Raw genomic sequence first — 53,326 nt, forward strand, 5'->3', positions numbered from 1 at the left:
TTTCAACGAGCCCACTCGACAACAAACGTTTATTGCTCCAAAAACGCCCTACCAGAGTGACTGCGCGCTGCCAACAGCGTAAAAATTGAAGCAACGTTGTGACTTTGCTTTTATTCAGTTTTTCTGCCAAATGCCATCTGTATACAGAGGATTTCATAATTTTCCCATCAACTGATTTCAGCAAACTTGGGGTGCTCGTGTTGAGCGAAAAGCGAGCTACATTCTAAATTGTTTCTTTTGTTTCATATGCTGAACAGATAAAACTGTCACTTGTAGTAAAACTTGAACTGCGATTTTCTCAGCTTCCCTTTTTTGCATATGTGCATAGCGTTACAGAGGTTTTCAGCTTGTTATTTTCAAAGGATTTCTATAAACGTTACACCGTTGAATTCGGGATGAAATGAACTGCATGCTGATGCTATTTTAATTGGCTCAATGTGCCTCAAATAAATGTTACGAGTAATAATTAGCTCATTAAGTTCGCAGAAAACTACTTGGCATAATTAGACTAATTCTATCCAAGAAACTATCTTTACAGGAATATAAATAGCTTCAGCATGCATGACAGGTCTTAAGCTACACATCCATACCATTTATTTTAAAAAAATTTGAATAAAAAGTCCCTTAACGGCCCGTAAGAAATTACTTAATTAGGCTCTAGTATTTTCTTTGTAACTCAAAAAACACTTATGCCACATAAAAACTATTTACATATTTGAAATGGGGGAAACAAAACACATGTGCACAGTGATTTTCATTATCATAGACCAATTAATAAAAAAGTTCATTTCAAGCTCCGACTCTTCGCGCTCCGCACAGGACCGTCTTTTTGCAGCGAAGACTCACAAGGCTGGAATACCGTGAGCCATAGTAACAGCGAAATTCCTGGCAGTATATTGTGTCGGGTTTTTTGCAAAGGCATTTGGAGGCACTGACCATTATTGATCCTTTTCTTGTGCGTAACTCAGAGGAGGTGGTGACTGTGCTAACCGAACGCAACCCAGCAACATGCTACGCGTTCAGTGCGGACATACAAGACTTGTTCTATTCGTTGCCCCGTGTTAAAGATACTATTTGTGAAGACAATGACGAAGTGACTTTCAGAAACAAGTCTGGCATTCCTGTGGAAAGCTTCCTAGAGCTGTTATGGTTTTATTTATGCTCTACAGTTGTGGCTTTCGGGAAAAATCTTTTTGTGCAGAAGGGGGGTTGTATCGGCTCCAGAGTGACGCCTGTGCTTAGTGACATTTTTCTGGGTAGGATTGACAGAGCCTTGGAACAAGACTTTGAGGGGATCGCACAACATGTCTTCAGATATGTGGATGACTATTTAGTGTTCGTGGCCCGTGCGCATTTTACCCGGAATATGATCGATGTATTGAAACTGTTTAAACAAAGGGGAAAAGGCCTGACTTTCAGATCTGAAGTTCCAAAAAAGGATGTGTTGCAATTCCTAGACCTGTCCTTGCAGTTCCAGAAGGACCATGTTTGCTGGTCATATCTCCCCCGATCTGTAAAGCCGTTGTTAAGTTTTCATTCCGCACACTCAAAAATTGTAAAAAACGGGTTGGCCACGTCGTGTCTCCGCGCAGCCCTAACGAAGTCATGTGCGCATGTCGTGCAAGCAGCTTTTCTGCGCCAAGTTGCCAGATTGGAAGCGGCAGGTTTCTCGCGCCTGGCTCTTGCTTCTGTGTCGCAAAGACTGTATCATCGCTTGAAGCGAGAACGAAACACTGGCCAGAAGGCGGTAGCACCGCTTTCAGATAGGAGAAAACGGTTGGCCGTAATTCCTTATCTACATGCTGTTTCACACCGCCTCAAAAAGATTGCCGGGCAGTGCGACGTGAATGTCGTCTTTCGGGCAGGCAACAGGCTGGGGAGTGTGTGTGCCAGCATTGATAGAAAGGTGCAGGACGGGGGAGCAGCCCGTGGTGATAAGTGCTCGATAAAGCACGAAAAGCGTTTCACCAAATGCATCTGCGGAGTTGTGTACTCCATCCCGCTGCTTCCATGCGGTGGCCAATACATAGGCCAGACGGGGGCGGTGCTTAAATGTCCGATTGAGAGAACATGCTGGGTCTCTCAAGGGAGTGCCGTCCTCACACCTGTCCCGCCACTGCAAGGAATGCGGTTGCGCTCCCGACTTTGAAAAAACGGTCGTGGTGATGAGAAGCAGAAGCCAGCGCACGAGGGAAATTGCGGAAACGCACGGAATTATAAAACGCGGCGACACGTGCGTGAGCCACCCGTCTATCGCACTATTAGATGAGGAAGTAGATTTTCTTGACAAGTCGTGTGTGTAAAGTGTGTACGTGATATGGTTGTGTGACTCGTGTATGATTTCATCAATTTTTTATCTCTTCTTGGTTGCTTAAATAACATGTGTTCTTCCAATGAAATTTCAGTTGCTAGACAGCGCCTGTGTCGTCTATTCTCTTCTTTGTGTGTTGTTTCCGTTCGCGCTGACCACCATGAATGTCATTGTTCCTGTATTTCTTCGGCTCATCTCTCGCCACTCAGTAAATTAGTAAAGTTTGCCTTCGGCTTCTGGTCGCCATCTTCAAGGCAGCAGCATTTGCTGGCCGCTCATACCGCACGCATGAAGGAGGCGACGGAGCTCGGCTCGGGAACGCCTGCCTGAGTGCAACAACGGGTTGCCAGCGGTGGGATGACAACTTCGCAACAGTAGCAAGGAAATCACCAACATCGACGCTCGGCTAGAGGCGCACGATCCCAGACTCGACCGGCTCGATAGGAAGATCGAAAAGATGTTCACGTCACTCAAGACCACCATCGAAAGGAGATTCTCCGAAGTTGACAACACACACAGCATTGGAAAAAAGCAACCAGTTGATCATGAGCCATTCGATATTTGCACAGAAACAGGACCCCCGAGTGGCGGCGGCGGGAGGCAATTCCAGACCCGATCAACCATGGCCACAACAGTAACCCGAATGGTGTGGCAGTGGAACTATCGCGGTCTTCAAGGGAATCGAGCATTTTTACAACACACAGAGCATGCCGGACACACGCCCGACATCATATTACTACAAGAAACCCTCACAGCGACGCCGTCCCTCCCTGGCTACAGGATGCGAACGGGATCGGCCGAGGACTGTGTACCCTTGTCAGGAAGGGACTCACAATGGTGGAGCACCAAATTACAAGGGTAAAGATAGAGCACGCTTTTTCTGAAATCGTGGTCGGCAGAGACGAGAAAGAAAGCGTCGTTGTCCTTAATGTCTACAGCAACCCGTCGCAGACCCAGCAGTGGTTCAAGGGTTCAAGACGATCCCGCACAAAGCGAGTATGGCGGCGGGCAACGATGAACTGCTAATGTGCGGGGACTTTAACGCCATGGACTAATCGTGGGGGCACGTCAGAAGCAACGCCAAGGGTAGAAACCTGGCACAGGACGCACTGGTTATCGGGTACTCGTCACGCACTCGTCACGGATCCGGCCAATCCCACGATAATAGGAAACTCGGTGTCCGGGGAGACAACCCCTGACCTGACATTTACCAAGAACAACGAAGTCACCTGTAAAAACACCGGGGACGAGCTAGGCAGCGACCACATGATCGTGGCGATCGAGATTTTAACGCCGGGAGCCAAGTCGGCTCCTTCACGCAGGCACACTTGGGTCGACTGGGAAGTGTTAAGGAAACTAACGAACGAAGGGGCTAGTGATACTCAAAACATCGAAGACATCGGGCAATGGGTGAAGGAGATAGTGAACGACGACGAGCCCGCGACCAGGAAAATTGAAACGAAGGTACAGGCCGCCGACGGAATGGACAGCACACTAGCCCACCTCATCGAGGCGAAGCATTCCACCCTGCGACGGTGGAAGAAACAGACTCAACAGGAGACTGCGGAAGAGGATTGCGGAACTTAATCGAGCGATAGAAGAGCACTGCCGAATGCTCAGTAACCAACGGTGGAACGAACTCAGCAACGTGTCGGACGGGCAGCTCCATAACGGAAAGACGTGGAACCTGCTCCGACACCTGCTAGAGGGAGACAAAGACTAAATCGCACCAGACAGGCTCGCCCAACTCCTGCATAAGAAGATCGCGGAAAACGGCGAAGATGCGGTGAAAAAAAAAACGCGACAAGTAAATCCCCACCACGCCGACGGTCAACCACGGCCCGCACCGCGGGAGACCGAACGCGAAACTGGATAGATACATAGAGGTAAAAGAGGAGAGGTCAGAACTGCCCTTCACGAGCTCAACAGCAAGTCGGCACCGGACCCCGACAGGGTATCGAACAGAGCGCTCAAGAATCTGGACGACTGCTCCGTGGAATCGTGCACGGCGTATTACAACGAGTGCTAGAGGGCCGGATCCCTGCCGGAGGAATAGAAACCCAGGATGATCCTCATCCCCAAGCCGGGGAAGCCGCCGAGCACGGACAACCTCCGCCCGATCTCCCTCACGTCATGTGGTGGCAAGTTGCTGGAGCGCGTCCTGCTCGCACGATGTCAAGAGTACCTGGAAGACAGCGATCTGTATCCCGAGACCATGATTGGCTTCCGCCGCCACCTCAGCACGCAGGATGCCATGATACAGCTAAAGCATCATATCATAGTAGGCGTCACCCTGGACTGCAAGGGGCCTTTGACAACGTCAATCAAGCAGCCATACTCGACCAGATCTCGGACCTAAATGGGAGAGGGATCCTACGAGTATATCAAGGACTTCCTAACGGGACGCATGGCGGAGATGGAAGCCAGAACGGAAGCAGGAGTGGGTAGCCTAGGCACCCCTCAAGGGTCGGTAATCTCACCGATTCTTTTCAACTTCGTCATGATCAGAGTAGCCAAGAAGCTGAGCGAGCTAGAAGACATCGGACACGCCATCGGACACGCCACATCGGACACGCCAAGGGAGTCGAGGAAAGCCTGGTGGGCACGGGGCTCCGGTGCTCCAATTTCGAGCTCCTGATCTACAGACCAAGGAAAGGGCGCCGGGCAAAAGAAAGAAAGAAGCGCGAGGAAATCAAGGTTTGCACTGGCGATGGCAACAGCATCCCAAAGGTAAAGAACATGCGCGTCCTGGGCATGCTGATTGACAAGCACGGTAACAACGGATGCACGATCACGCGACTGGCGGGGAAGGCGACCAACGCCATCCGGCTCCTGCGAAGAATGTCCAACAGAAGAGGAGGAATGCGGGAAGAGAACCTTACCAGGCTCGTGCACTCCTCCGCGCTGCACTACATCACGTACGTGGCAGCTTTTCATCGATGGAAGAGCGAGAAAAATAAGCTCGACGTCATTATCCGACGGGCGTACAAGACGGCCATCGGAGTACCCGAGACCACCAACACGAACAGACTAGTTAGCCTGAGCAGCCATAACAATTTCGACGAAATCGCCTAGGCTCAAAGGATTGCCCAGCTGGTGAGACTGTCGACGACCAAAGCAGGAAGAAAATCCTGGAGAAGCTGGGAGTAGGATATCACACGCAACAGGGCCACAAGGGTCCAATTCCCGAAGGCGTACGCGGCAGAATCCGGGTGGACCCTGTCCCGCGGAACATTCACTTAGAGTATAATGTCGCAAAAGGCGAGCAAGGGCCAAAGCGTTGGCGGCAACGACAACGACGCTCGATACATAGACGCTACGGAATACGCAAGTAGAGACGGCTTCACGGTGGTTGCAGTCAACTCCGAGGGGGAGGCGAGAGCGGTAGCCAGCATAGCAAGCAAACAATCGGAGGAGACAGAAGAGATCGCCATCGTGCTGGCCATAGTGGACCCAGGATGCCGAACAGTCCTCAGAGACTATAGGCAGGTAGTGACGAACTAACAGGCCGGGAACGGCTAGCGGGGCTCCGACCGCGGTTGGGGTCAAGAAAACGACGTAGGCCACGTCTGAAGTCTGCATGCAGTTTTGCTGGAGGATCAATAAGTGTTTTTTTTTTTTTTTTTTTTTTCCAATCCAAAATGCTGCTGAAAGTTCTCCATCACTAGCAGGCCCGGATCGTTTTGTCCGCAGCGCCGCAGCCTTTCACATCTCCCAAGGTGGACTGCGTTAGTAAGCGCTAGAACTAGGCGTCTGTAGCGCCAACTCGGCATCAGGCGCAAACACACTTAAACTGGCGAGGAGAACAGCACGCGAGAGTAGCAGTAGTAAAACTTTTATTTGAGGAAGGGATGGCTGTAAAACCACTTGGTGGGGAAAAGGGGTAATGAAGGAGGGGATTACACGGGTTACTTCAACTCCAAGCATTCTTTCTATTCACTGACAGTTCGGAGTCTCCGCCGGGGTCGTCCTTCGTCGCACTACTCGCGACAGACAACTTTTGGCTACAAATTTTCCTATTTCGTGTAATAAAGACTTGTCTAATGCAAAATGCATGTGCTTCTTGGTGTGGGGTGTTTGGATCAATGTGTCGGATGTTGTCTGGACGATGTTCACTGTAGAATGCGCATAGACATATTGAGTGGTGAAGGTCTGCCTTGGTGTTCGTGTTACAGTAGGGGCAATGTGGGAGTGTGTGGATGTTGGGGGCCCTTTGTTCCCTTCTGAATGATGTGTGGAATGTAAGCTGCCATTGCGCAAAGCTTGTTAATGAATGCCTCTCACTTTTGTTAATGAGGGCACGTTAGCGAGATAGCCAGGTGGTGTCACTTGTTGGTATCGGCATCTCTTGCGCTTCTTGAGTCGCTGGGCGAGTAGGGCAGGTGAAGTGGCCGAGGTATGAACCAGCGGAGGTGTAGCGTCAACACTCTCTCGCGCCGCCTGGTTTCCTGGGCTGGCCGCTGCATGGCCCGGTGTCCAGTTGATTCGAATGTGATTATTCGTGGTTCAAAGGGTTCAAATGAACCGGGCCCCCGGGTTTAGGGGCCCCCCTGAGGGCTGTAAAAAATGGCAGACTCGCTCTCGCTGCTCCTGCCTTCTGAAGAGGCGACGCTTTGCGGAGAGCGGCGGCCACGCGCTCGTTCGCTCGCTCGCTTTTTTAATTGCCTGTTTCTTACGTACCGCCCAACACCACATAATCGACAATAATAAAAAAACGCAACTTTTTGCAACCAAGTCTGTGCGATTGTTTACTCGAGAGTTTTAAAAACATTTTGTGAAAGTTCGATATCGATCTCGTTTTCTATAGGCACCACCTTTTATAAAAGATTCAGCTCACCGCATCGTGAAAACATTTGAATAATAAATCATTTAAATCATTTGTCGCGCTCAGTCGGCATACCCCACAATATACATACTATCACTGTATGGAAACGCTGTCTTGGGAAAGCTTAAATTGCTGTTGCTGGATGAAATCACAAAATAGCAAGACTATTGGTAGCGTATTCCCTGTAAGGATGTGCGAATAGTTTCTTAAAAAGGCCCACCTGTCTACTTTGGCAGTGCTCACACGCAGGCAACCAACAGAGAGAGAGAGAGAGAGTAATTTATTGAATGGAAGGAAAACACAGAGAGGTCAGCCTGATCGTATAGTCTCTGACTTGCTACTCTGTGTGGAGATGGGGAAGGGGGGAAAGAGCATACATAGATAGAGAGGGCGACAGGATCTAAGTGTCGTATGTTTTTTTTTTTTTTTTCATTCGTCTTAACCTTTAGCGCACTTTACCCTCATTCAAAAAACAACATCTTCCCTCGAAAATCAAGATCAGCGCATTCGTGAAAAATAGCTTCGTCTATCTGCTTCATTAATTCGGCAGCGCACGCTATGCGAAGATTGATGAAAAGCCCACCCGCCAGAATTGTCCTGCAGGTGCTAGATGCATTGGAGCCGCTCATTGATGTACTTCAGTGAGTTCTCATGTTGCAATTCAAACAAGTGCACAATTATTTAAGGAGAGGCTTCGCAATTCTTTTGTGATGCAGTGGAACGCAAAAGGGCTACGAAGGAAGATGTCTGATTTTCGGCAGCGTATGCCAATTCCCTGTTGTCGTGATATGTAAGCCAAATATTTCTTCCGCGTTTCATCTCTCCGGTAATGTTCAGCTATTGTCGCAGATAGACGGACTATACCAGCAAGGTACTAATGTGCGTACGTCGGACGTCGGGACATACCCTACGTCAGACATACGATTTCCGCGCATGCCTCTAATGAATATATCTGTGTGTCTTAAACGCACAAGCGCTGCGTTGGGTCGTTTCGGTCATTGGCACTTACATTCCTCCCCACGCGGACATCGACTGCATGTGCCTGCCTACTTTTCTTCGTGGACTCTCATACAGCAGTTGTTAGGACCTAGCAGTGGTATCAAGGAGTCCGTCGCCATCTGTCGGTGCTCTGATGTTGAATCACATGGAAGCGACCACATACCAACTCACGTTCAACTTCAATGGTTCCGCCAGTCTGATGCCCCTAGGGTCCGTTGCACTGACTGGCCGAACTTCACGCTAAAAGTTGAGGATTTACGCGCAAATATTACGACGGCGTCAAATGTAGAAGACGTAATATCGTCTACAATGGGAGCCAGCACTAAGTATGTCAGCACTTGCAATCATCGAACGCCCGTTGATGCCTTGTACGAACGACTACGGGCCATCCGACGCCGCGCAGAGAGGAAGTACAGAAGGACCCAATTGCAAGCTGCAGCAGATCTATCAGAATGTCGCCGCACCCAGCGGAAAATACGAGATTATTTATAAAAACTGGGAATATCGTTGGCGGCGGTTTTGCTCGTCGTGCAAGCCCCTTTCAAGGATCTGGCAAGTGGGGCGAAGTCTTCAGCATCACCCGAAACAATTTTACCCATTTCGGGCTTTGGCTCTCCATCTCGGCCAAAGTGAAGTGGAAGTAGCCGAGGCATACTGTACAATGCTTGTTGATGCATCCTACGCCGTGGTCACCAGTGAAAGGCACACGCCGCAGACAACAGACAACCGTCTAAACGTCGCTTTTAAGATGCAGGAGATTGATGCCGCTCTTTCATCCTCTTGCCGTTCATCTGCTGCAGGACGTGATGGCGTCCTGTACTGCGTTTTGCGAAGCCTTGGCAAAGAAGGCCGAAAAGCCCTCCTATCATGGTTCAACCACGGCCGCTCGATGGAAACTAGGTCCATCGAGCGGCCGTGGTTCAACGCAACGTGGACCTCTGGCTGTGTTCCAAGACACTGGAAATGCAGTCGTGTAGTTGCCTTACTGAAGCCAGGAAAACCCCCCTTGGAGCTCTCCTCATACAGGCCGGTTGCATTGGCAAGCTGCATTGGAAAGGTAATGGAGAGAAAGGTGCTGGCCTGACTGGAATGGTTTCTGGAGAAAAATAACATTTATCCAGATATTATGACAGGTTTCTGAAGGGGCCGATCCTCCATAGACAGTGTTATCAAGCTGGTGTCATCTGTAGAGCAAGAAAGACACCGTCACCGGATTGTGGGTGCACTGTTTTTCGACATCAAAGGCGCATATGACAATGTTGCCCACGACGCTATTACGGATGCTCTAGAAACCATGGGTGTGGGCAGCCGACTCTACACGTGGATCTCGAGTTACCTCACTGGCCACACAATCTTCATGTCCACGACTTCTCGCGAGACAGGCGCCACAAGACTCGACGTGGTGTTTCGCAGGGTGGATTAACATTGTGCTCATCGGCTTCGTGGGCGAAAGCCCTAAAACTGTTAGAGTAACTATGTGCTCTGACAATATGCATCTGGGCTTCTGGTGTAACTCGTCCACAGTTGCGAGCGCGTCTACAGCGAGCTGCAACGATAACATCTCGGTACTTGCGCCGTCAAGGCTTGAGCTTGTCTTCAGCAAAATCCGCTGTTCTTCCCTTCACCAGAAAGTCAATGGTCCAATACCCCATCGCCATTGATGGAACTTTCGTCTTAACGTCGGAACTTTCGTCGGAACTAACGTCGGAACTTCGTCGGAACTTTCGTCTTAACTTCCCGCCGGTTTACCCTTGTTTCAGTATAAGCCAACTAGCCCGACAAACCTTAATGCTGTCTACGTCTCTTCGTCTCCCGGTGTAATTCCGGTGACAATCTCTCCACGTGCTGTGCGAGAAAGTAGACGCCCAGGCGATGTTCATAGACAGATTCTTCGAGTAAATACGACATGTGTTCATTGGAGCGAATTCTAAAAAGCGTGAAGTCTCAAGAATAACCACAGGGAAAGGCGGGAGGGGAAGGGAAGGGTGCCCTTGTTTTTTTTTTAACTGGACCCTCAGCACTGTTAATCCGGCCCTGCTCTTGAGTAGTTCTTTATGCAATAATATCGAGTTAACAAGTGGGTTGAGTGAAAGTGGTTCTCGTAGCTCTTGGATTGCTGCGAATGAATCTATCTGTCAAGATGCGCACGTTGGGCGGTGGTTTAAAGTCGAGTTCGTAGCAGATGTGGCTAATCGCGCTGTTGATGACATGTAGTTCTCCTTCTAATGCGGTCCATCGTTTTGTTTGAGATACAGTAATACCTCGTTAACTTGAAGTAGTGAAAACCGGGAAATATTTCGAGATAAGCGGATTTTCGAGATAAGCAAAGTTGGGCGAATTGCGGTAGCATTTCGGCTGGCGTACCCGCAAATCTTCCCGCCATTTTTTTTTGCGGGCTGCCATGGTTGCCAGACCAGGACTGCCCTCTGTTGATTAGCTCGCATCATCCGTAAAGGCCGCGGATCTGTCAGCCCGCTCTGGGTATACAAACCCCTGCGCGCTCGCGCCGTGGGCTCGGGCTCGAGCCCGGGTTTTTTTCGCTTTGTCCCCATGGTTACCAGACCATTACTGCCCTTTCCTTTACGGACTGCCTTTACGGGCCCCATACGTTTGTAGTACCTCCCGTGGGGACGAAGCAAAAAAATAAACCCGGGCTCAAGCCCGAGCCCGCGCGGCGAGCGCGCAGGGATTTGTAACCAGAGCGGGCTCACAGATCCGCGGCCTTTATGGATGATGCGAGCTAATCAACAGAGGGCAGTCCTGGTCTGGCAACCATGGTAGCCCCGCAAAAAAAATGGCGGGAAGATTTGCGGGTACGCCAACCGAAATGCTACCCGAATTGCCACGAAATATCGAGTTCTTTGAAAAAATAGAGCTACTATCTTACCAGCTCTTCAACAGCAACTTCCAATCTTAAGCTTTTCATAACGGTTTGAAAAAAAAAAAAACATACAAGAGACGTTCATTGGATGGGTTATGTGGCACTGCAATTTTACTTAGCGGCTAGTCTGCTTTGCGGTCGCACTCAGGCCTAGTAAGGAGTTCTCTGTCTGCTTGACGCATTGTATGAGCCGATCTTCCCCGCCGCTAAACTCAACCTTATTTAGACCGCGCTCCATACAATTTTTTTCCATCGTAAAAGGGACAGGCGCTCTCCATTGGGTTTTTCCCCTCACGATATTATAGTGCCTAGAATATTCTAGGCACTATGCCTCTATATTCTAGCACACTGTACCTCTGCGCATGTCTCTACTGTCACATGACATGCCACAGGGTTGCTTGACGAAGTTGATATGCCCCTAGGCTCAGACTTCAAGTTCGGGAAAACATCGGCTTTGTGGCATAGAGTTAATACCACTGCTTTGTGGTAGGCGCGGCTAAAACAGAAAAAAAAAATCCAGGGACTTATGCGCGGCAGCATCGCGCGAATCTTGAGAAACGTCCGCGCAGCGACCGCCTCCAACAGGCCGCAGACGCTGTCCATGCGTACGCAAAGCAATGCGGCCTCACCTGCGCGCCTCAGAAATCGGAGCTTCTCTTGGTTCAAAAACGCCACCGGGATCCCACCACGGACATTCACGTCATGTTGGATGGCATCATGATTTCCCCAACTCGAAACATCAAGATTTTGGGAATGACCTACCAGGGAAATTGTAAAAATACGCAACTAATACGGAAATTGGACTCGTCAACCGCTCAGATCGTCAGGATGCTCCGCCGCATTGCCAGCCAAAAACACGGAATGAAGGAACAGGACATGCTGTATCTTGTTCAAGCTTTTGTAATATCACGAATTACGTACGTCCCCCCTACGCCACCCTCCTGGCCGCAGAAAGGCGGAAGATCGATACCATTATACGAAAGGCCTTTAAACAAGCCCTCGGACTTCCGGCAAGCACTTCTTCGTCTCGTTTGATGGCGCTAGGGGTGCACAATACCATAGATGAGCTTACAGAGGCGCACCTGAACGCCCAGAAAGCGTGACTAAGCACTACCCCGACAGGCCGGCAAGTACTTTTGAACCTGGGATACTCCCCTTTAATGGAAATGGAGAATGCCGAAGACATTCCACCGGAAATTAGGTCGAAGCTAAAAATTGCTCCCCTGCCAAGAAATATGACCCCTCAGCACCATGAAGGCAGAAGAACAGCCAGGGCACAAACCCTTGAACGGCTGTACTGTCACTCAAAAACAACAGTATACACAGACGCAGCGGACTACGCACGTGCAAATACTAAAACAGCGGTTGTTGCCACCCCCACTGATCTTATTACTAGTGTCACCCTTCGCCAGGCTACCATCCTCGAAGCGGAAGAAGCGGCGCTCGCATTAGCAATAACCCAGACCAAAGCCAAGATTATTATTACAGACTCGCAAGCGGCGTGTCGGAAGTGCATAGCCGGAAGGATTTCCACAAAAGCCCTACGGATCCTAGTCCAAAACCCCCCTGGAAGAACAGTGGACGCCTGCCCACTCTTCCCTTCGCGGCAATGCAGCGGCTCACGCTCACGCCCGAGATCTTGCTCGCCGGGCACCGCAAGAGGACGATGAGAGGACCAGACACTCACTTATTACATACAACGACATCACCCAACACTACATGCTCACACGACGCACCTTCCCGCCACCGGCAGAAAAATTAACAAAAGAACAACAAGTCACCCTCCGACAACTTCAAACAAATACATTTCCACATCCCACACGGCTACACGCCATTCACCCCACAATATACTACCCCCTGTGCCGGCACTGCAGCAACCCAGCAACGCTCTTCCATATGGTTTGGGCATGCCCTTCAAACCCAGACCTTGCACCAATTCCCAGTCCTACATACGAGCAGTGGGAGAGTGAACTTGCCAGCTCGGACCCAAGTAAGCAGCTCTGGCTTGCTGAAAGGGCGAAGACGGCAGGCCACACCAACGGAGTCCTGGACTGAGGACCCCGCCCACTTACAAGCTCGATGGATCTGTCCAATAAAGTTTTCTCCTCCTCCTCCTCCGCGGCGGCGAAATTTTAGTTCCACTCTCAGTCAAGATTTCGAGATATCCGCAGTATAGCCCAAAAATACTTCGAAATTTATTAAAGGGCAACAAATACATGGGACGTATAAGAAATAGTTCGGTGCCGCGGAAAATTTCGACGTAGCCGATTTTTTTCGAGATATGCGAGTTCGAGTTAACGAGGTATTACTGTATTTGGCCGTTAAAAGATGGGTTTTCGGGACATGCCCACGCTGCACTGATCTGTGTGGGAGTCACGCTTGTATCGGTGAATATGTCAGTTTCATTTGGCAGTTTGGACGCCATCAGGTAGTGAATACGTTGGGATCTGGAAGAGCCAGTGGGATTGACTTGCTGAGGTGGCTTTCGAGGTTGTCTGATATCGACCACGGTGCAATGGGGATGGGGAGCTCAATTGTTGGTGCGTGCGTTTTTTTTTTTTTTTTTTTGTTCATCCCATGCCGTGAGGTGCAGTTATTGGCGGGTGAGACCTCGTTTGCAGTCTGCTTGGTCTTTTGTCTCTTTCATAACGGTAACGATGGAAGCTAGTGCCACTGCCTGCTCAAGGGCTGCCTTTTTTGAGTATTGGGAGGCCCGTTATGGTACGCATTGTGGCTCTGTGGAGCACCTGAATGTGTTTGGTGTTGGTCTTATTCAACTCGTAGTCAGGGGCTCCGTATGCTAGAGTGCCAATCGCGATTGCACGTGTCATTGTTAGGCAGGCTTTTTGACTAGCCCCTCCGTATTTGTTGGAGAGGCGCTTTATTAATTTCAGCATTGGCTTCCATTTTCGTCTCAATCCTGTAATCCATATCTTGGGGCTGTTGCAGCTGGCCAGCGGTAGGCCGAATAGCCGTACGTGCACGTTTCATTGGTGTCTCCGTGTCTCCTATGTAGAGCAGGTAATCTCCTGTGGGGTAGTTTTGTTCGTGCTTGAAACCATGAGCAGTTCAGTCTTTTCAGCGGCCAGTTCAAGACCTGGTTGTGGTAGTCACGCCTCTAAGGTGTTTACTGCGGCCTGTACGTGCCGCAGTGTGGGCACGTACGGCATGTCTGTTGTCGTTGAGTCTGCCCTCGCACCATATTGTGACGTCATCGGCGTATATAGCAAATCTGGCCGACGTTCCTTGTTCAAGACTTTTAGCCAATTTCTCTACGACTATATTTGTTGAAGAGGCACTCGCGGCACTCCCTTGTCGTTGTAATGGGTGTTAGGTGTCCATCCGGGGAGCTGCTTTGAGTTGGAGGGGCGGTTGTGAAGAAAGTTGCGGATCCATATTTGCTCTTTTTTGCCGGGAAAGGGAGCTAGTTCATTCAGAATTGTGGTCTGATTGACTCTGTCGAATGCCTTTCGGTCCACAGTTCGGACGCAGTCGGGAAGTCCGCGTTCGTAAGGGGAACTGTTGTTGATGCGGCGTAGCAGCAAAAGGCAGTCCTGAGTTCCCATTTTAACCGTGCATAGTCTTCGGTGTCAGTGTATACTGTATTGGACGCGCACTTCTTAGCTCACCTCCATGAGCGCAAGCTGAAGGTGACTTTCCCACAGGCGCGCTCGACGGCTATAGGTTCGGTTTACCCGAACCGGCGGATGTATGGCTTATCGTGTTCGGCGCCTGCGCCGTTTATCGGGAAGAGGTTTTTCGTTTCACTTAATAAACATTTGAGCCCCAGTAAACCCGTACCACCCCCCACCCAGGAGGAGGGGGGGGGGGGGGCGGGGGTGATAGATCTGGGTTGTCCTTGCACTCCCAGATTATGTGAGGGAGTGTGCCTGGTTGTCTACAGAATTCACATTGTGGATCGTACTGGGTGGGAAATAGTAAATTCATTCGAGTGTGGTGTGGGAAAGTATTCATTTGAAGCAACCTGAGAGTGGTTTACTGCTCTTTTGTCAGCTGTGGGTGCGGGGCTAGCTGGTGCAGTTTCACTGCTTAGCTTGTAGTGTTACGTGATTTCATGGTAGGTCGTTAGTGGGTGGGCTCCGGTTCTACCTCCGTGGCCCGGTCGCCGGGGGCTCGGGCCGTGAAATGGGCGAACTCGTTGCCTTTCATGGAGGAGTGGACCGGGGTCCAGACAATCTCTACTTTACAGTTCGGGGGTTTGCTTTGCAGGATACGAACTGCTTCCGGTGCCACTAGACCCGACGTGAAACTTTGGCAAGCCCCTTGAGAATCCGTAAACACAGTGGAGGCATCTGTTTGCGCTAGCGCTAGAGCTATAGCCAGTGGAGGCGCACTTCACAGCGCACCTCCGTGTGCCCAAGCTGAAGGTGAGGGCTCCGTCGTATGAATACCGCTTTAGGTTCGGGTTATTCGTGCCGGCGGATGTATGGCTTATCGTGTTTGGCGCCTGCCCCGTTCCATCGGGAAGGGGTTTTTCGTTTAGCTTAATAAACAGTTGAGTCCCAGTAACCGATCGGTGTGCTCGCATTCTTCGTCGCTCATCAAACGACGAGCATATACCACTTTCTGAGCCTCCGCCCTAGCCGTTCTTCGTGCTTGATGTTGGTCGGGGTGCATGTATGTCGGTATATAAGGGGCACGGTGTAGGAATAATATTCTTACACCGTGCTAAGTTCAGTCTTGCCATGATTTCTAGGGGGACCATGTCGGAGTCTTCCGCCTTCGTGAGAGGGGTTGAGATTTACAGAGGCTAGAACTGATCGACCGGTGCTCGTAAGGCCGAGTCGGACTTGCTGTGCCGTGACATATGGGCTTCGACAATTTCTTCTATGACGCTATGTATCCTGCAGTGCTGCAATGCGTTCCGAGGACGTTGTCGGTGGGAGGGCCTCTGTTAGCGTGCTTTTCTAACGAGGGTGTTGAGCTTTTGTTTGTCCGATGCTTGGAGGACCGTATAGGGGCCCGGGTTACGTATGCGAGGCGTGAGATGATAAACGCTTGGACGAGCCGTGTCTTGTTCTTTCATGCCATACGTCTAGCCTGTGAGGATGTAGACTGGGTTGTCGGGAGAAGTGAACCAGGGGATTATGGAAGCAGCGCGCGCGATGATCCACTCCTCGGGTGGCGGGATTGTCCTGTTTACCACGCTTATTATTTATGGTGCACCATTGCAACCATATCCCTTCACAGAACTTAGCATAGTGCGCCGATATGCACACGTCTGACTGTTTCCTTTCTGTGTAAATTTGGTGCGATAAAGAAAACGTGCGCTTTTTGCAAGAGATTGTCCCACGGCACATGTTTCGCGCAGAAATGCGAGAAGAGACCGGTGCTGGGGGCCCCATATCCACTGCGGGAGGTATGGGGCCTCCCAGGACGGATCCCCGAGCCCTGGAGGTGTTGCTTGCTTCTGCGCAGAGCGGTAATAAAATAGGCCGGATGTGTGGGGGCGTTGAATGCGCGCGAGTGCGTAGAGAATGAAAAGAAAGAGCTCTGTGGGTGGCCATCTCCGCTGCCAGCCATGACCTAGCGACGGCATGTTCTCTCGGGGCAGCAGCACGGCGGCCACTGGTGCGGCCCCCGAGGAGACGTCGGCCAGAGATGGCACTTCTTCCGACGCGCCCCAGCGCCCCAAGAAGCAGTGGCCGCTGGCGTGCCGAGTGATTTACCGGCTTCACTGCGGCATGAAATCTTATCTTTACTCGGATACCATCGTGGGTAGGTCTACAGCGAGCCTGCAGGGAGTCACAAATATCAGAAGGTATGGGGACCTTCTCAAAGCACGGATATTTTGATTTATCAATCACCGCCATTCGGCGAGCTGACATGGTCCCACCTCGAACGGGCCTTGTGAGAAACGAGTGCCGGATTGTGTCACAATTCCTTAGAGCGTGAGGATGGGGGATTGGATGCGGTTAGTAACTATGATTCACGAATTGGCATGCGCATTTCAGTCGAATTTTAACTGTCTTCATTATGGGAGACATGCTGCTTAGCTCTTACATTTGTTGCTTCAAAAGAGATTCGACCCGGGCAACCGTGCGTTTCAGAGGGGCACTCAAGTCCACGTGCTGGGTCATATGTGACACAGCGCGAGGAATCACGCGGCTAGGAAACCGGGTTGCCTCTTGCCATTGTTGCATATCGCGATTAGCATTTTGCGCTCTGTGAGGATCAAATAAGCTTGGTGCTTCGGGTGCGCTAGAGGCCCACTTAGTAGACATTTAATGCGCATGGATCAAAACTAAGCACGTGCTTATCCTCATCGCACTTGATTGCATGCAGTATTTTCCTGAGAAAAGCGATCGCTTCCAATAAGCCTACGTGGCCCCATCGATGGGCAGCAAAGTAACGCTTACAGCTGCAATTATATTTGGCAAGCATAGTTTCGCCTGTTAGAGTTGCTGCCCCAACGAATAACTTTTCTGAGGAAACCCTTTTACCTTTTCAGAGAGTTCATGCTGTATGTCCTGCTGCTGATGATGCTCGTGTCATTCCTGATCGGGGCGTTTGGACGTCACATGAGCAACCTTGTCTGCGTGCCATACCCAGCAGTCGTGTCCCTCATTTCCGTGGACAGCAACATTCCCCAGCGTTACGTGAAGTGGATAACGTACTGGATGGTATTTGGCTTCGTCAACCTTGTTGATATGCTCTGTCCATTCGTATGCAGGGTAAGTGCCTTCTTGCTGCCACAAGTATGAAACTCTATATGGTTGCTGCCATAAATGCAATTATGATTTCCACAGGGAAAAGAAATTTAGTACGTGTTTTGCTCCTCTCCCCATGTATACAAAAGCAAATTTAAAACAGGACACAAATGGATTTCGAAGGGCCGCACTGTGTTTCAACAATAAATAGCGTGCTACAAATTTTTTACTGAGGAAACCACTAGGTCGCTCACACTCAATCTTTACATGAAGGTCGCATGTTGTGGGCTATTTTGTTTAACACCAAGAACGGCGACAGTGCTTGTTTGGTTATTTAGAATTCTAAAAAAAACTATTTTTGCCTATGGACGATCGGGCGGCCATATTGGAAAAATGACCACCTTAAAATGGCGGCACCACTTGGTAGCCACCACAACTTGGTTCATTCAAAACGAAACACGCGATAAGGTTCGATCGATGGTAGATTATTTTGTTGCAGTCCACAACCATTCTAATGGAAATTGCGCGATCATCCTAATAAACGACCAACTGTGAAAAGAAATTTTTCAGCACCCTCCCACCAACTGGCATCGCGCGTTTCGTTGGGACAGTTTGCCATTTTAAGAGCAAATCAACTGATGTGCCCTGCTTAGAGTCCATCTTGCGTCAAGCCACGTGTAACTACCAAGACTCACATGGGTATTTCCGTTGCACAGTAGGACATAGTGCCCTGGGTTTTTTCTTCAATACATCAGCAGGATAATCTTGTTTTAATCTGATTTAATGTTTCACCGCACATTATAGAGTAGAGAGATCTTATCTGTTCGGCTTTTACCGTTGAAAGCAATTTAGCATCTTTTCTGGAAACACTGAGGAAGAGGCACAATCTGTGACAGTACTGATAAACCTATACTGCACCGTTACTGGCCTGTACCGTTAAACCTGTACCGTTACTACCGTTACTGGCTAGCAACATGTACCAATGCTCTGCCTACTCGGCTACGTCAGGAGAGAGAGTGGAGCCAGAACACATCACACATTTGCCCGTTGGCCCAGCTGATTTTTTGTCATTCAAGAGCATGCAGCTTGCGAGAAGTACTGTAGTTTCCAGTTTGCAAATGTCACTGACCAACTCGAAGGCTTTCAGGAAGTCATGGGCACGTTGCCAGGAAAAAGAAACAATGTTACAGTTACAGCTACCTAAGCCGAATAAGTATACCTCTGTTTCAGTTAGTTATACCCCTGTCACACGGCAGATCTAATGACAGAGCAAATGTCATTCACTCTAAATGTCATTAATTCGGCGGTACACGAGAATATTTAATGACATTTGAGGCGAATGAAATTTCGCAGCTAACTGAGGCACGACCGGCTAGCCGGTCATGAACTGAGGTCCCGCACCCATACAGTTTCTCACCCCGGACCCCAGTTAGCGGCCAAATAAGTACCCTCGACAGCAGTGGCATGTCACTAGACAAGAAAATTCAGTAAAAAACCAAACAACACTGTTTCTAAAAACTGTCAGTATACTTATATTTTCCTCTTCATGTTGTTGTTTAAATTAAAGACAAACAAGTACTAACAAAACGAAAATCTCATCTCCAGTGCGCGCGCTACTCTAATACGGATATTTTGCAGACTTGTCTCGACTTGTGATGCCTACTGATGTAACCTAAACCAGCGATTCTCTTATTTTTATTTTAAAAAATAATCCTTTGTTATGTTTTTAAAAAAATTTGTCAAAACATTCTAGATGCACTTGAAATATAATTTTGCGAGCTCACTAATCGTCACCGCTATCACAATCAAATAACATTTGCTTCACCGTGTAGACCCACACAGCCGAACCGAATGTCATTTACAGCTAATGTCATTCACTTTGAATGACACTAGATTTGCCGTATGACAGGGGTATTACAGAGTTTCCAAAAGTAGCTTGTTACAGTTACAGTTACTATGAAAAAAGTAATGCCGTTACTTTTCCGTCACTTTCACGCAGCTGGTCAAAATTGCACATGACAAAATCCTAGACAGAGGGAACCTAAAAGGGGCATACTCAAGCCCAATTCTAACAATCGTTATGTGTGTCTCATTTTGTTGCATCAACTTTTTGTTGATGCACCCTTGGTGACATTCCCGTTCTCAGTGTGCTCCTGTGCGGTAGTCTTTCTTAGAAGGGCAGGCAAGCTTCCTCATCGGCGGAGGCCTAAATGCGTTTTTTTTTTTTGCTTCCGCTAACTCAAGACGAAGGAAACATTTTTAAGAAATCACCTTAAGACTGACCTCCAACGTCGGTCTTCTGCAAGGAAGATAAACTCCTAGCAACCTCCTCTCCAAAAATGCGAGGGAGTCATGCTATGAAAAGGTGAAAAGGGGAGAGGATATGCAAAGAAGGAAGTCCAAAAAAGTGCAAAGCCTGAGTGGCATGTCAGCCTTTAACACGCGTTGCTGCTGGATAAGTTTTTTTATTAAAAAAAAGTAACTGCAACGGTATTTCCTACTAGTTACTGTGTGAAAAAGTAACAATGTTACAGTTTCAAGTTCCTCTAACTTGCAGCTAGTTAGTTACAAGTTACTGAAAAAAGTAACTAGTTACCGGTAACACGTTACTAGTATAACTAGTTACTGCCCAAGACTGCTTTCAGGGGACGAATGAGGCTACATTCCTTAACTGGGACATGGACAGAAGGTGGGATGAATGGCACGTACTACCATGTTGGATCTGTCACTGGACAGTTCACGTACTTCCTTAGAAAACATCTTGCATAGGTCAGTCTTCAGTTGCGAAGCACTTCACTGCTATTCATCACAAATCATTGCAATTTACAAAAAATGCCAAAATACGTATATAGTGCGCCACTTTTGTGTACGGAATCAGATAAGGAAACTTGAAAGGCTTATATACCAAGGTTTTCTCACTTTTCATGACATTTTGAGCTCGAGTGGCTATTTAAGTAAACACTCCCAAAGGAGCACATGACTGTGTTGCATACCCCACATTTCAATACTGGATTTAAATCTGGCTTTTAAACTTAGCGCGTTTTAAATCTAGCTTTCTTGAAGCGTAACAGCGAGAGAAAATCTGCCTCCTGCACCAAGGCTTGAATTCACGGTGGTTGCCTTGCCATCAATACCAACCAGGAGTGTGCTGAATAGATAAATGGAAATTATTCAAAGCTCTGAATTTCTTTCTAAAGTTAATTTTTGCCTCCTTTACAGAAATTCTAAAAATAAGATTTTTCAAAAACCCAACTTTAGAGGCTACACGTAAATATTCCAGAAAGTGTTATCACCAAATAAAATAAAAATCAGGAGGGAATTGTGGAAAACTATTTTTTAACAAATGCTTTTTAAATGAGGAAAAACTGCATGAGTGAATCAACAACTGGTGAACTTATCATGTGCCAAAGTTGATTTGGGCCTGTTTAAAGGTTTTAGCGGACACAAAATGTTCATTCCTGCCCCTTCTCGCCAATGTTGAGGTTCAGCAAAAGTGTAATGGCAGAACGATTGAACACAAACATTAAGATTACCAACAGGAAAGGTAAAAGGCACTAACACTACTTTGTGTTTGTATCTTCTTTTTATAGTTTTAGTCCAGATTGTATTTGTCCCCTTTCATCGTGTTCCCTCCGGTACCTCACTACTGAAGGCCACTACCGTAAAATTGCGAGCAAGCACACCCCTGTACAAGCTGATATCACCGGCAAACTGGGGAAGGGTGCTATCCTGGAACGGCACCGAAATTCAATATGGCGGCAACAAAGACCCGCATTAAGAAAAAAAAAAAAAATACACATGGATCTGACATTTTCACAAAGAATATTAGTCATCGCTCTCAAAACCATCAAAAAACTCCTCTGAGCCACTCCCAAAAAAATGTTGTGTAGGCATTCATCTGTAGGAATGCACGGTCGACTGACAAAGCCAAAAGAAACACAAGAAATGGGGCGCAGGGATCAGCCTTTCGGGCTGCTAACCAGGACTGGGTTAGACTGGATTATAGGCTGGCCGTGGCACACCAGTGTTGCCTGGGCGCAGTGGATCTCAGGGTGCAAAACGAAGGGGGCGGGGGGCACTTTGCCGGAACGGCGTGGAAATTTAAAATTAGCAGTGGATTTAGGGGGGCCCTTGCACGGGTGGGGGCGCGTGTTGGGAATTTTACAGTAATAATTAAAAGCGAATACCATGGGATGGGGTAACTATATGCAGTGGGGGTTAGTAGCTGGTCCTGGCGCTCTAATATGCATGGTGCCCTTCCCCCGCAGGTTATTCCACAGTACCACCTTTGGCGCACACTTTTCCTGGCTTGGTGCTTCTGCCCATACAAGTGGAATGGCTGCAAGTGGATCCGGGAAAGCCTTTACACGAGCAAAAACTTGCGCATCTTGCGGGTCATTGCCTATGTCGGCTACGAGGCTGCCAGGATGTTGACCGTTCAGTAAACACGCGCAAGAGACTAATTAGCCAGGCCTCAAGCTTTATGGGCTGCAAAGGATGTGGCTCAAATCAAGGCTCTGCTAGTAAAGGGAAATAAAGGATTCTTGGTTGGGTGTGCTGTTTTATATTGTTTGCTTGAACATTCTGGGATACAGGTGGCAAAATTGTCTCATGCAGTAGGTGGGGGAACATTTCCATTGGAATCTTGTGCTTGCATCCATGGCTCAGTTGTGACAGTAGATGTATGCAACGATAAAAACACAATGTACAGGAATAACTTAATAAAAGTTGCACACAGCCACAAAAATAAACAGAATGAAGACACAACTAAGAACACATAATGCTGATGCTGCAACCGAAGTGCTGAGGACATGAAAAAAGTTCAGGCACTCATACCTGGCACTTGCTGTGGGATTCCCTTGCAATAATCAGTGCCCTTTCAATTTTTCAAACACTCCTGTGCACTCTGTAGACATGAAAGCTGCCCCAAGTGAGTATTTTAGCATCAAAGCTTTACACAAAAAGATTTGCAGAAGATGACACCTTGAAAATAAGAACCCAACTTGCAGGTTTGCAGGAACCCTACATTTCAGGTGTTCTGCATTTTGTTGACACATGGCATAAGTGACACGCTCCAGCAGGCATAGTGTGTTTTGTAGGCAAATACAAACTCTAGGCGGAACTTAATTCAACTCAGTCTTTCAAGAAAAAGTAAATGAATCTGTACATACAGGCTACACAGGCTCAGAAGACCTTTACATGTGACAACACATACTGCACGGGGCTACTTTGATTCCATATTTTGTGCTAAAATATGCTTGTCTTTCGGAAGCATACAGCAGCTTTTCCAATATAAACAGGTGTGGCACAGCCAACCTTAAAGGGGCCATGAAGACAAAGCGCAAGTTTCGTTGATTAAAAAGACTGCTTCGCCCTGATAACAATGATACCAATTTTGTTGCAAGCTTCAAACAAATAATCTAGATATTAAAGAAAACAGATGAAGCAGCGGCGACTTCCCAGCCACTCCTGGGCAGGGTCTCTATGACGGCACAGGATCTTGTTTGTACGACCGGCAGCCGCCAACCAAAGCCACCCCAAGAAACGACTGTGCGATAGCAGTGGAGCCTCTAGTTCCATTTGATCATACCACTTTGAATGCTAACATGCAGTTCAAACATGTATGTTTTCATTATACCCTTCACTGCATCGCTGCTGACATCATGTAGTGCAAAATTTAAGTTTTACTCCAAAGCTGTTTACGGCTAGGGTTTCATGGATTTTTCGCACCTTTGAACAAATCTGGATGTGCAAAAACTCAGCTCCCAAATTTTATGCAAAAGCACGAGTCATTCCACAGTGCGGTGCATTCGTGTGGGTGCGTTCGTCTTTGAAGCCATAGCATGAAGTGTTTGTGTATGTGCGTTCGTTTGTGTGCTTGCTTGCTTTTATTTGGCTCTCCACATTTGCATTAACCCAACAAATTGCCATTCTCAATTCTTAATTTCACTTTTCTTCTGTCGTAATGCGTCTGGACTACCGGACGACGTCGAGAATTACTAAGTGCGTGGGACATGCTTAAAGGTGCCGACCCCTGTCAGGGGCTACAAAGAATTCGCTGGGGGCCAACGAATGAAAGGAAAAGAAGTACGAACGGAAAGCGGAGAAGACGGCCCTGCAGCATATACGACACCGCCGCAACTTACGCCCGGAGCAAGCGCAGAAATGTTTGCAAGACCACAGCGCCTCGTGGCGAGACCTTAAATTACGCCAACTGCCTCCCCCGAGACGAGACGAGACGCCGCCAGTGTTTATACGTACCATCACGCGGCCCCGAGACGGCGCCAGCGTTTATATGTGTTGTGTGCGTGTGGCTCGGATTTCGGACTCTCTCTCTTGTGAGGATGAACTTCGTGCGCAGAAAGTCGCCCCACCGCCGCGCAACGCAACGGGCGTTCAGTGCTATCTCCCGATCCTATAACGCAATGTAATAAGTTTTCCTGTCATTAAACAGTTTAATCTCTTTCCAAGACAAGTCCTTACTAAAACCGGCCTCACTCTGACATGGCGCAGCCGACTCAAAACTTTACGGCGACAATTGAAGCCCCGTTACCCGAAATTATCGGCAACCTAACCTAAATTGAAGCGGACGGAGAATGGCGGAGCACTCGACGCAAGGATCCCATGACGCTGACTCAACTCGGACACGCCCGACTATGGGGTCTGACCTCCTTTCATCGGAAGACGCCAGTTCCCTGGAATTGTTCACAAAGAAAGAGCTGACGGACGAACTCAAGTTTCGCCTTTTGCGTCACACGGGCAACAAGAGTCAACTAGTGAGAAGGCTTCTTCGAAGACAACGCATGGCGATGAGCTGACGGTACCCTCGACTCCCTGACGATGCTACGCAACACCAGCAACGAATGGCTGGCAAGCATGGAGAGCCTGGCAGCTACCAACGAAAAGCTGCAAGCTGATGTCGACGCTTTGAAGTCTCAGCTTCAGGTCCTCATGGCAACAGCCAACGAGCGCCCTTCGGAACAAGTTGGTCAACGCCACGACGACCAAGTTGATACCGAGCGCATCCACGAACAATATGAGTCAACCCTTGATACTCCACGGCACGTTACGCCTGCTGACGCACTCTATCGAACTACGAGACAACATACCGGTTGCTTCACGACCCTACAGATGCTCTCCAGCGGATCGCCGACTCAACACCGCCGCAGATGCCTTATCACGCCAGACAGAAACGGAAAGAATGTCAGGAGGCATTCTCGAAACGGAGGGTGCGAGAGGCTACGTACTTCAATCCGTCATCACCGGTAATCACGAGACGCTGCGGAAATTCCAAGCTTTCGACGCGGACTGCCGCAGGTTCACGGAGGACAGCCAGAGACGAGACAGCGCTTTCAAGATAGACGACGTCATTCTGACCAACGAAATCGTCAACAAGGGGCGTTCATCGAAGAAAATTATTGTACCGGGAGCTCTGCGCGACACTGTCCTGAAGATTTTCCACAACAGTAACGGACATCTCGGCGCAACGAAAACGAAGGACCTCATCGAACGCAAATATTGGTGGCCTTCCATGTCAAAGGATGTCGAGACATACGTGCAGTCCTGCCATACCTGCCAGACTATAAACGCAAGAACAGAACGAAATTAAGGCTGCCTCCACCCACGAGAAATTCCGAACGACCCGAACACTGTTATCTCCTTGGATCACCTGGGTCCAATTAATGACAGCGAAGACGAGGGTTACGTCTTGGTATGCATCGATGACGCGACACGCTATATGGATGCAATAGCAGTGCCAAGTACGGCATCGACATACTACATAGATTATCTACTCAACAGATGGATTCCACGTTTCGAGGTAATCATCACCGACCAAGCCAGAGGATTTGTGAACAGGAAGACCGCTTCGCTTCACAAACAACTCGGCATCGAACACGTCAACACGCCACCTTACTGGCCTCAGGCCAACGGTCTCGTCGAAAGAATGGTGGCAACATTAAAGTAAGTTCTCAGAAAGCTGCTCAATGAGACGCGTGACTGGGATCGTATGCTTGCAGACGCAGTGTTTGCCATTAACGTTGCAAAGACACAGCAGTCAGGGTACTGCGCATTCTGGCTTATGCACGGATACCAGCCGAGACTACCCGGTGAGCTGAACATTGGCTCGAGACGCGCGACTGGGATCGTATGCTTGCAGACGCAGTGTTTGCCATCAACGTTGCAAAGACACAGCAGTCAGGGTACAGCGCATTCTTGCTTATGCATGGATACCAGCCGAGACTACCCGGTGCGCTGAACATTGGCTCCGTCAGAAATGACACTGAAGACTCGGTATGTCTTCACGAGCTTGCGATGGCACTCAAAGAAGCTAAAGAAACGCAAAGAAGCTAAAGAAAACTTACAGAAGAGCCAAGCATACTCTACGAGACGATATGACGCAAGAAGGGATCCTCCGAATTTCAACGTAGGAGACAAGGTTTTGTGTTCTATTAGAGCCCGAAAGTGGACACTCGACCCACGATATGACGGTCCCTACGAAATCACGGACCTTGCTGGCAAAAACCTGGTGCACATCAAGAGAATCGGAAACCTCGGAGGCCCAAGTGATAAAACTGTCAACGTGGAACAGTTGCATCCATATTACGAGTGCATCAATTACCCCACAGAGCTCGCGGATAGCTCCATCGGGCGCCAACTGGGTGAAGGACCTGGGGACAGATCCTTCTAAAGGGAGGCCGTGTCAGGGGCTACGAAGAATTCGCTGGGGGCCGACGAACGAAAGGAAAAGTACGAACGGAAAGCGGAGAAGACGGCCCTGCAGCGTATACGACACCACCACAACTTACGCCCGGAGCAAGCGCAGAAACGTTTGCAAGACCACGGTGCCTCGTGGTGAGACCTTAAATTACGCCAACTGCCTCCCCGAGACCCCGCCAGTGTTTATACGTACCATCACGCGGCCCCGAGACGGCGCCAGCATTTATACGTGTTGTGTGCATGTGGCTCGGATTTCGGACTCTCTCTTGTGAGGGTGAACTTGGTGCGCAGAGAGTCGCCCCACCGCTGCGCAACGCGACGGACGTTCTCAGTGCTATCTCCCGATCCTATAACGCAATGTAATAAGTTTTCCTGTCATTAAACAGTTTAATCTCTTTCCAAGACAAGTCCTTACTAAAACCGGCCTCACTCTGACACCCCAATTCTCCACCAGACATGAACACATCTACCCCCAAATTTTAGACCATCTAGTAGGGTTGCCACCTTCCCCCAGAGAGGAAAAAAAAAGAACACAGCCCGGGGGGTATAAAATGTTGAATTTGCGTTGAAAAAAAAAAAAAAAAAAAAAACGTTTTTTTTACATGCAATTCCAGTTATTGTAGCGTTTTTTTGAGAGAAATCAACATATTGTTTGGACTGAAAGTGACAGGTTTTGGTTATTGCTCTGAATGTGCTGAACTGAAAAGTAGCCGCACATACTTTGTCCAATAGAACCTCTTTGCATTTGAACCGCGGCGGCGGCATTTCGTTGTGTTGTTTCTTCCCTCAGTCCTCTCCATCTCGGGAAGAGCGCTGGCCCCTGTATTTCCTCAGCTCGCGCGTATATTCGCAGCTTGTCAACACATATTTATCGTTGTAGTTGTTGAATTGACGCTTATAATACCCACAAAAGAAATAACCGCGGCACGATGGCCAAAAAAAAAACAGCCAATGACGGCTGGTTTTAGGTACATACCGGCAGCCGGCCCGGTACCTACAAAACCGGTCAGTCCAGCCAAGAACTGGGGAGGTGGCAACCCTACAATCTAACGAGACTGAATGACGTCGAGGAATGGCTAATTGCACCACAACTTCCGTAAAGAGTTCGTACCTTCGTTAAAAATTCTGTCACCTCAGCTTCACTAGTCATCCACCTTCACAGAGTGGAATGGCTCATGATTTTTAAGGTGAAAGCCTTAGATCTCCATGTTTCAAGGTTGCGTTATGAGGTGCAGAAAATCGGAGTGCACACTAGAAACGGGAAACAGCAGTGCCGAAGGAAGGTTCTGAGAAGGGGCGACGAACCGTAGAATGTTCTGGACGTAGTATATGTCGCCATATGGACTCAGAGCTTCATTTTACATAGCTATAGGTGATGATGCATCAGGCCCTAGTCATGGACGGGGAAGACCGGGAAAGTACACCATCATGGAAGAGGCTTGAGCAGCTCAGCAAAATGCCACTCACTGTAACCGCTAGGGGGAGGAAGCAGCTATGGATGATGCTGCAGCAGCAGCAGCCTGACGAGAGCAACATAAAATTCCAACTGAAAGTTCAACAGCAGATCAATAGAATGTCAATTCAGACCTTCACATTCTTAGCAGGTTCCAAGCATCCCCCTTAATGTTCGAATATTTCTTGTGTTTTATTGGTTGGTTTAAAAAAATATACTTCATGGCTGGAATGGAGCTGAGTGAGTTACCCAAGCCTAGAAGATTGCGTTTTGTCTTCATGGCCCCTTTAAACCACAATTGTGCATAAGTTATTTTGGCTTTGAAAAAAAAAAAAAAATGCTTACACTCTGTACAAAGCCCGTTATACACGCTGCAGCATTGTGACAGCATACATTTTTAGGACACACTATTGTACGACACGCTAATGGTAACTTGCATAAGATGGTGATGTTTAGCGCTTAATGGCCAATAAGACCAAGGAGACAGAGAAATGCCTCACTCGGGTGCACCCTACGGTAACAAATGCCCACTTCAGCTATATTAAAACAGGCCTTCACATCCATCGCATCTCAGCATAGTTTACACCTTGTGCTCAAAATGTACTTGGTGGGCATCCAAATTCACACCATTTTGGCCCAGTCATGCACAAAATAGTCTTTGATAGCAGTCTATGACTCTTCTGTGTCAGGAACGATGGCTTTTCACAGTAACATGAGCGAGTATGTGTCAGTTTCCAGGTGGGGGATCTGCTGCATTTCAAACAGATCCCGCTGCTGCTGCTGCTGCTGAGTCTGTGGTCGTGCTGGCTGCAGATGCTGGGGGTGCATCTGTGATGGCTGCAACTGCAGCTGCTGCAAGTGCAGCTGCTGCAGCTGAGCCTGCTGCGGCAGCTCTGGCCGCTGCGGCACGGGAGGCTGCTGCAGCGGAGCCTGCTGGGGAGGCAGCTCAGGCCGCTGCACGGGGGGCTGCAGCGGCCGCTGCGGCTGTGGTAGCTGCGGCTGCGTGGCATCCACCTGTGGGGCCGGTGGCACCACCGCTGGCTGGGTGGCAGTGGGGGCAGACGGCACAGTGGCTGCCTTTGCGGGGTGGTGACGGGGCCTCCTAGCCTGTGGCACCAGGGTGGAGCGGTCGAGCTTGGCTGGCATGGGTATGATGACAGGCGGCTTTTGTACCGTTGCTGTGCGTGCCGGCGGGTGTTGTGCTGTAGCAGGGGCATCAGTCAACCGCCTGCGTTTTCCTGGCCCTGACATAACAGCTTTGTGCGCGCTCTTCAGGTGCACCTTGAGGTAGGACCGGGAGACAAAGCCCTTGTTGCATAGTGGACAGAAGAGCTTGAAGTCCTTCGTGTGGCTCGTGACAACGTGGCGCTTGAGGCTGTTCCAGACACGGAAAGTCTTGCCGCAGTAGCTACAGTGCATCGGCCGCTCCCGAGTATGCATGCGTATGTGCATGGAGAGAGTCAGGCGGCTGTTGAACTTCTTTTCACAGTAGGGACAGGTGGTGGTGGGCCCATTGCCGTGCACACACACGCGGTGTGCAACCAGGCTGGAACCGTACTTGTAAAACACATTGCACAGTTCGCAGTAGTACTCCCAGCTGCGGTTGCCGCTGTACGGCCGAGGCCGGGGAGTCCGCTGCTTGTCGTGCGACAGGCGGTGCAGGTTCAGGGACCGGGTCAGGGCAAAGCGCTTGTGGCAAGTGGAGCATTCGTACGGCAGGTCCTTGGAATGTGCCTGCATGTGCTGCTCGTAGTGACCCTGTGTTTCGTACATGTTGCCACACTCGGTGCACGTGAAGCCCAGCCCTTGCTCGTGGTGGTCCTTGTGAATCTGCATCGGACAAACCGACGTGTTAATAGCAACATTATAGATCCATGGGCGTTGGCAGGACTTTGTCTCGAGGGGGGCAAACCCATTGCATCACGAGGAGAGAGGGAGGGTGTGTGCGTGTGGGGGGGGGAGGCAAGTGCCCCTTTTGCACCCACTGCCGCTGCCCATGCTCCCACCTAAAAACACATCCAAAGGAATCAGCCCCGCTTACATACCATACTTGCTTGAGTCTAACGCGCACCCTTTTTTTTTTCCGGAAAATATGTCTCAAAATTATGTGTGTGTTAAAATCAAGTACCAGACAAAAAAGCTACAGCAGTTGCTTATCATTATCAACATGGCAGTGCAACCATAACCACAAGTTTCGGTGCGCAAAGTATTGAAGATTGCACGGCCCACAGTAACACCAAAACAACACAAAAAAATCCAAACGAGGTATCTCTCTCTGCACAGAACAAAGGCAGTTACTGCATGCAAGGTATTACACATGACAGCAACACGCACACAAGCACAAAAAAATGCGCATGCATGAGAGACCCATGGGTGGGTGGTTGGGTGAAGGGCATGTTATCTGCCAGGAGCAAAGGTCACGTGCAGCAGCTGTCAGGGGCTCCCCTGGCCCTTGCAAGTGCTTCTCAAGTGGAGAAGACATACAAATAAACTAGCAGGTAGCAAGATAGCAAGCCCAGGCTTTTCTGTTTTTTGCCAAGCCAAAGGGAAAAGAACAGCAAATGTACGAATGTGTGTAGTAACGTGCAATGTGCCTTCTTCTACAGGGGACTGCTAAACATTTTTCTTTTTACATTTCTCAGAGTTTTAACGACTTTGCTTTAGAAAGGCGGCCCTTAGGTTTGGTTTACCATACGGTAGTATATTCCCACTGGAGGGAGGGTGACCGGAGCCGACCTAGCCCAATAATAAGTGAAGTTTTTGCACCCATAAAAGGATTGTTTGGGAAGAGAACTATTGTGCCTTTCCTTTTTCCCGGTTGTGAAAATAAGGTATGCATTAGGATTGTGGGCGCATTAGATTCGAGTAAATATGGTACAACATTAGCAGCAAATGAAGGAAATAAAACAGGCATAAAAAAAAAAGGCCTCCCGACACAAGAAAAGTTAGAGTTTTATAGAAGGAAGAGGGAGCAGTTTCAAGGCTGAAAATGCTAGAAAGTCCATAACATACAGAAGTGTTCACCCAGAACTTTTCCTTTTGTATGCTTTGCCCTGCCCTCTTATGCTAGAACTTGGCAGTAAATGTACCCGGCACCCCTCTTCTCAATTTCTATGCTAGCTGTGACCCACCTTGTAGGTTTCTTCAGCCGTAAAGGTTCGCTTGCAGTTCTCGCAGCGGAAAAACTGGGCCTGGTGCACACAGCGCACGTGCTTGGTCAGTTCAAAGCGGAATGTGAAGCCCTTGTTGCACTCACTGCACATGTGGGGGTACTTCCCCGTGTGGGTCACTTCGTGCTGCCTGAAGCTCTTGCTGCTGTAGGTCACATACGGGCACAGGCTACAGTGCAGCTTCTTCACCAGGGTCATGGTGGCGTAGTCGTCCTCAGTCAGCATGCTGGCGTGCATGAGCACCATGTGCTGCTGGAACCGCTTCTTCTCCAGGAACTTCTTTGGACAGTGGCTGCGAAAGAGAAAAGCCGTCAATGGAACAACAGCCACGACAAAGCAAAAGTAATTACTTTTGCAACTTGGAGGAACTTTTACTTTCACCTGACAGGTGTTCTGAAACTGACAAACTGTAACAAAACAAAAGCACCCGTCTGAGCTGTCCGGGTGGAGCCAGAATAGATCCACACCTGGCCTGTGAGCACGCAAAGTCAACATAAGGTGGTACCGGTAGCATAAACCACGCTAAACACAAGTCTCTTCTGTCTTGCTTTTGAAATTACTTGTCAAATTCTCCCCGTTTGCATTTGTCTCAGCATCCAAACTCAAACGGCGATTTCAGGTAGCCAAGCTACACCTGGGCTTAGTGGAATAGACCACTGGAGATTTCTGACAAGTGACGAGACACTGCCACGGCCACTGCAGAAGCTAGGACAAAACTCAAGCTTCACACTTTACCCAGAAACACCAACACAAAGAACAGCCAAAGCACTAGTTCCTGACCACGAATGTGGACAATCTAAGGATGCGATATGCAACGATGCCACGGACTATGCCAGATATAAAGTTAATATTACAGCAACAGCTATGTGCTACTCCCCCCTCACCACCATCACACCATGCAAGGGCACGACACTACAAGCAAAGGAGACGGACGGCAATCACATAAATTCCAGCATCACTATGGGACTCCCGAGCAGCATGCATAAATTATGAGGCAGGAATCATATCCATGATCTTTGCCGTCCTTCAACAGTCACCCTGCTGAAAAATAACGATCTGGGACCCGGCCCACTCCTCTCTCCATAGAGCCCGAACCTTTGCTCGAGAACTCCTTAGCCGAAACTCACTGGAAGAAAAAATAACATGCCCTCCTCCCGTACAGTGGAATCACAAAACATTGCAAGCTACAGACGATATCCCCCAATCTCAGGGAAACTTACTGAATCCTAAGAAACTTGTTAATGTCCACAAAGCCTCAGCATTTTAGTGCACATCATTTAAGCGCCTGCTCCTGTAGTTTCGTGGCACTGTCATCCCTCGTAACCGAGCAAACGAAGGGGACACCAAAGAGAAACAAGATAGAACAAACAGGAAAGCGGGGGAGGAAAGTATGGCGAAAGTGTGAGGGGGAGGGTGGCATGTCGAGACGGCGCGAGACATTCTCTCCGGCAGCGATGCACTACGAGATAACCAAGAGAACAAAGAGGCCATCAAAGATAGAGTGAGCAGGAAAGTGGAGAATGAGAGTATGGCGAAAGGGGCAAGACATTGTACCCAGCGGCAATGCACTACAAGACAATGCCAGAGTATATCCTGTGCCTTCATGCATTTTTTGCTGAAGCAGTTATCACTTCGTGAGATGCAGCAGGTATGTGCTGTTACCTGGAAAACTGCAGTTCGCCCTGCACACAAATTTCACATTAGGTAGTATTGTAATCGTCATTCAAATTTTTCCCTTCCTCATAAGCTGGCTTTCCGACACACCTTTCATTGGAGAGGAAATGTTCAGGGGCTTTGTTTTTGATTGTACACCCATTTTTTGAAGGGGATGCTTAGCGTGCTCCTTGCAATCTTGAAGGTAATTACAGATCTTTTCAATGCTGTCGGATAGCAGCAAGCATTCCCGCTACTACATTGTCATCTTGAATTGAGGATGCATAGTCAGGTGTGCACCATGCTGCCGATGGTCTCACTGTTAGCACAAATTCAGTTGCTCTTAATGGAGTACTGCTGCCAGCATAGGTCAGCCTACTCCACACACACACCGGCTTTACAATGCTGTCTTCATTCGCTTGCGTTCACAGCAAGTGATAACTCCCGGTGTGGCTCATGATAATGAAGATGAACGACTGTTTTGGTGATAAGAACAAGGAAAGGCCCCAAAAATCCATGTGGCAAGACTTACTCCCTTCTTCTTTTGGCCCTGCTGGGCAAAAAGGATAAATAGCCCTGCTGCTACCTGCTGCTACCTACCACTATCAAGATTGCAGTGAAGCCAAACAAGTTCTATGCAAGTCAAAGCCTCAACTTTCATGGTTGCAAGCGCTCTGAGTTTGACATATATTTTTATTTTATTGTAGGAGGTTTATTTTGCACGAATATCAATCAAAAAAATTTTTCATGCTAAACATGGAATTAAGTCATACTCAAGTTTGACTATATACATATACATGCTGGGTCTACAATTGTTCGACCTTGGGCATGAAGTGCCTTCAGCAGTATCTTAAAGGGGCCATGCAGACAAAATACAAGTTTGTTTTATTTAAAATATCTGGTGTTTTATAGTGCCTCCAGTGTTTGTCCGGCAGCAAACAATGCTTTATTCACTGAGAAATTAATCGATATAAGTTAAGATTTTGATTCTCCCACCAAATCGTGTTGCGTGACATTTGCGATGACACGACAAGGATAGACCTTCAAGCGGACGTTAGTGCGCCGTTTATCCTGCAGCAGTCTCCAGAATGCCTTGGTTACCATCAGACCCCTTGGGTGGCGCCACCATACTGCGCAGGGCCGCTGTCGGCACTCGCTTTGTTTCTGACTGTATTTGCACCTGGCTTGTTTGTGTTGTGGTTGGAGTCATTGTTTTTTGAAACAGTGGGTATGCTCGACAAACAGGGTCACGTAAGAAAATGACGCTTACGTCAATCAAGCAATGTCATGTGAGACGACCCCGAAGCGGCTGACTGCTGTGCAGCTATAACAAGCATAGTGTGCGCAATACAAACAGCAGTACGCACAGGTGCTTTTATGTTTACGTATACTTTCGTAGCTTCCATTGTTTACCCCACCATTCCTACTGCTATCAAATGAATATGCATTGCATTTAAGTGAAAATACCTCGTTCTGGAAGCTTATAAGCCCTGCCTAACTTGCATTTGCTTTTGTAGGCCCTAGCCAATCGCACGGCTGTGCATATGACTTCACGCGTTCTAGTGCAGGAAATGAGCTAGTGGGTTGCGTGGCCATTCCCTTTTTTCCTAATTATGTAGCTTATTTGAGCAAAGTTTACGTTAAAAGTTGGGTCAGTATGATTTTAACGAGGCAATCTTCCGAATGAACCAAACTTGTGTTTTGTCGGGGTTTTTGAGTGTGAATGCATGCTAGACACATTTAGCACAGATCCAAAAAATAGAATGCTTCTGGCAGTTTTCAAGTTTTGGGTATCAAACCCAGTTCCAATGCTTCAAAACCGGGACCACAACTACTTGGGATCATGAAACCCACAACACCCGCAGATACTGCATCAACATGCATCAGGTTAACTAAATTCTGCACCTAAGCGACAATTCACAGGGTCGAAACGTCCTCACCAAGCTGGGGTACCAAACCGAAGGTTGACACGTGCTTCACAATGACAGGGCACTCACACGGCGCAATTGTACCCACATAGCACTAACTACCGTCCACACAAGTTCAGAGTACAATGCCGCAAGACGTCAGCTCTATGCAAACGCACTGAAAAAAAAGAAAAACGGGAACACAGCACCAATGTTGCAACAAATATATTACAAAGATGGAACTATCAATATTCAGCAAAACATGGGAACCACTGCTGTGACAAATGTGCAACCTGAACCAGTAGCCCAACACATGTCAGCAGTCCCATCTAGAGGCTCGTGCCACCACAGTAGCAATGTATTATGACACGAATATGCCCACTCAGACCACCTGACGATTATTTACACAGACTTGCAGCACACCTGCAGACTTTACCTGCACAATAGACACAACCTTCGTCGAATTGTCCTCAGCACCTTGATGAAAACTATGCACGGCACCTTGATTACATTGTTTGGACTCCCAAGACATGAATCTGTGGAATTAAGGAGCATGCAGCCACTGCTCTGGCCCGAGATCATAGCCTTCCGGGCTCCCAACACACTCCCTCCGAGAACTTCTCTTAGATGCACGACAGTCCCAGCGCTCTTTCCCTCACCTTCACGCCAACCGCTCCAGGCACCAGGCAGCCATCGTATGTCCCATGAAGGCCAATTCTCTAGCGACGCCGCACCTCATGCATAAGTTCCTCAAGAATCCCAGAATGGCTTGCTGCATACATTGCGGTGGGAACCAAGATGTCCTGTGCACGGTATGGGACTGCCCTCCCTACCTTTCTTTTGGAACGACCGGTTGGCCGACCCAACTGCCGAAAGATAGACAGCCCTCACTACCTATGCTGAAACTGCGATATGATGGGCTACATCACAGGAACCTGGACTGAGGTCCTTGCTCCCATTTCATGGCAGATAAAGTTCCATTCATTCACTCATTCAGTGATGTTTCTTTGCTCATAAGATATAACTGCAAATGTCTTGTGGCGCGTTATAATGTGAGGAGGTGGAAGAATTTATCATGGCTTGTAAATTTCACTAATACAGGAAACATGCCTCTGCCCAGAACCCAACCCACATACTCACGACACGCACTCACCCAGGGGTGAGTGCGTGTCACATGCTGTCATATGCCACATGCTGTGAATGCTGGCTTGTTTGCTTGCTCGCGCATTTTGATGGTTCATTCTCATATTTCACAATCTCAATGTCATTATATCAAATTTGTAGCGTTGACTACTGCAACCCCCCCACCTAAAAAAAAAAAAACAAGAAAATTTTTGGGAACCATTGGTTTCCAAAAATTGTGTTTTTTTTTTTAATTTTTTATACATTTCACACATAAGCCTTTTGCATGACTAGCTGAGTTGAAAGCGTTCATTCAGCTGTTTTCATGCACTGCATTACAAACTGAAATATATCTTAACCCCCCCTTCCCACCCCCCAAAAAAAGAACAGTGACCACAATAGATTAGAGATTGAAAGTTCCCCCCAAATATAAATATCTCTTCTCTCTCACACACACACACACACATACATGCACATGCCCACAAAATCTAAGCTGGTGTCTTATCTAAAACCCCATTGGCTACAACAAAATCTGCACCATTAAATGCTGGAGACTTTAATGCCTTGCCTTTGACTAAAACACAAGTTGAGTCTCTCAGTAGTGGAACAGAAGATTGGCTACTTGGAGCAATGCTTAAAGCGCCAAAAATGAGGATTGGGAGCACACTTTCAAGCTTTCAGAGAAGGTTGTTTTGGACCACTTTAACTGTCTTGTAAGGACTACTACTCAGAGCCATGCCATTCCTCAACATGCAATAAGACTGCAATAAAAAAGAGAACCACACAGAACCACAGACACAGCTTTTAGTCAGGGAACCGTCCAGAATTCATTCTGGAAATAAATATATTTGATTTTATTTGATTAAAAGCACCAGAAGAAGCTTCTAGCTGGTTTTTCCGAAAAATTCTTTCAAGCATGAAAACACCAGTTTAATTAAGAGAACAAACACTGTAGAAGCAAAACGTAAGCCTCATTATCTGCATTATAGGTGTAGGACTTCTCTTTCTGCAAAGAGTGCAAGTTTGACAAAGCTTCCAGAGCTTCCTGCGGAAGACTCTGGCCACTTTGCACATCAGCGAAGCATTTTTCTCATGCCTCTAGAGATGAGATCAGCATTGCTCAACATCTTAGCTTAATCGATTTCGGCCTGCAATTCTTGCCGTTTGCCAGCCTTACTTGTATCAATGGAATTAGAACCACTAAATAAGCTACGCTTAATCACCTCGCTTTGATTTCTTTTTGCGTGGTTCTTCCAATGCTTGGCCTTCAAGTCACTGCATCTGACATTTCCGAGAGCCCTTCACAGCTCTGATGAGCTCTCCACTCAGGGGCACTGCTGCTGCATTGCGGCCAAATCTTTCTGAGAACAACATTACTGACTGAAGGCCGTGGACACTTGATATGGAGAAACTAGTTCAATCCCAAAGCATACGCCTAGTTTCACTGAAGCCTCTCTCTGCATCTGCATTTCCATGCGAGAGGCCTAACAGCGCTTTTACACGTGCTGCCAGTAATGGGTACCTCAGGGCCCCATCACCTAGCTTTAGCTCAAAGATCTTTTGCCAGAACTCGTTCAGCCAATCAAAAGGGCTATAGTCAATGTTTTCTGTCGTAACAAGGCTGAACTCGTCCATTAAGAGGACACCTGGTGAGGTGCGATTATTGGGGAAGATTTTAGCCAAGTACCTCATGGACATGGATTCAGCAGAACCTTCTGCACTCAAAAGGCTTGCTGGTGCAGCTGAGATCCCTCAGCACAGATTTTCGAAGTGGAAGCCTGGAGAGCAGGTATCGAGCGGCCTTTACGTAGAAACTCCTTTCTCCTACTCAGAACTGTTTCTTTTCATGCGGCGCACAGTCAGCGAAGGCAGCTTGGTTATCTGCGCCATTTCAACGTGCTCCTTTCAGTTAGATGGTAGATCAATTTCAAGAAGTTCTCAGGACTTTTTCTGGTAGAATTCTCGGTGCAAAAAACGTCCAAGGACCTCCTTGATCAGAACTTCCATCTCAGAAAAGAGATGTGTAGCAGTGGCTCTGTTTCTTGAAACAGGGTCAAAAACCTGACAAACAAATTAGTACAGTTCCGCAAGAAAAGCTTCATCTGTGAGAGGTAGATTCAGGCGGTTATAGAGCACACCACCACGAGCATTTCGACTGGACAGCGCCCCCTTTCACTGCAGGCAGCTGTTGAATGAGGCAGTCAAGAGCCAGGCCAAGTGTCAGCCAACGCGAGCTCACGTGTCGAAGAGATACATTCTCGGGTAGGTTGAGGGCATTCTGGCTGGCTTTCAGACGCTCACTTTGTGATGCATAGTTTCTGAAGAAGCAATAAGTGTTCACAAGTTCCACTTCTACATCAATGCCCAATGGAGCTAGTGAATGCCCAAGGCATTGTGCCCTTTGTGCAACAAACACTCCCCAATATCGAGAAGGGCAGGGCTGACATGTTTTTTCAGCTGTCTTTTTAGGCTACAGCCCGTCGCTGTAAAAACACAACAGGTTGTCTCTCGGAGGGTCTTGTAATGCTTCCTTCACAGCATTGAGGAGAACGTCTGCTCTTGCTAATCCCAGTGGAATGATTGCAAATGTTCAACAACTCTTTTTGTTGCTCAGAACAGTATCCCACAAGCACATCAAGCTGTTAGGAGCGCTGTTCCAAAATTGCTGGCTTGTCAATTTGGATTGTGAAAAAGACTCCAGGTGTATTCAATTCCTGGACTACAATGCCCTTGAAATAAGGGCCCAATCCATCAGATACTATGTAAGAAACTTTCTTTCTGCCACGCTAGACGTTCTTGACAATCTGCAGGTCTGCAAACATTAGTGGAAAAAGAGCAGAGGCTGCATTACCTCACGGAAAATGGCAGTATTGCATTCAATTTTGTTTTCGTTCCTGGGAGAAACCACCATAACCCTGCAACTGTTTCAGAGCAGACATGGAGCAATTATTCAAATTAACACGCTTTTGGAACAGCATGAAGCAGGATGAGCCTCTTGGCACAGCTTGGAGCAATGGGCGCAGCAGTTCTACCACTGGCCTCTGAATTTGACAAAGTTGTATAATTAAAATATAGTTAATTAAAGCAGTGTCTACCTAACAATTTACAACACTGATCCCAGTGGCAAGGATTTTGCCAAACACTAAAGAAAAAAAGGGCAGTATTTGCACTAACTACTCCTCACGATAAGTGACAGGAGAAAAACCAGACCATGATTTTACAAACCTGCAGCCATATTGGAAGTCCCGTGTGTGGACACGCTTGACATGCTTCAGCTTATAGTTGTTAGTGGTGAATTCCTTCGGACAATGGGGGCACTTGTACATCCGTGTCGTATTATGAATCTTGCGGTGCTTGCGTAGATTGCTGGCTGTCGTATACTTCTCTTGGCAGATGTCGCACTTGAATGAACGCACCTGCGTCACAAGAGAGACGTTCACAGTAACGCACATTTACCTCAAAGTGTGCTTCTGTTGACGGCTAGCACACTGTACCGTGAAATACCGATCAAGCGCCCTCACCCATGCAAGCGCCCCCCTCTCGTTATCTGAGCATTTTGAGGAGTTTTCACGCATTACCGAACAAGCGCCCCCCCCCCCCCCCCCCTTGCCCCAACCACCATTGATGGCCCAAACCAATGAAACTGAAACCGCCCAGGAACACTTCTGACTGCGCTCTTGGCCTCTTGGCTAAACCAGAATCCTGTCCAAGAACACAGGGTAGCCGTTAATTCCGTACACACTCGCCATTTTGCTGTCACCTGATATAGCCGAATGTGCTTGTGACTCTGACAACGGTGGTTCATGACAAGTATTCGTAACGAAAGCCAGAAGACACTTGCAGATTTCTGAGAGGCACCTAGGCCCTTTCGCTCCACCGTGAACGCCCTCCGAACACATCATAAGTACACCTTGTTCAACATCTCAAAAATGGAGAGATGATGGCAAGAGGCAAGAATGGATTCTCTGGCTAAAAGGACCAACAACGTGGTTTACGGGAACACCGTATGAACTGCTAACACTGGTTGTGCCAAGAGGGGCTTTTTCTCCTTAACGAACTGCACTATTTTTTTTTCTTTTTCAGGAGGGAGGGGGGTAGGTAAGGTTGGACAACATTTACACACCGCCATTTTGAATTATAGGGCAGTTCCTAACAAGGGCCCCCTCCCCGAAATTCCCTGAACTATCTGCACTTTCAGGGGGGCGCTTGCTCAATATTTTACGGTAGTATACAGGAAGGACTTGGAAGGGAACATTGTCAATTACCTACCTTCTCACAAATTGGTTTCACAGATACAGAAGACTTGGTTAAGACAAACAACACTTTTCCTCTCTTGTAACATGCACAATGCAAAAAACATCTACTTAAGACGAATTTCTGATAATACGGACAAATTTGCACGACCATTTCAAGTTTATCTTAAGGGGAGTTTACTGTATTAACTTTTGTGACCTGACGGGGACAAGGCATGCCCAAGATTTCAAACTGCTTATTCCCATACCTCCCTCCTTGTGCCTTGTTTTTGAAAGTTGCCTTGATGGCCTTGTTCAGAGGCCAGAATGGACCACAAGGAACTGACTGCTTGGCCATGTAGTCAGGTGCGTGCGCACGTTAAGTGGTGAAGCCCATACGTCAATAGAAGACGGGTGAGAGATACAGCCCAGAGAAGCCAACACACACAGCCTGGCTTACCAGAAAATTTCTGGCTCTCAGGACACCACTTATGAAGTGGACACGCTTACACGAGAATGTCCCTGCCTGCATATGCACTGCATATGAAACTTCTCCAGCAAGGATGTGTGCTCCCTCAAGGTATGCAGAGCTCTCAAGAGCTTCATAGTGATCAGATAAACACAGTGCATTTCATTTAAGGGAATGGTGCTAAAGATGGCATTCGGGTATAGCAGCACTATACAACTGCATCGTTATTTTGCTCCCCACGCAAGCTTGTTGCATACTCTGCAGTTCCAACTAAGCTTTAATAAACAGACATGTACAAGGCTCTATGACCGCTCGTCATGCCTTATGTTGGCAGGTTTCTTCACGGGCTGGTGGCGCTGCCTGGTGGCTGGCATGGAAGCCCTTCTACATCGCCCTCCCCCACACTTTTTTTGTATTTTTTAAATGGAGGCACACTTCCAGCAATGGAAGTGCATCTATTTCTGCTTCATTCTTAGCCTCTGTGGAGTGCAATGCTCAGCTGTCGGGTACACATAATCACGGTGGCAGGGTTCCACGTTGTCGCATATTCTGCAGTTCCAACTTAGCGTAAAGTTCCGAGAGAATGCCCACTCCCGAAACATCGCCCACCCCCCTGTAGGGGTGAAATATTCAATTTACTAAAAGACCCTAAACATCGCCTACCACCTCAAACCGATGGCTTTAGCAGCGATAAGTGAACAAAATAAACGTGAATCCTCTATTCATGTGTTGATGCGGTCACTTATTTGTCCTTTGCTTACTTGACCCAAAAGTTTGCCCATCTCGTATTTTTTTCTTCATATCTCCGCAGTTTTGAGTGGTGGTGCGGCCACTTTTTTGCAGTTTTTCGCACCTGACCCGAAAGATCGCCCATCCTGCATCTTTCACTTGATATCACTGTATGGGTGGGCGTTCTTTTGGAACTTTACAGTAGTAAGTTCTACTACACAGACATGTACAAGTTCCAAGACAGCTCGTCATGGCATCCACTATGTCCCTCCATCTTAGCAAGTGTCCCGTAATGCCAATGTTGGTGGGCTGCTTTGATCGATTGGTTGATAATGGTATCCCCTTTATATTGGGGTGATGACGTGTGTCATCACACCAAAGGAGCAGATGTGTACTTGCGTTATACTACTATTTAAATTTTGCTTAGTACAGGTGGTAGTTTCCCAACGTTATATTACCCTCTCTGCTTTTCTCCCATTAGTATTCAAATCCTCTTTTAGTTGCCTCTACAGCCTTGTAGCTTACTTTTCTGTTCTACCTTTCAACCCTAGGGCTTAAGGAAGCCCTAGGGATGAAAGGTAAAGTTTCTCACATATGCATTTGGATTGATATGATCACATTCGAATACAATGTGCAGAATCGTTTCTATTTCCTTTCTGCAGGCCACACATGGCTCGTCGATTTGGGTATACTTCCCCACAAAGCTCTTTGTTCTCAAGCAACTTGCTCTACCCTCAAAATGCAAAGCACTACCCTTGAAGTTATCATAGAGATTTTTCTTACTGATAATAAATTTACCTGCCATGTACATCTCTTACAAGGTTTTCGATTCCATTTTTTCCATCCATTTATTCATTTCTGTCTGCTCTACCTCTGTTATGGTTATCTTGGCTGTCTTTGCTTCTCCACTGAACATTACATATTAGCCTTCTTAAATATTAGCCTTCTAGTGGTTTTTATCCACTGCATGTCCATGATTTTCATGTAGAGACATCAGTATACTTTCGAGGCACCTAAGCGACGGATCCACTTATGTGGATCCATTGTTCTTAAACTTTCGTCAAAACCTATTTTACTCTAAGCTTCTTGAACTTCAAACGACACCCAATCCATATTTCCCTGCATGCTTCATTAGTTGTTTTACTATGTGCACCTAAAGCCAAACGGTCTACCATTCTCTGGTTTACTTCTAGGCGTGATACATCTGATTTTAAGCAGAGTACTGCATTTGCAAAGGTGAGGCCCGGAACCATTACACCTTTCCAAATTCCTCGCACTACTTTATATTTGTTATGCCCCCCCAGAGCTCCAAGTATAATCACAGCTGCGTCCCACTTTTCTTTAATTTTAAATTGTTGCTCATGAGTTCTTCTGTAGTTTTTCACCTCATTTATCCACACTCCTGAATATTTGTATTCCTTGACTATGGATATTTCGTATCTGTAATTTGTACTTTGCGACTCTGGGTTCCTGTATTCCTCGACTCTGAGCTGCTTTACAGTCTAGTGGCGCAACCTGGTGGGTGGTGTGAGAACGTGTCTACAGGTTGACATGACAACTGGATACGGACATATCAGTTCAGATAGTGCAGCCTTGCACATTCTTTCCCTACTTCTGAGTCAAGCAAGAAAACAAGAATTTATACCCTGCGTTCACATTTCCCTGCGCTCTGTAAACCAGCTCACAAACTTTCCCCATTTTTTTAGCAATACCAAAGTACAAGTTCTAGCTGCATACATGTGTGGTGGAGCACTCCCAAATGTTGCAAAATGGTCAGGGATTTATTTCGCTTAATGACAGTGGAGATTAAATGAAGACCAAAAGGACACCTGTCGTCCTCCACCACACATACACAACTGTAATGAACAATTGCGATGAGGGGTCTCGTGTTAGAGATGGTTTCCGCACAACATGAATGAAGGAGGAGGGGAGCTAGTCTCATCTGCCCTATGTCTCTTTCCCTTAACAAATGCTATCAGCTTATTGGCGGTGAGCGCGACCACGGGCGGCGCTGCGAAGGGCGTCTTCGTGACGTCGGCTTAGGGATTCTCCCATTTGTCGTCTGCTTCACTCGGGCTCGCTCTACCTGCTGTTTCTTTGCGCTCCGTTGACGTTTGATGTTCGACCGCACCTGCCTTCGCGTGTGCGCAACTTTTTATCCTAATAAAATACCTAAAATCGCATACACTAGCTCAAGTCGTGATTTACAGAAAGTTTTCGACACCGCTTCGGAAGAAACATTGCCGGCGTGGCCCCATTCCTGTGAAGCCGGTCCTGTGCGGAGAGTTGGAGCCAGGCGTTAGCTTTTGCATTCAGAAATCTTTCGAACAAAGGGAACATCAAGAGTCTAAAAACCAACAACAGCGACAATGCAAGACCAAAACAAATTCCAGGCCTTCGAGGCTCTCGGCTTTGGCAGAAGGCACTAAGATTCCTGGTAATCGTATGTAAGGTAAAACAGTTTGTGCCACCTTGCCGAACGCTCGAAAGTATTGTATCACATCACTTTACGTTGTCATAGCATGACAATGTGCCGACATGCACTGTGGGGCGCAGAGAAAACGTAGGTTGAGTTCCAAATAACCCACGGTATGTGTAGGCGCGTGCCGGTGCAGGCTTCTAACAAGTATGGAGGCTTATTGAACAAAACGGGTAACATGCACGGTAAAATACAGTAACGGTATGTTTCTTCAGACCTTGAGGGACATTTCGGTACATTTCCGACAGCCATGCCTTCCCAATATTCAGATATGCGTTATAGTAACACTGCACTCAAAAGTACGAGGACGAGGAGGAGGAGGAGAAAACTTTAGCAGTAAAACCGAGCTGGTTAGTGGGCAGGTTCCTCATTCTAAAGACAGAAAGTAAGAGATATTTTCCTCAGTTCGTGGAAGATCATCCCGAGTAGGCCAGGATTTGTTCTTTACGCCTGAAGGGGTTGGAAAACCACAAATAGTTGCTTGAAGATATTCATCAGTCATGATTCTTCATAATACTGAAAACCGGCACGTACACTGTTTCTTGCGTTTTTAGCGAGTATATCAAGCCTTCAACACTGTAATCATGTCATAACTGTTTGGGTTGAGATTCAGTTCGTTAGTTACGATAGCAATTCGGGGCGGAAAAGTCGCCTTCAAGTACTCTGGACAACGTCGTCTGCGCCGTTTCGCGGTGGCGTACCACAAACCTTCTCATTGCATTTGCATGTGAATAAACAACGCACGCTGCGGACATGCCCATTCTTGTACGCGGACATAACGAAAGCCAATGTGTGAAGAAGGGAATGTATGCCTTACAGCCTGAAGAAAATATCCACACGAACTACGTGCGCCTCTCAAACATCCCCAAACCTCCTAATAAGACGTGTGTGGCGGTGCAGAAAAATTAATGCGTCGGACACACAAAAAACATTCACCTGATACAAGTCAACAACAACGAAAGAAATAGAAGACAACCGCTTTGTTTCCAGCTTTGCGATGCGCGTGTAAGGACGCGCTGCTTGGTGCGTAGCATTACACTGTTGGGTCTTCATAAGAGCATCTCGAAAATACTTTAGGGGAGCCTACGCATTTTGCATACTTATCGAGGAGCTCCGAGCACTGAACCTCGCAAATAAGCTAGAAAGGACGAGTTACGCACGATTATCGACCGATGCTCTGAATAAAGTTGGTCTCTCTCTCGTTCGTTGCAAACTTGTGCAGTACACAGCTTATAGTTATTAAGAGTTGTCAGAAGCTGGAAAAATAACTGAATTACTGGAAATATGCTTTCTAATGCCCTAGAAAATCAAAGATGGTGATTTTTCGCTTAGGCGTTGCTGCCTCTCACAAGCGGACAACAGCGGAGCGAGTGTAGCAGCGGCGCAAGTGTAGCAGACGACAGCGGCGCGAGTCCCTAAGCTGACGTCAGAGCCAGGGGGCGCCACTCAAACATCTCACCGCCAATAGACCGTTGCAAAGAACAAGGCGGTGAAGAGGAGGCATCAAGTCAAAGCCACAAGACAGTGAATGGGGGTAGTACATATCTGCGATACCTGGCTATCCAGAAACTACTCTGGACCCCTTTCTTTACCTTCTTGAATGTTCATTTTGCATAAAACATGCAACTCAGTATTTATGGCTTAGAAGAACAGTAACCTGAGCTAGTTGGTATAAGCTCACCTTGAAAAACTGGGATTCTTTCTTTCTGCGTTTTGTGTGCGTGTGCATGCAGTTTTTTACAATCAGTATTGATGTAAAATGACCTCACCAAAATTACATCAGCTTGCACGTCAACCTATGGGGTGACCTTCCAAATATTTTCAATTCTATACCAGCAGCACTGCTAATAGTGAACTGGCCTGCTTGTTTACAACTGTTGCAGTTTTTCAACATTTCAAAGCTCTCATTTGAGCCACAAAGCGCACCACTGCCGGTACATAGCGCCAGAAATACATATGAATGAAAAGGAACCTTAGGGACAACACCACTGACCTTGTTGTGAGACTGCACATGGACGCGAAGAGTAGACAGGGACTTCAGCTCTTTGTCGCAAATGTTGCAAAGGTAGGTCTGCTCACTAGAGTTCTCCCCAGTTTTGATTTGCATGTGCTTGCGCAGGTGTGTCTGAAGCATATCACGGTCTGTGAACACTTTGCGGCAGGTTTCGCAGGGGAAAACCTGCTGATCTGGATGGACCTCCACGTAGTGAGCTGCCAATGCGTCATCACTCTCACAACTGGCACCACACGTTGCACACTTGAGTTCTTTTTGCCTGGCACTGTTCTCAAGTTCACCCTCGGTTGCACCATCCTCGGTTGCGGCACTCTGCTGCTTGAGCAGCATCTCGTTCTTGTGGAACTGCGTGTAGTGCTTGCGGAGGCCCCGATAGTTGAGGTAAAGCTGTGAGCAGCACTCGCACCGGTAGTCCTTGTGGCTCTCCTCGTGCTTGGCCAGGTCCTCAGGGGTGGCGAACCCTTTCCGGCACTTCTCACAGCAGTTGGGCATGCCCTTGCAGTGGGCCGCCTGATGTCGCTCAAGTGTGAAGGCTGTGGCGAAAAGTTTGTCGCACACGTCACACCTGTGGGGGTGCTCACTCTTGGGCTTGTGAGTCCACGAATGCTTCTTGTACTTTAATCTCGAGTTGAATGTCTGGGCACATTCTTCACACGTAAACGTTTCCCCAGACTTGGCTTTGCCGATTGCTTTTAAGGCTTGCCTCTCCTTCGACTGCTGTTTTAGAGCCTTGATGTTCAGAGGAGCCACCTTGGGAGTGGGAGTTTCAGTCGCCGCAGAATTCACAACTTTTCCAACAGAAGCTGTTTTTTTCAGCGTAGCTGTAGCTTTCCGCACAGGTGCGGGTGTTTTCTTTGCAGAGGTTCTTTCTTTCCTGACTGGCAATGACTTCCTTGCAGAAGCTGCTTTCCTTCCAACAGCTGAAGCCCTCCATATGGGGACCGAGGCTCTCCTCGTTCGCTTGACTTTCGGAGGCTTTTCGTACGACTCGTCAGACCCACTCCAGTTGGAGTCCGCGCTGTCACGGTTGAAATCATCGTCCGAACTACTACTGCTTACGTATCGAACGGCGGCTGCATTGCGTGTTCGGCTCGACCTGCGTATAGAATCGGGTGGCACGGGCACAGTCTTTAACCGAATTTTCATGGGATTTTTTTGCTTCCGCCGGTCGCTGGATAGTTCGTATGTCGGTGCAGCACTTAAGTTGGCTTCTGCCGGCTCTGCGGGTTCATTTGGCTCCTCCAGCTCAGGCACCTGAGATGCACTTTCGTTTTCTTCGTTGGGCTGATCAGCAGCATCGTCAGAATCGTCATTCAAATCATCGGGCAAAGTAGCGCTTTTCAGCGTGCACACTGGCTCTCCGTCCACAGACGGTGACTGTACAAACACTTTATCACTGACAGCCGCCTCCGCATCACTTTCGCTACTCGGAGCCTTTTCGCTTGCAGCTCTATACTTCGAGCAAGTCTTGGAAAAATCTCCAAAAATAATCCGCACATAGCCGGCCGCTGGGACTCCCGCGGGAAAAATAAGATTTGCACAGAACGGTTCGACGTCAATGTTTATGAAAACGCGGGTTTCCATGACCGCCCTTGTATACAGTACAAAGAGAAATTGAAAGCCAGACGATGGCGCTAAGGAAACGCACACTTTGCACTGGTGCTTTACATTGTGATCAGACAGCTACGCCCAGAAAAATTCCGCATATATAGTTCGTCCACCTTGAATAATTCAGTCTTTCCAGCCAATAATGTAGCATGCAGTAAGAAACTCGGCCGTTACAACAGCCATCGGTGCTCATCTCATCACCATTGTTTTGGCAGCGAAGAATTGCGGTGAAGTCAACCGGCGTCGTCAAGTTCAATTAAACTAGAAAAATGACACCATAGTTCTAGTAATCACGGAAGAAAAAAGTGTAGCCCACGTTGAAGGATGGCAGTTCACAGTACAATGAAGATAAGCACTGTTCATGGCGATGTTCACATCGCGAACGGCACAACAAGCTTGGCGAAGCTTTCTCGCGCTGTTCCCTCGAGAAATCGCATCCTAGCAACGCTGTGTTGGTTATAACTCCACCGTTTTCTTACAGCGCTCGTTAGATGGCGACACCATACCAAGAGAAAACGGAAACGAAAGTCCGCCTGGCGAACCGGTCGGGGACGTCGGAAGACTGCCCACCGTGGACTGCCGAGCGTCGCTTCTCGCTTGCCTGGCTTGCTTGCCTGACACATGGAGACTATTCACAGCGCCTTCCATTTCCCCACCCTGGGCACACCGCGCGGGGCTCCCTGTGGGTATGGTCCCTAGAAAGTTTTTCTAGGGACCATATATATTTCTGGCGTGACTGGGTCTAGAGGAGTCTAGGTGTGTGCGTGTGCGTGCGTGCGTGCGTGTGTGTTTGTAAAATTGAGTCGTACGTGCGTTAGCACGGGCGCCGTGACGCAACGTGATATAAAAAATCAGGAGGCCCTGAATTGTGTAAACTTTACTGATCGATCAGCCAAGATTCTGATTTTTTTTTTTCGGTTTACGTTTGCGGAGGTAAGCCCAGTCTTTATTTTGTTGTGAAATATTTTAATATTATGCAGATTCCCGGTGCTTGTTCTTGGTCTGTATTTTAGAAGACCACGATTTAGTTGTCCGCCTCATTAGTCTGCCGTCGAGCTTCCTCTGTGCATGCAGGACAACTATAGATAGTATTGCGATAGAGTGTTCTAGTTCACTCTAATTGCGATAAGTGTAGGACTATAGAAACAGCGTAGTGTGACGGTCGTGTTTGCGCCCGGACTACTCCGAACCAGATGGAAGAACTTTGGCCGCAGGAAGTTTTCCCGCGGGAACGCCGGGAAACCCGCGCGTTCCCGCCAGTCGACTCGACCCTCCCTCGTCGGGTCCATGTATCCGGGGCTATGGTTCCTCTTTGCCTCGGGGTGAGCCAGGCTTCCCTCCGCTCGACGCGTCCGTGGCGGGTGGGCAGACAGCCGCGTCGTCCACCGCCGCTTGAAGCCGGCCCTTCTCCCCCTTTTCCCCGCCGCTGCTCGGACGTAGGAGGAGGCACGGTGGAAGAAGAGACTAGAATAGATAAAGAGGAGCGAACGGAGGGGATCGAGGTTAGACTTGGGGCGACCGTCTTGCCATTCGGACGCAGCCGTAGGAGCAATCCGAAAACGCGTCCCAGGTTCCCAGGGAGACTCGCCACTAGGTGGCCGAGCGAAGCCGACGCATCCCACCCAAGCTCCGTCGACTACGGTAAATTTAACCGGACTTGTGGGCCCCGGGCCCGCATACCCGGTCTCCGTCGAACCTCCTACAACCATGGATCCCGCCGAAGTTGTATCCAACGCCCCAACCTCGGAGGACATGGATCTGCAGCTTCCCAGTACCTCGACCGACGAAGACGCCATGATAGGCTTACCGACAAGTACGGCACTGGCCGCGGTCGTTCCAGCGGCAGATTCAGTCGCTGTCATGCGCGCACCACTGCGCATTCACGAGAACCCTTTCGCTCCTCTCTCCGCTACTGCGCCCCCGCAAGACAGCGAAGGCAAGTGCGATGTTTCACTCACTTCTAACGTACGCATTGTGCCAACTGCAGCGCACGGCCAGAAACGCTCCCGGGGGACGCTTTCCTCACTGAACGCGGGGTCCGCGTTTAGGCCTAAACCTTTCGATCGGCACGGCGGCGCCCGAATCGGGCGTGGACAACAACCTAACGTGGTCCGCCGCGGCCCTAATTGTCATAACGAGACAGCTGACTACAACTCATACGATTCGGATTCAGATCCAGCAAATCCACTAGACCAAAACGAAGAAGGGTGGCAGACAGTCACTTACCAACGCCGTAAACCGGCGCGCAGTCAACCTGGCCTAGTCGAAGAACGCCGCGCGACCGGCGGGTGTACTGTTATTCTAAAACCTCAAGAGCCGTGCAGAATTATGGACGAGAAGTTCATTCTACTCGACGCGGCAATTTCGAAGCACGTGAAGACTTCCTCAACGCCAGAACGGACAAGCGATCCGCGCATTCTGATCCGGTATCTCGACAGAAGCAACCAAATAGCCGTGGATACGGACGACTGCGGAGTGCGAGATGCCCTTCTAACCATAACGCAACTTCCTATCAATGGAAAACCCACACCGTTTCAAGCTTACGAAGCCATAACGAGAAACCAGATACGGGGCATCATCCACAACGCGGGCGGAATGACAGCTACTGAGCTTAAGGCGAACCTACACTGTCGAAAGTGCGAAATCATCAGCGCTCGCCCTATTGGCGAAAAAGGCACGGCGCTGGTAACCTTTCAGGGAAGGAACCTCCCTTTCAAGATCGGACTCAAATCGTTTACGATTCGAGTTTTCCCTTTCAAGCCAACAGTCTATGCTTGTCAGACCTGTCACAAGTTGGGACATGGGAAAGAACAATGTCCCAATGCAGACAAACCACGTTGTCCAAAGTGCGGCGACAAGCAGCATGGCAGCAGTGGAGAATGTCCCAACAACACACCGAAATGCAGGAACTGTGGTGGGAGCCATCTAGCTACGGCCCGAAACTGTCCCAAGCGCGTAGAGGTCAACAAAAAACTAACCACGCGGAAATCGCCAGCCGACGCTAAGCGAAACCAACGCCCAGGACCGAAAACAGACCAAGGCCCACTTTCGCCATCGCTTGAAGGACGTTCAAAAATGGTGGCCGTCAGGCGCAGTGCCGATAAAGCTCCAAGCAGCGCGCATTCAACACCCTCCGGAAAATCTCTAGGGAAGCTTGTAGATCGCGAAGAGGGCACGCTTAGTTTTGCGGACGCAGTCAAGTGCACTAACCGGAAAAAGCGCGGCCAAGAAATATCTTTAAGTCGCGCACCCCCGGAACAATCGCCCCCGCTTGCGCCCACTACATCAGCAACAACTCAGCCCACTGCTCCCTCTCACAAGGAAGCCCATCAATCCCCACGCAGTGCAACATCCAGTGAAAGTACTAACCACGTCCTGCAAACTTCTCAGCAGCCACAACCCCAGCCTGATTATGAGGCGGTATTCTCAGCACGCCTATCACAACTAGAGAGCAACATCATGACACGGGTTCAGACTATGATTGAACGCGCAGTTGAAACATGTGTTCGCACTGTCATGGAGCGTCTCATGTTCACTGGAACGCTCCCTTTTGGGGGCTCCATGGCCACCCCACCAACGAACGGAAACTCCCTTTTTCCTGCGAATGCCAATTCTCCCAGTCAACCCTTCAACGTGAACCATGGCTTGCTCTCAGTCTCAAAGTAGCGCCTCAGGTCGTGGTCGGGATGCAGGGGGAGACATCCCGACCGTGATTCAGTGGAACTGCCGTTCCCTAAGGAAAAAGAAAGCGGACATGATATTACGATGGGGACTGTCACACAACGGGCGCAAACCTGCTGTGCTGTGTTTACAAGAGGTAAACGGACCCATTCCACGTCTTCCAGGCTACGAAGGCTATGGTTTTCCAGAAGATCCGGGCACACCAACACGTACGGCCATGTATGTAGATAGAACCCTGACACACACTAGGCTGGATACTGATCCTTGGTGCTCAAGCAGCGCCAGCGTCACTGGATGTAGACTTCAACTCGCGTCAAAAAGAACAATGGTCGTTTTCTCGGTATACCTCAATCCAGAAAATACCAGAAACAAGTCTAAGCGCTGTCCGGCAGACCTCAGCTTCATACCACACTTCCAGAAGGTCTACCGTAGTGACGAAGTGCTTGTTTGCGGCGATTTTAATGCCCAGCACATAGCCTGGAACTACACCAAGTGTAGCCCACGTGGAAGGCGCATTCTAGGCGATCTCGACCACTACGGACTCACGCTTCTGAATTTACCACAAGCTCATACTAGACTTGGACAGGACCGACGCCAAGCTGACACTACTCCGGACCTGACGTGGGCCTCGCGACCAAGTCACTTTCGATGGAGCCTTCTTGAGGATCCGCTGGGTAGTGATCATCTCCCCATAGCAATAACTGTTAAGAAAGATACCACGTCCACGCGAGGGTCTAATAGGCTTAAAAGGGAATGCAAGGTCACTCATTGGGACAAATATAGAGCACTCCTGAGGGAATGTGACTCCATACAGAGCATAGATGCGCTTAAAGAAGCCATGGCCAATGCCAAACGCCAATCCACCAAAACACTTCGCGTCTCTTTTGACGATCCAGATCCCGATCGACACCTTCTTCATTTATGGAACAGAAGACTACGAATACAGTCGACCTTCCGAGCCAGGGGGCGTCCTAAAACACTAAAAGCAAAACTGAAAGCAGTCCAAAGAGAAATCGAGCAGTATACCGCTGAACTGGCGTCTATACAGTGGGCTCGAATGTGCGAAAAAATCAACGGTTCAATAAGCTCTCGTCGAGCTTGGGGCATACTTAGGTCCCTTCTGGGGCAACGTAGGACTGCAGATGGGGCAGCCCGCGTGGCTCTCAAAGAGGGCATTGGCTCTGAAGCGTTCGCAGAGAAAGCGGCTGAGGTCTTATTTCCACAAGCATCGAGTCCCAACTCCCTAACCTACGAGAAGGACGACACTCCAGCTGGGGAGGACGAACTTAACCAACCTTTCACAATGGCAGAGCTCGAAGATGCTCTACGCAGAATTAACACGCATGGCGCGCCAGGCGCAGACGGTATCACTGGATCGCACATCAAGAACCTCCCAGAAGAATGCAAGGTGACTCTCCTTGCGGAATTTAATCGCGTCTGGCAAGAAGGCTCCATTCCCGACGACTGGCGGCACTCAATTGTAAAACCAATACCGAAGCCAGGCAAAGAACCTAACTGCCTGGGGAACTTGCGACCGGTATCCCTTACGTCATGCTTGTTTAAGCTTTTGGAGAGCATGGTTAACGCTCGCCTTGTATGGTGGCTGGAGGAGCGTAGCCTTCTTGCTCCCACACAATACGGGTTCCGCTCCGGTCTGACGACGCAAGATATCATGTTACGCCTCAAGGAGGACGTTCTTGACCCGTTGTCTACATGTCCCCGTATGGTCGTAGGTGTTGACATTAGGAAGGCCTTTGATGGCCTTCCTCACACCTCGATCATGCAAGCCGTAAGAGATCTTGGCATCAAGGGATACATGCACAATTTCATTGCCGCCTTCCTTCGGGATCGAACTTTCCAGGTCAAAGTTGGAAGTTCCCTCAGTCGCTTTCATCACAACCGGGTAGGAGTCCCTCAAGGCTCTGTCATCGCTCCTACGTTATTCAACGTAGCACTTGCGGCGCTTCCTGGAAGACTGGCCAACATCGAAAACGTCGAACATGCAATTTACGCAGACGATGTGACGCTCTGGACCAAACAAGGTTCTTTAGGTACACAAGAGCAGGCACTACAAGCGGCCCTGGATACTGTCGAAAGCTACACACAGCAGATAGGGCTAACGCTGGCACCCGAGAAGACAGAGTTTGTGGTCATCCACGGTGGCAGGAAAACCCCATCCAAGGATGAGGAGAAGGCTAGCGTCTACCTCACAATTGGGGAAAGGCCTATCCTTAGAAAACGCTCCATACGTATACTCGGGATGTTTATCGACGAGCAGTGCATAGCATCTACCTGGTTTGGCCGGACAGTTCGTGTCACTAAACAAGTCATCCAAGTCCTACGCAGGATCGCCAGCCGCACGAGAGGAGTCAAAGAGAACGAACTGCGACATTTTGTACGTGCA

The 53,326-nt window shown here is 48.5% G+C and overlaps 2 protein-coding genes across 2 annotated transcripts; one reads left to right on the forward strand and one right to left on the reverse strand.

The window, feature by feature from the left end:
- Positions 1-16,574: 16,574 nt before the first annotated feature.
- Positions 16,575-22,186, forward strand: LOC144155831 (receptor expression-enhancing protein 5-like). Its single transcript, XM_077687504.1, has 3 exons — positions 16,575-16,798; positions 17,489-17,711; positions 21,956-22,186. Exons 1-3 carry the CDS (start codon positions 16,575-16,577, stop codon positions 22,130-22,132), a joined length of 624 nt encoding a protein of 207 aa, XP_077543630.1. The 3' UTR covers positions 22,133-22,186.
- Positions 22,187-23,538: 1,352 nt separating this feature from the next.
- Positions 23,539-47,706, reverse strand: LOC144155830 (uncharacterized). The gene is made up of 4 exons (XM_077687502.1): positions 45,613-47,706; positions 38,936-39,126; positions 30,990-31,320; positions 23,539-29,688 (listed from the first exon to the last, which is right to left on the reverse strand). Exons 1-4 carry the CDS (start codon positions 47,215-47,217, stop codon positions 28,561-28,563), a joined length of 3,255 nt encoding a protein of 1,084 aa, XP_077543628.1. The 5' UTR covers positions 47,218-47,706; the 3' UTR covers positions 23,539-28,560.
- Positions 47,707-53,326: the final 5,620 nt, after the last annotated feature.

Source organism: Haemaphysalis longicornis, unplaced genomic scaffold (genome assembly GCF_048455015.1).
Source record: "Haemaphysalis longicornis isolate Haplotype H1 unplaced genomic scaffold, Haemaphysalis longicornis Haplotype H1 scaffold_1, whole genome shotgun sequence".
In the NCBI taxonomy this organism is placed as follows: Eukaryota; Metazoa; Arthropoda; class Arachnida; order Ixodida; family Ixodidae; genus Haemaphysalis; species Haemaphysalis longicornis.

Coding starts and splice junctions, on each gene's coding strand:
- LOC144155831 (XM_077687504.1), top strand. CDS start 16,575: ATGTTCTCTCGGGGCAGCAGCACGGCGGCCACTGGTGCGGCCCCCGAG. Junction 16,799..17,488: donor GGAGTCACAAATATCAGAAG/GTATGGGGACCT, acceptor TTACCTTTTCAG/AGAGTTCATGCTGTATGTCC. Junction 17,712..21,955: donor TCTGTCCATTCGTATGCAGG/GTAAGTGCCTTC, acceptor CTTCCCCCGCAG/GTTATTCCACAGTACCACCT.
- LOC144155830 (XM_077687502.1), bottom strand. CDS start 47,217: ATGGAAACCCGCGTTTTCATAAACATTGACGTCGAACCGTTCTGTGCA. Junction 31,321..38,935: donor GACTTCCAATATGGCTGCAG/GTTTGTAAAATC, acceptor TCTCTTTCGCAG/CCACTGTCCAAAGAAGTTCC. Junction 29,689..30,989: donor CGGCTGAAGAAACCTACAAG/GTGGGTCACAGC, acceptor TGTCCGATGCAG/ATTCACAAGGACCACCACGA.